General features: G+C 45.4%; 1 protein-coding gene across 1 annotated transcript; it reads left to right on the top strand.

Moving 5' to 3' along the window:
- Window positions 1-20,799: 20,799 nt before the first annotated feature.
- LOC308154423 (creatine kinase, testis isozyme-like) lies at window positions 20,800-68,272 on the top strand (the record flags this gene model as incomplete). The annotated part of the gene is made up of 9 exons (XM_080527585.1): window positions 20,800-20,835; window positions 21,266-21,363; window positions 62,836-63,023; window positions 63,277-63,431; window positions 63,556-63,688; window positions 67,038-67,209; window positions 67,467-67,590; window positions 67,778-67,967; window positions 68,094-68,272. 9 exons carry the CDS (start codon window positions 20,800-20,802, stop codon window positions 68,270-68,272), a joined length of 1,275 nt encoding a protein of 424 aa, XP_080383711.1.
- Window positions 68,273-72,089: the final 3,817 nt, after the last annotated feature.

Raw genomic sequence — 72,089 nt, 5'->3', positions numbered from 1 at the left:
GGCGTGAGCAAGGATGATGGGGAGCAGTGCTTGCGCTGAAGATCTCTCTCCTTGAGTCGATCCGCCCGCTGAGTGGTTGCTTTTTTACTATTCTTTTCCCACTGCGCGTAACCAGGGCGCAACTTCCACAGATAGCGAACACACACTGACACACAAATGAATCCTCAGACGCTGGAGCAAAGTTTAGTTCTTTACTCAACCCTCAGAAACATGAGTGGTCGTTTGGTTATTTTGTAAAACTGTAAATAAACATAAGAGTACAATTACTGTAATGCTCAAAACTATACTGTTACACTTTCAACATCAACAGTATGTAGCCAACATATAGTATCAATATAGCAATACAAATAGTTATACTTAAATAATATAAGCTATGTATTTATAAACATATACATTATACATTGTAGTTAAACAAGAAAAGAAAAGGCAACTTACAAGCAAAGCCTTTTCCAGGGCAAGAATGTAAACAAAGAGATTCTCCGGAGCTTTTTCTCTCAACTAGCTGTTGCACGAGCTATCACGTCTGAACAGTGTGCTCACGTCATGTGACTAATGTTCGTCATGTGACTAATCAAAACCGAAACTGAATAAAGGCAGTAACAAATGTAATGTCATAAAATGTCCACTAGATGTCTCTAAAATGAAAACCTAAGAAACCATGACAGTTTCGTTTTTTGTATTTTTAATAAAGTTCCACTCAAACGCGAAATGCAAATTATTTCAGACCCAAGCGGCTGTCAGGCTACTTGTGGAAAACACTGTTTACGAATGGAATGCTTTTGTTGTGATAACTTGCCAGTGAGTGTTCCCCATTAAAAGCTATTTTGATATTCATGGTTGAAACCTTACCGAGTGTGGTAATGCTGGTATAAATTGTTCTCAGAATCTGACTTCGAGCAGTCAGTTTAACCGATCTCCTAAGCACACATTGGCCTGGGCTACATGGCGCTGGATTTGTCTGAAACGGTGAAGAGTTGATATTTGCACGGAGGGTTTTAGACAGATCGTATTTGCTTTTTTTATAACCACTAACTATTGTACATTCCCTCTCGAAGACTAAGTTGGACTTCAGTTGATGTACCCGACGCTCTTTCATGGGAATGTTGGTGTCAAGCTAACGGTGTTATTGTCTTCTCTTCTGGTGTAAGTATTACAATGACCTTCTACTGCTACACTGCAATATAGTTGCTATTTGTTTATTTGTTGCACTTCTGGTTAGACGCACAATAATTTCGTTCCATTGTGTACTATGTAGCCTAAATTTCGTGACGTTAGAATTACAAGGTTCTATCTCCATTTCTGTCAAAATTGAGTTTTTTTTATACATAATCTGATCCATTAGGTGTTTATTAATGCCTGTGTGGTGTTATTTAAAAAATGTTTACATTTTTGAGTTAGTAATTAATAAAATACAAAGGTTACATCTCATAAAACATAATGGAATGTAAAAACGTTGACGCTCAATATCTCTGAACTACCCTAAACGGAGATAGAACCTTATCATTCTAAACGGAGATAGAACCTTATCATTCTAAACGGAGATAGAACCTTATCATTCTAAACGGAGATAGAACCTTATCATTCTAAACGGAGATAGAACCTTATCATTCTAAGCTCACCTAATGACAATAGTGTTGTTGTTGTTTTTTGCAGATTGGTAAGGAAACCGAGGACACCATCCAACCAGGCCTATATTGGGCCAGTCCAGATATACATCTTCTTGCCAGATCAACGACATGGATTGTCAGGGAAAATACATTGTGAGCGCAGTAGAGGAGGAGGCATTTCTTGCATCGTGGAAAGCCAGGGTTCACAACACCCTCGTGCGTCTCACCGATAAGGGTTTAGACTTAAAGTGGTCTAATGAATCCATATACGCCTGGTACTCAGAAACAGGAGTTCACTTAGAAAGCCGTCTGATGTACAAAAAGAAGTTCTTCTCGGCGATCGCTTGTCTTTTGTGGCAAAATAAGAATCGAACACTAACCGATAATTCAGCTAGTTTGAAACGACGTCACGCTATAGACGGAGAGAGAGCGCTGGAGATGACAAACCTCCGCGCACAGATAGACGCGCATATTCTGGAGAAACAGGACTGGTCCAGACAAAGCCAAAGCCATACCGATAGAATTCGAGAACTCGAACGTGAATTGGAGGTGAACACTCGCCACACTTCATCATTAGAAGATGGCTGTGACCAGGCATGCTCCCCTATAGCTCCACGTGGACGTAATGACAGTGATAGTAATGAGAATGTGATGTTTAACACTCCAGCTGCTATTTCTGATGGTGGTGCTGCACAGCAACCGGCTACGGCCCAACCTATGGCCCCAGAACCAGTGCTGCCCCAACCTATGGCCCCAGAACCAGTGCTGCCCCAACCTATGGCCCCAGAACCAGTGCTGCCCCAACCTATGGCCCCAGAACCAGCGCTGCCCCAACCTATAGTTCCAGTTCCCACGGTGCCCCCCCAACCTATAGTTCCAGTTCCCACGGTGCCCCAAGTGCTTAAACCTAGACTGTCGACTAGATCAAGGAAAAGAAAAGGAAACCTTAAGTCAGGCAGCAGCGCTAAAGTCGCTAAAGAACAGCTGACTGACGCGACAGGGGCTGGAGATGGAGATGCTGATCTTAAACATGTAGTTGGCGAATTTCCCAAGAACGGTTCATTCGAGCCATATTGGCAACGTTTGATGATTCAGGTCAAAGCTTCCAACTGTGAACGAGGGCGTGTGTGGCAAACGCTTGTGGCCACCATCCCTGCAGAGTTGATGGTCAAAGCCAGTGATTGTTTCGCTGACGGGTCCATTATGGATTTAGTGGGCGCGGAGACGGATGTCGATGTCTATGCTCGTCTTAAAGCAAACGTTGTCTCACTGAGAGGGCCTGTGTACTTAGATGGGAGAAAAAATTCAGACAAATGAAAGACTACTTAAAGTGTACTCAAAGATATAATCACACACACACTCGCTTCTTTGAATGTAGTCTCATGGCCCCCTGGTTTAGAACCAGGACCAAACTGCACTACACAGATTTGTTGTAAAACAGGTCACCCGTGCTCCCACCCTCACACCCAGTGGTGTGTTATCAGTGAAACGACTTCCTTTTCCTATGGGGGGTCTGACCTCTGACCTGTCCTGCCAACTACACCTTCTGTCTTGAAGTGAAAGTGAGGACTTTACGATGGGACAAATTTAACATTCTGGGGCGAATGCCCCTGGATACTGAGGCCTCCGGATACCTTCTACGAGGCGAGCCTGAGGGGTCTGTTGGACACTATGGCAGCGGTGGAGAAACACGACCAGGCGACAAACTACCACCTGCACAAAGCTGAAGTGGAGGTAAACCTGGACAAGAGAACTGCAAAGACTATGTCTAGTGCCTCCACCCTTTCCACCCAGTACGCCTACACCTGGTGGGATTGGATCTATCGGAGGTCGGTCATCACTCAACTCCGCAGTGATACTAAAACATCTCTTGTTCTTGGTTCCCTTGGTGTTTGAAGTTACGATGACAGTCGCAGGTTACATTCATGACCACATATTGTCCATGAATCACTCTACGTGTTTGTGAGCCAAAGGAATTGCTTGAATCCACTTTTACATTTTGATGTAATTTTCATTATTGTTGTGTGATGTTTCTTTCCAGTGTTTTGTTGTGTATTTTTTAATAACGTTCCACAGGAACTCAGCCAATGGTCAGTCAGCTCATGATGTTCCTGTGGAAAACACTGTTTATAAATTGAATGTTTTTGTTGTGATAACTTACCAGTGAGTGTTCCCCATTTGATAAAAGGTCGGACTGGTATACACTGTTCTCAGAATCTGACTTTGAATCTCCTATGTGAGTAGTCGTTTTAGACTTTTTAGACAGATTGTATTTCCAATCTTTACTTTTCTAGAACCTTTGACTATGATCGTATGTATTATAAGTTATGTTTACACAGTTGATTGTATGTTTTGATCTTAAAGCTTACATTTTCTAAATAAATCTTGTCAATTGATAGACTACTGCCCCAGTTATGCCTAGTCAATTCCTTTTGCAGTTAGCCTGTGTTTGTACGACTCTTTGCTACGTGCACATTAAGGTCAGAGAACCAAATGTAGTTGAGGAGAATAGCCTAACTGTTAAAGTTTAACTACATAAAGTTAGGTCATTGTGCGCATCATTTTGGAAAATCCCTCTTGGTTCTATGGCCCATTAGGTCCAATAGTTTTATTATAATTCATTGCATTGAATAGCCTACAGTACGCAGCCTCACTGAAGCAGTTTGGGTAGCTTCCTGTGCCAGAGCAACTCTGAAAGAATTCAACACTTGCTAGATGAGAGCCTCTGCTCTTTAAAAGTGAAATGTGTAATATTGATGCAGTCGCAGGTTGTGGTTGTTTTTTTCACCAGGCCAACTGCTACTTAGAAATGTTCCTGAAAATGATGTAGAATTGCATGAAATGTGTTTAGAGAACAACACTTTTTTCCGGGGAGAGGACTAGCCGTAGGGAGAAGGCTGTCTGTCAGAACACAGATGAGCATTTGTGTGTAATTATCCACACGTGTGGCACGCCTTTACAAGATGAAATCAACATTAGTTTTAATATACAATCTGTACAATATTCATAGTGTTGTCCCTGCCCATGTCTCTGTCCTTACATCTTCCCACTCCTCCTTCTTTATAATCACAACATCCACTAGAGGGCGCCTCCTAGTTATAATCACTATCAAAATGAGCAGATTACCGCCGAATGGGCTACTTTTTATCACGTTGGTTTTTGGTGGATTTAGCGTTTTTTTAGACTGGTTGGGCTGGAAATTGTCAATCCCATCTGGCAACCCTGATCACACTTTATCTCATCATTAATTAAGTAATTAAGTTTATATGATTAGAAAGCTTTGCCGTATGCAACATTTACAAAAAGTGCATAAAATGACAGGATCTGATACTGAATTAAATGCACACTACAGGACGTGTATTCAAGTTTCAATAACACCATTCAAGCCCATGTTAAGTTGAAATGCTTGTTCAATTGGATTTCAGTAATGGCATCTCATATAGTGTTACTCACACAGAAGTGGGTATCTGAATGGCGCTACGTCATAGAGTACAACCATGAGCCAAACATGCTGCCATAGCAACTAGGGAGTTTTTCAGGGCCAAACGTGGAAAGGTCTTGACTGGCCAAGTCAATCTTCAGATTGAAATCCAATTAAACATGCATTTCATTTCCTGATGATAAGATTTTAGGCAAAGGCAAAGGATAAGACCTCAAAGCAAACAACACCTGAAGACGGCTGCAGTATAACAGGCCTTGCAGAGCATCACCATGGTTACAGTACAGGCCTTGCAGAGCATCACCATGGTTACAGTACAGGCCTGGCAGAGCATCACCATGGTTACAGTACAGGCCTTGCAGAGCATCACCATGGTTACAGTACAGGCCTTGCAGAGCATCACCATGGTTACAGTACAGGCCTTGCAGAGCATCACCAGAGAAGATACCCAGCATCAGGTATCCAGAGTCCACTTCTATATTTGATTCATTTCAAGGATTTGACAGTATTACTTAAAAACAGTCTATTGCCCAAAAGGTGCGGTCTGAGGCGCGCTCTCCTCTTTGCACCCTATTATTCCGTTTTTAATTATAACAAACTATCACTAACTGCACCATCACAAGTTAAATAAAGGACAATCGCGTCACCTCGAAGCTCCTAACAATCTCTATAACAAGACACCTACGTTTTGTCCAAATTGGTACCATACCAATCAGAGTAGGCTAATTGTCATTTGTAGCGCATTCCGCATTTGTATGGCAAGACACATCAATCAGCTAAGTTTCATTAACATGTTATTTGTCCCAGTGGTATCAGAGATAAATGTATGTGACATACGAACGGACAAGTTCAACTCAGTAAATGCACTCCCACTAAGCCCAGGTTTGAGTCGTTGTTATTCCAGGTTGACGCTGTGCGGTGTAGCTTGGGGGTTACGAGGTTCATGTAGAGAAGTTGTTCAATTCATCGTAGAATGTACACCTGTTGTTGTTCCCTACGGTTACACCCACGTTGCAGGCCACTTCCAAATGAACATCTTTATTTACTGATATGCATTGGACTCTCCCTTAAATGGCTGAATACACTGTGTAGTGCCCTGCGAGGGGTAGAACCACAATATAGGCCTATTCTAATAGCAGGATTGGAACACAGCCATAACCTTTCACTCGTCTCGTTCACAAAGCCCAAAGTGAAGTGTGACCCAGTCCCATCGGTCTGTGTTCTCTGAGCTCCAACAGTGGATCTCCGCCCACCTTCTTCCGGTCGATGCAAATGTTTGTCAGTGAAGATTTCGTCAACATAAAAGCGCATACGTTAAACTTGTTTAAGCATTTAGAAATACCAAATAAATGGATAAAGCAACGACACATTATAATTGGTTGGGTTTGTTTTGGACAAATCATGCCCCTCAGCTCAAGAGACCGGTCACGTGTCTTTGTGATGTCATACTGTATTATAATATTATTTTTTAAATTATCTTTATTACATTCTATTAATGTTTTATTCATATTTGATCAGTTCTCTTTTACCCTTCTAATTCCTACTTAGTTCCATAACTGCTTATGTTACCAGTGAAGACAAGAGCAGGTGATCTCCAATTGATGCAGGTTTTATTGTGTGGCTCTGTGCGTACAGACAGACACGCAAAATGAGAGAAAATCATTCCCCTTAGGGAGGGGGGAGGGAGGGTGAGGAAGGCCCCCTCCGTCCACTCTCCCCTCCATAAGGGATGAAGGATTTAAAGTAACACCGGCTCCTCCGGCCTCCCCTACCGGCTCGGTTTTACCGCCTCCTCCGGCCTCCCCTCCTCCTCCTCCGGCTAACCCTGGGGCGCCGGCGGCGACGGACGGGGCGGGAGGTTCTGCGAGCTGGTCTGCGGGGCATGATGGTGGTAAGGGGAGTGTCTGAACAACGGAGAACCTCCGCTATTTATGGCGTTTTCGTCCCGTGACGTCACGCTCATCACTGTGACGCAATCGGCCCGTTTTATCAAAACCACTTTGATGTCTGTCACAACAGAGTTGACGGGTTGTTGCTGGGGTTTCACATTTGGGTATTTTCTCCCGACAAATAAAATAAAATAAATAAATAAAAATATGTTTTAGTTGAAATAGGGTGATATTCTGGGCCAGATACTAACTAGTTGTGATATTACGTGGTCTGGCCGTTATCGGGCTGGTCCGAATTCGTCCAGGTCCGTCGGTGCTTCCTGGGGTATACCTATATATAATACAAACATAATAATAATCTCAATTTATAATATGTGTTTTTAAGGGTTCGTAATATCAAAATTAACCTTGCTGTACTGTATAGCGGACACATAATGGACTGTACTCAATATATAACAGATTCGATTCGATTAGATTCACTTTATTGTCATTACATAGTAGGCTACAAGAAAATGCAACAACATTATTGTTCGTCTAACCAGAAGTGCAAAAATAGCAATTATATTGCAGTGATAAGTAGCAGTATTTACAGCAGTATTTACAGCAATCTATACAGTTAAGTGCAAATGGTAGCGTGATGTGCATTGACATACAATGGTGACTGGATGTATATGTGCAGTGGTATATATACAGTATATCTCAAAAGTGAGTACACCCTTTAGATTTTTGCTAATATTCTGTCATATCCTTTCAGGGGATAACACTATCTTAATGAAACTTTGATATAACTTAAAGTAGTCAGTGTGCTGCTTGAATAACAGTATAGATTTATTGTCCATTGAAAATTACTCAGTACACAGCTGTTAATGTCTAAACAGCTGGCAACAAAAGTGAGTACACCCCATAGTGAACATGTCTAAATTGTCATCCAATCAACGGGGGGAAATGCGACATGAAATAATGTCAAAATGCAGCACTATCATGCACAGATCAACCTTATAACCTTGATGAAAGCACAGGTGGGTATACCTGCTGGGCATTGCTGCCTGTCGCACCTCCGACGGTGCCAGTGGGCTGACTGCAGGGTCGTCAGCCGGGAGCCACCCTTCACTGATGTTTCGCTCCTTTAATCCCGGAACATCTCAAGGTGGTGGAGCAGTGACAGGGACGTCTCCCTGCCACTCCCTGCAGCCAGCCCTAGGATCCTCCTTTCCCCCACGCCTTGTCCTTTCTTCTGAGCCAGAGCCAGAAGCTCCCTTGTTCAGCCTCCTCCGCCAGGTCTTTGAGCGCCTTTCTCAGCTTGGATCCTGTGATCCCCAGCGACCTCAGGAGCCGCTGTGTAGATGTTCCTGTATAGCCTCTGCACCCAACTTCCACAGGATAGGTGACTGCCCTCCACCCTGCTTGCGAGCACGCAGCTGCCAAGTCTGTGTACTTTTCCTTCTTTCTCTCGAAGGCAGCCTCCATCCCCTCTTCCCATGGAACGGTCAGCTCCACCATGATGACTGTCCTCATCGGGGTAGACCAGAGTACGACATCTGGCCGAAGGGAGGTTGATGTGATCTCGTGTGGGAACTTCAGCTGTCGATCGAGGTCAGCTCTCATGTTCCACTCTCCTCCAGGAGACAGGAGGGACCACTGCTTCGTGCTGCTGCCCTGACTTTCTCCCCCTTGCCGGACAAACTGGATCCGCTGCTGTGATGTGACTGGGCTGCTCTTGTTTGATTCCAGTCTGCGTGCTTCCAGAATTTCTGCTAGTTTGCGCAGCACCCGGTCGTGCCGCCATCTGTACCGACCCTGCGTCAGTCCCGCCTTGCATCCAGAGAGGATGTGTCGCAAGTTTGGGTTGTTGGCGTTGCAGAGTTGGCAGGTCTCCTCTGTGCCGTACCAGAGGTGCAGGTTCCGGGAACTGGGAAGGGTGTCGTAGGTGGCCCTGATCGAGAAGCTCAGCCTTGCTTGGGGCAGCCTCCACATATCCTTCCATGTGATGGCTCTGTTGATCACAGCCTCCCACGTTGTCCACCTTCCTTGCTGTTGTTGGCCCACGGCTCTGATTTTGTAGCACTCCTCTTCGATCTTTACGACTTCAGAGATCACTAGATCTTTCCTTTCCTTCCTCGTTGCCTTGGACCACATCTTGGGTGCTGATCCCCATCCAAAACCAGTCCTGCCTGGCTGCAGCACCCCGACGATCTCCTGGTGTTTCAAGCGATTGATGGCCTGGTCAACTGCCTGCGTGGCATCCCACTTGCGTCCTGTGCGAACCTGGGCCTTGCTGTGTTGGACAAACGGGTCGGGTGAGTCTCTCAGCTCGAACACGAGTCTCACTTTCTCCTGTTTATAGCCCAGGCTGATGGATTTCAGTGGGAGCTTCAGTGTGGTTCTTCCAAACAGCGCTGTATTAGTGAGGCAGCGGGGAAGGCCCAGCCACTTGCGGATGTAGTTGTTGGCTTTTGCGTCCAACTTCAGCACTGTTGTTAAAGTGATGTCACACAACTTCAGGGGCCACATGAGACGTTGGTATAAGGTGAACTGGTAACACCACACCTTGAATTTCCCTGGCAGGAGGCTTTGGTCGATCTTCTTCAGGCCGTCCAAGAGCTGGGAAGTGACAGAAGAAGCCATGTGCTTGTCAGAAAGGTCAGCCGTGTAAAGCCTTCCGAGGCTTCGCACAGGATGGTCCACTAGCAGCGGGATCTTCTCGCCATCCACTGAGAAAGAGATGTTGTCATTCCGGACTCCTTTCCTGATTGAGAGACTGCGGGACTTAGTTGGTTTTATCCTCATCCGGGCCCATGTTAGGAGCTCCTCAAACCTCTTCAGAAGTCTCGCTGTGCACGCTGCTGTCTGAAGGAGTGTGGTGACATCATCCATATAGCTCCGTAGGGCTGGGAGTCGCAGACCTGACTGGGATCTGATTCCTCGGACCATCTGTCTTCCGCCGATTAGGATGATCTCAAACGCTGCTGTGAAAAGGATGGGGGAGATCGAACAACCCATCGCTATCCCTTTCTCCAGCCGGTGCCAACACGTTGAGAACTCCTGGGTTGTGTAGCATACATGGAAGTTGTTAAAGTAGGTTGCTAGTAGGCTCTGGATGCACGGTGGTATGTGGAAGAATTTGAGGGCAAAATGGATGAGCTGGTGGGGAACAGACCCATATGCATTTGCAAGGTCCAGCCAAACGACGTGCAGGTCTGATTTGCTCCGCTTCGCTGTCTGGATCTGTTCCCAGATCATAGCCGAGTGCTCCACGCAGCCAGGAAATCCTGGGACGCCTGCCTTCTGACAGCTGGTGTCGATGTAATTGTTTGCCAGGAGGTAGCTGGTCATGCGCTTTGCCATCACTGAGAAGAAGATCTTCCCCTCCACATTCAATAAGGCTATGCCTCTGAATTGGCTGATGTTATGGGAGTCTTTCTCTTTCGGGATGAAGGTAGTGACTGCTCTGCTCCATGCTGAAGGGATGGATTCTGTTTTCCAGGCAATGCCCATTAGTCTCCACAAAAGCTTCAGGGTCATTGGGCAGTTCTGGTATACCCTATAGGAGACGCCATTTGGTCCGGGTGCAGATGCAGCTCTCGCATGCTCCACCGCCTGCTTAACTTCAGACCATCTGGGGGGAGTGGTGTCAAACTGAGAAGAGGGCTCGGGTGGGAGCGGTACATGCCCTGGGGAACCAAGGGGACTCTCCTTTTGGCTGTCACTGAGCTGGTCCTTGATGTGTTCCTCCAGCTCCTGCTCGGTGGTCTGCAGCTTCCCCGATTTCGTCTCCTCAAGCAAACCCCGGGCGTACTTGAACGGGTCCCGGAAGAAGTTCGTCCTGGCCTTTTCCTTGTTGCTTCTACGTTTCCTGATCCTTTCAGCTCGCCTCAGGTGGGTGAGTCTGGTTCTGATCTGACTCCAGAGGTTCTGCAAGCCCTCCTTCTCCTCTTCCTCAGCTCTCCTCCATGCCTTCCGCAAACGTCGCCGCTCCTTTACCAGCTGGAGGATTTCTCTCTCCCGTCTCCCGCTCTGCCTAGGAACGGTCCTCCTCTGAGGCATCTCTCCAAATCTTCCCTTGCCTTCCTCATAGATGATATGGCCGAAGATGTTCAGCTTGGACGTTGTGCTGCCTCTTAGACTGTTCTGGAGGGTGGTATGTAAGCTTTCGTCGAAGCTTCTCGAATCCTTGTCGCTGAATCCTTGTCGCTGGCCTTTGGCCACTTGATCTTGGGTTTCCGGTCTGGCTTCTCTGGGGTTTCCTTGGTGGATTCTCTACCTGGCGTTCTGCTCTGATGCTCCTGTTGTGGGTCGTGCAGATGTGGTTGCAAATCCTGCTGGGGAGGCTGTTCTTGCTCTCTCTCACCGGATGCAATGGTGGGATCAGTAGCACTGTGGTGCTCAACCTGGCTCTGATTCCTCCTTGTCTGACCTGCTGGCGCAGTGCAAGTTTGCATCTGATAGCTGCCGCCGCATTTTGTCCTCCCCTGGTGGATCCGCAGGCCCAAGTAGGTTGTTACTTTGGACCACCCACAGCTGCATTCTCTCAGGATCCTTTGATCGTTATGTTATGTTATGTAATGTTAGATATATAACGTTAGATAGGGAGCGCAGATTTATTTTTATGGCGTTCCAAAATGAACGATATGAGGCTGGGAGGGAAAAATCACAATATACCCACTAGAAAAAACTAGACTACACCACTGCCTTAAACTTCACCATGACCTAAACCCCGGGAAAAAACAAGGTTATTGGTGCCACTGAACAACTGAACAACTTCAGGCTGGGATATGCTGTCCTCATGACAAACTGCTGGAGATATACTGCCGGACTAATAATCAATGTATCTGTTATCTATGTACAGTAGATGCTCATAAAGGCCATGGTACAGTCTCAGCTGCAGCAGAGAAACAGGTAGAGACCCAGGTTACCTATCTTCTATGCTACAGTATATGGCTGGTTGCCTAGAAACAGATGAAGTCTACTTCTTCACTAGAAAGTATGATCACTGGAAATTCTTCCCGGAAATTCAGATTTAGTCAGCAACTTTGTTTAATTTTTCTTTTTAGTGTATTAACTTTCTTTACAGTTTGTTCTAACTCCGGGCAGGGCTATGTCTGTTTGCAGAATGTTGTATCAAGTAGACGTCAAATATTCCAACATACAAAACAGCTCAACAAGTCTATAATATCGATATTGGCTCCTGTGGTTGCTGCTGGACTATATTCCAGTGCAGGTCTCGAGGTCTAGACAGATGACTGCTGGACTATATTCCAGTTTAGCTCCGACCAGTGCCACCTGAAGAAGTTTTCTGATGACTCCTCTATCGTCGGTTACATCACAGACGACAGGGATGAGGAGTACAGGGCCCTGGTGGAGAGCTTTGTGCAGTGGTGCGACACCAACTACCTTTTGCTTAACACCAGCAAAACAAAGGAGTTGGTGGTGGATTTTAGGAGGAAGAGAAGGACCCCAGCCCCCATCACCATCAAGGGGGTGGAAGTCGAGAGGGTGGACTCCTACAGGTACCTGGGAGTACAAATTAATAACAAACTGGACTGGACTGACAACACCGAGGCTCTTCTCAGGAAAGGGCAGAGCAGACTGTTTTTCCTGAGAAGGCTGAGGTCTTTCGGCGTCTGCAACAAGCTGCTGCGAATGTTTTATCAGTCGGTGGTCGCCAGCGTTCTGTTCTTCGCCGTGGCCTGCTGGGTTGGAAACATCTGTGCCAGGGATGCTGCGAAGCTAAACAAACTGGTGAAGAAGGCCAGCTCTGTGGTGGGGACCGGGCTGGACAGCCTAGAGGTGGTGGCAGAACAGAGGATGGGGAAAAAACTGGCGGCCATGCTGGCCAATCCCTCCCACCCGATGTACTGCGAGCTGGCGGGGATGAGGAGCAAGTTCAGCCACAGATTTGTTCTCCCCCGTCAAAGTACAAAAAGATTTGGACAGTCCTTTGTTCCAGCTGCACTCCGACTCTACAACCAGGCCCTGCAGGGTGGGGGAGACCTGGAGCTGAGAGGCCGTTAAGACTGCTACTTGGACTACATGCACTTGAGCACTTTATCTTGCACTTTTTGCTTGTTGAGCCTGCACTGTTTTATTTATTTATTTGTTGAATGTTTTCTGTCTGCCCTAACTGAGCTGTTTGACAACGGAATTTCCCCATTGGGGACAATAAAGGTTTTCATTCATTCATTCATTCATGAAGCGTCAGAAGACAATATAAGCAAGCACTCAAGTTGAGGGGAGGGCATCCCCCCTGAAATAAAAACAGTAAAAATCATCCCCCTTCGAAAACTGCCATCCCCCCTTTCCATCCCTTATGTCATTTTATCAATGAACGTGGTATTACTGCTATTTCAACATTTAGTTTTGCGCATATTGCGTAAAATACTGTGGGCGAGGGGGGGCACGCACACATGCAATGACATTTTTACCAAGTCACTGACACTGAAGTCACTGACGCTGTGGGGATGCTAAAATTGTCCCCATATGATAAAATCCACCATCCCCCCTGATTTTCTTTTACAACTTGAGTACTGAATATAAGTAATTCAAAAGATGTATTACTTGCAGTATTCTATTCAACAGGTAGAGGGTAAAATAGTGCCTACTCTTTTAACCCCGGAGAAGCGGCTGAGGGACTGCTGCATTGTGCCATGCTAGGGGCACTGTGTGTTAGGTCCCAAGTCTGTGACTGTTCCACACTATATTGACGAAGAACACTGCACTGCAGCCAGTGACTGTTGTACCAGTTCAACCAGAACGACCACACATTCAATGTTGAGGCACATTTGCGTCGATCTCAGCTCTACATTTAATCTTGTTCAAAACTCAAAATTGATATAATTCCTACTTTGTGTATAGACTGTTGGCAAAATGGGAGCAGCTAAAATGTTTGTAGAGGAGGACCAATTCAAATGCCCGATTTGTCTGGATCGATTGAAGGATCCGGTGACCCTTACCTGTGGACACAGCTAGTGTATGGACACAGCTACTGTCTGGACACAGCTCCTGTATGGTCACAGCTACTGTACGGACACAGCTACTGTATGTACACAGCTAGTGTATGGACACAGCTACTGTGTGGACACAGCTACTGTGTGGACTGGATCAATAGAGGTGTCCCAAGATGGCCGCGCGCTTAGTCGCTGCAGCTGGGGGGGCTACCACACTGGTGTTTCATTGTGTTTTTAAGAACATTTGTATGTTCACTTTTTTTTTAGTACTTATAGGGAACAGTTGTGTATATAGTACCTACAGCAGGCTCGACTTATTAGAAGTCGGCACGCAAAACGACAAGATAGTTACGGCGGATTTCCTGGAGCAATACAGAATTGACAAGGACATCGCCAGGCTACCGGGAGAGCCCTGGTTCACAGTCCCCTCCCTGAGGCGGAAACGCCGGCGGCGAGACCGTAGGAAACGGCGAGGCCGCCGGGGAGGCCTGCTAGCAAGGCTGAGGAGAAGCCCAAACAAACCAGCTTTGCCAAGCATTTTCCTCTCTAACGTCAGATCCCTGACGAACAAGATGGATGAACTGAGACTACAGGTGGCCAAAAACAACATCGTAGGGGATAGCTGTGTGATTATTCTGACCGAAACCTGGCTAAATGACAACATTGTGGACGCTACTGTTAGCTTGGTGGGGCGTACGTTGCACCGCGCTGACCGAACGCTGCTTAGTGAGAAGACCCGCGGAGGCGGCCTCATTATATCTACGAAGGACAGCTGGTGCTTAAACACGAAAACTGTAAGTAGCCACTGCTCCCCAGACCTGGAATACTTGACTGTTAAATGCCGACCCACATACCTCCCTAGGGAGTTTAACGCAGTGCTAATTACATGTGTGTATATAGCGCCTAGCGCAGACAGCAGAGTAGCATTGGCGCGACTATATGAAGTCATCAGTAGCCAACAAAGCACTGATCCACAGGCTATTCACATCATAGCGGGGGACTTTAATCATGTCGACCTGAAGGCAGTACTACCCAAGTTCTATCAGCATGTGAAATGTGCAACGAGAGGAGAAAAAACACTGGATAAGGTATACACCAACATCAAACGTGCTTACAAGGCTAGTCCGCTAGCTCATCTAGGCATGTCTGACCATGTGTCAATCCTCCTGATTCCTGCATACACTACAATGGGGAAAAGTGCTCCCATCACCACTAAGACTGTCAGAACCTGGCCAGAAGGGTCCGCTCCACTGCAGATCTGCCTAAATGACACCCTATGGCAGGAATATGAGCATGAGGACCTGGAACAGTACACGTCGTCGGTTCTGAACCACATAGTGAACTGCACCAACTCAGTCACCGTGGACAAACGGGTCCGGGTCTACCCCAACACGAAGCCATGGATGACTGGGAAGGTCCAAAAACTGATCAACGAGAGGGACAACGCCTTCGCAGGGAAGAGCACACCGCTGTACAGCTCCACCAGGGCCAACCTAAAGCGCGGCATCAAAGCGGCCAAGGCAGAGCACAGAGAGAAGATTGAGGAATGCCTCCTGAGCAACGACTCCAGGCGGATGTGGCAGGGGGTTCAGCAGATGACAAACTTCAGAGCCAACAGGCTCACAGCCGCAGAGGACGACCCCCTGCTGGCGGGAAAGCTGAACACCTTCTACGCCCGGTTCGACGAGGGGCGAACGGAGGTAACCGCAACACAAACACCACTCTCTCCAGCTCTCAGCAGCCTCACCCTCACAGAGCATGAGGTGAGACGCGTACTGAAGGCGGTGGACCCCAGGAAAGCCTCGGGGCCGGATGGCGTCCTGGGACGGGTGCTGAGAGACTGCGCCGACCAGCTGGCCGGGGTTTTCACCAACATCTTTAACCAGTCCCTGTCCCAGGCCACCGTCCCACCCTGCCTGAAAACCTCAACTATCATCCCAGTCCCGAAGAAAAGCACGGTGAGCTGCCTAAACGACTACCGCCCGGTGGCACTCACACCAATCATCATGAAGTGCTTCGAGAAACTAGTCCGGGCCCACATACTCACACGCCTCCCGCCCAACCTGGATCCATACCAGTTCGCCTACAGAGCCCACAGGTCCACAGAGGACGCCATAGCGACGACTGTCCACGCCACTCTATCCCACCTGGAGAGGGGAAACAGCTACGCGAGACTGCTCTTCGTGGACTTCAGCTCCGCCTTCAACACCATCCTTCCAGACAGGCTAGTGACCAAACTACTAGACCTGGGTCTATCACACTCTATATGTGCGTGGATCAAGGACTTCCTGACCGACCGCCCCCAGAGGGTGCGGGTGGGCCCCCACACCTCCACAGCCCTCAGCCTCAGCACTGGGTTCCCCCAGGGCTGCGTGCTAAGCCCCATCCTCTACAACCTCTACACCCACGACTTCACCCCGTCCACCCCAGCAACTACATCGTAAAGTTTGCAGACGACACCACCGTGGTGGGATGTATCTCGGGGGGGGGACGAGGCGGCGTACAGGGATGAGGTAGAGCAACTGAGCAAGCTGTGCAAGGTTAACAACCTGCTGCTAAACAAGTCAAAGACCCAGGAATTCATCGTAGACTTCAGGAGGAAAAAGTCCGAGATCCAGCCCCTGCTCATCGACGGAGAGAGCGTGGAGAGAGTCTCAACCCTCCGATTCCTGGGACATCACATGCGGGATGACCTGGCCTGGAAGGACAACACAAAAGGCACCATCAAGAGGGCACAACAGCGGCTATACACCCTGAGATGCCTCAGGAAAGAACACAACAAGCAGGAGATACTGGTGGCCTTCTACCGCGGCGCAGTGGAGAGCATCCTCACCTACGGCATCTGCAACTGGTTCTACAGCTGCACAACAGCGGAGAGAAACGCGCTACAGAGAGTCGTGAGAACAGCACAGAAGATCACCGGCGCCCCCCTCCCCTCTCTGGAAGAGCTGTACAACACACGCTGTCTCAGGAAGGCCTCCAAGATCTCCAGGGACCCGACCCACCCTGGGCACGTACACTTTATCAGGCTGCCCTCGAAAAGGAGGTACAGGACCCCGGCCGCTAAGACAAACAGACTGAAGAACTGCTTCTACCACAGGGCCGTCAAGGCCCTGAACACAGCAAAGGCCTAAGTTCTGGGCCCAGGACAGTCCGGACGGATTGTATGGCAGCTAGTGCTGAGGCACAAACATGTACATTTCAAGCCTGCAAACTGTGACACTTTAAAATAACGTGAAAAAATACTTTTGTGCAATATGACAACCCTAGTTGACTATCTGTGCAGTATAGTACAGTGGATTGTGTACATAGCCTTTATTTATGTAAACCAGCTCCTTACCTTCTTGTGATTTTATTATTTTTCTAAATGTGTTTTTTTCCCCTTTCCTAACACCAGGGGAGCCACCCCTCCTAAAAAAGTTGTTTGGTACCTGTACTGTAGCAATGACAAATAAAGTCCATTTCCATTTCCAATAGCTGCTGGGGTCAGGATGACCAGACGGGTGTCCACAGCCGCCCCAGCGTAGGGAGACTCTCCTCCTGTTCTGAACAGAAACACCATGCTGGCTGAGTTAGTGGAGAGACTTTTGAAGACAGTATTTAAGAGATACTTGTTCTCTCCGGCGTTATGATGGAATGGGAAAAGTTATTGATTGTGACATTTTCACTGAGAGAAAACTCTGAGCCATCAAGTCCTATCTGGTGTGTCTGCCGTTTTCTTATGAGATTACGGTTAATGTCTCCCTGTTTAGCCTGAGGGAGGCACATTACTATAAGTAAACAGCGCCCTCTGTTGGAATTATCTGACTTTCTATTATGGCTGTGTTTTGCAACAAAAGTATGCACGCTTTTTTACATTTATCAGACGCTTTCATCCAAAGCGACTTATAACAAGTACATTTGTCTAAAGTAAGTCACACATCAGTCACCATAAGCACAAATCTATGGTCGTCTCGCGAGACTTATCAAAATATGGCTGTTGATGGAACACCCCCCAGGTGCCATTGGCAGTCACAATGCTTTTAAAAATTATTATTATTCAAAAGCAGTCTTGCTAAGAGTTAGTGAAAATACCATTTGAACGTTACTCCTGTAACCACAGGGAGGCAGCTGAGGGTATAAAGGACTGTACACACATATGGTTGAGACTCAGTTGATCCATATTCTTGAAATGTTGAGTGAAATGGTAGTAAATAACCTAACCTAAGTTTAGCCTTGGAAACATATTTGTGTAGGCCTACAGGGCATCAACATGTATGACACAGCTCATGGTTGAAACTCACTTGCTCCATATTCCAGAAGTGTTGCTGAGTAGATTGGTACTAAAGTTTAGCCATGATGAAGGCACAATATTTGTATACAGTCCATTATTTGTGTCCTATATAAAATGACAAGTAATAGACGAATATGTCAATTTAAACATTTACTTTTTAAAAATTACTTTTTAGCATTTAGCATTTATTTGAAGAGTTGAGTAGGCTGAAAAGTTACCGGAGCTTGTAGTGCTTATTTGATTCATTTCAAGGATTTGACAGTATTACTTCAAAACAGTCTATTGCCCAAAAGGTGCGGTCTGAGGCGCTCTCCTCTTTGCACCCTATTATTCCGTTTTTAATTATAACAAACTATCACTAACGGCACCATCACAAGTTAAATAAAGGACAATCACGTCACCTCGAAGCTCCTAACAATCTCTATAACAAGACACCTACGTTTTGTCCAAATTGGTACCATACCAATCAGAGTAGGCTAATTGTAATTTGTAGCGCATTCTTCATTTGTATGGCAAGACGCGTCAATCAGCTAAGTTTCATTAACATGTTATTTGTCCCAGTGGTATCAGCAGTGGCGGCTGGTGCTAAACATTTTGGGTGGGGCACAGGTTATGGGGGCATGCTCCACGGGGAAGAATATCAACTTTAAAATCTGGATTTACAGTCGATTTTAGCATGAGAATATACTGTATATAGTACTGTCCAGACAGTTGTCTTGTTTAGCCATTCAACTAGGCATTATTTATTCAAATGGAGAAAGACATGGAACACAATGCAATTGTGATAATAAATGTGTTCTTTGTTACTTCTTTAATTAAATTAAAGTGTACCTTTCTATTATCATACAATATTTCCTTGAACAAGTAAACTCTATAATCATACAGTTGTCTTTCTATTAGTTGTCTCTGTCATACTGAACTGTTTGTTATCACCTCAGTTCTGTCTCTATTGCTCTCCTCTCCTGTTGTCGTTTCCGGGTCCAAAGTTGGCTGAGGCGCTGTCTTCGAAATGCCGCAATATTAATAATAATAATAATTAATTATATTTATATAGCGCTTTTCCGAGGCTCAAATACCCTGACAATATGGGGACAACGGGAAAGTGCTGCCGTGTCCCTTGTTGTATGAATAGATCAGAGTCTAAAAAACGATTAAACTGTCATTCTACCGCTGTAGTACACTGGTACTCTGGTGCGGAGAATTTCTGGTTTGGAGCCGGAAATTGCAAAACGTCACGTTTGACGTCAGACTTAACAACCGGATATTCAGGGATATTCAGGGCATTTTTAAATTTTTACTACCCCTAGTGGTAGTGGCCCTAGGCTGCAGCCTAGGTAAGCCTATAATCTGTGCATGCTCGAGGCGCAATTTTTGCGCCCCGGCCGAGAAATAGGAGACAGCCAATTGGAGCGCTGCTACAGCTCACGTGTAAGCCAAAAGTATTTGCAGTGCCATAGACTTGCATTCGGCCGGCGCCCCGACTCCTCCCCTATGTATTTTAACAGTGAATTTTACACACACACAGATAAAATGTTTATTGTATTGGAGGATTTTTAATGAATGCTGATAGGCGCCGACAGAATATCAGCCGCATTTTGTGAATAAACAATGTTTATTTTAAAAAAACCTTTACAAGTCGCAACTAGGAAGTGAAGGTGGGGGCGGCGCCCTAGCGCCCTCTATTGGCCAGCCGCCACTGGTAGAAGATGATGGACAAGGTAAGACAATTCACTGAATGCTGTACTCTTTAATGTGCAATATTATCATACAGTAACGTTGGGTCAACGTTATAAACTTTATCCCTCTGGAGTCGGCAAGACCGGAGGCGGTTTTGGAAAAAAAAAAGTGAGTCTTTTAGAGACTCTCTCTTCATGTGCAAATGGCTATCTCTCACTCCAGTTCTGACGTTAGTAACAATATTACTAAAACGATCTTTTTTGCTATTTAGATGTTGGATGTATTTTGTCAACAGTACATAGCCAAGAGTTTGCTGCACAACTTAGTTTTATAACATAGTTTTAGCTAGTGTTATACTAATTCTAATTATTTACACATCAAACAGTGCACAGTGCTACTGCTAAGCATCGAAGACTGAATGAAGCGGCAACATCAGGACCAGCGAGGGCTGCAAGCCCCCCCTCGTCGGATGCAAGTGACTCGTCACATTCCCTTGCTAGAGGTAAGACACGGATCTCTACCAGCTGGTGCGGGCGGGAATATAGTTTTAGTTAGTGTTATACTAATTCAAATTATTTACACATCAAACAATGCACAGTGCTAAGCCTTCAAGCCCCCCCCTGCCGGATTCAGATTCAGACCCGGGTTCAGACCGAGATTGGACCCGAAGTGCAAGGTCACGTTCCCCTGTCCAAGGTAACACACATCAGATCATTTTATTGTATTTATATTTCTACCAGCTACATTGTCTTATTAACTGTTTTATCTATTTACTTGTTATATTTGCTTTTATTCATTGTAATTTTTATTTTCTTACTATGCTCCTATTGCTGTATTTTTAAATAATACATGTAAAGCACTTTGAATTGCCCCTGTTGTATGAAATGTGCTATACAAATAAACTTGCCTGGCCTTGCCTACTAATTTTAATTATTTACAGATCCAACACTGCGCAGAGCTGTGCACGGGCATGGGCGCAGACGAGGACGTGGACATGAGAGCGGACGTGGGCGCAAGGTCACGTCGCGTGCAAGGTCACGTTCCCCTGCCCCACGTGTAAAAAATACACAGATAATTGTATTGTATTTATATTTCTACCAGCTGACAGACAATAATAGGGTAGTGGTGGTCTAGTGGATAGTGAGTTGGACTTGGGATCGGAAGGTTGTGAGTTCAAATCCCGCCTGAAGCCACACCACAACTAGTGTGCCCTTGGGTAAGGCACTTAGCCCTCAGTTACTCCAGGGGGAATGTCCCTGTAATTCGTAATTGTAAGTCGCTTTGGATAAAAGCGTCTGCTAAATGGCAAAATTTAAATTAAAAATTAACAATAAAATACTAAATAAATAAATAAAATAAAATAAATAAAATAATAAATAAAATAAAATAAAATAAATAAAATAATAAATAAATATACTAATTCTAATTATTTACAGATCAAACACTGCACAGAGCTGGGCGCAGACGTGGCCGTGGACGAGGTCGTGGGCGCGGCGCAGCTGGTGACCAAGCAAGGGCCCCTGTTGGTGAGAAGGTGTGGCATGACAAAGACTGGCAGGCAAAAGACATTCCTTTCACTGCGAAACCTGGACCTATCAATGCTGCTGCTGAGCTGGCATCAGAACAACCAGTTGACTATGTTGAGTTGTTCCTTACTGATGAACTGATCCAGGACATAGTTGTTCAGACCGACTTGTATGCAGCTCAATGTATTGAAGCTGTGAGTGGCTCTCCACAATCACCACACGCTCGATCACATGCATGGAAACCTGTCACACTTAGAGAGATGAAATCATTCCTGGGGCTCTTTTTTCTCACTGGTATCATTCGTAAGCCTGAGCTTGAAATGTACTGGTCCACTGATGAAATGTTAGCTACCCCCTACTTCAACTCTGTCATGTCTCGCAACAGGTTTGAAAACATATCGAGATACCTTCATTTTAGTAATAATGCAGCGATGCCAGCCGATTGTACTGACAGAATGTACAAGGTCCGCCCCATCTTAGATTACCTTGGGTCCAAATTTCAAGAGATGTATCAACCCAACACCAATATCTCCATAGATGAGGGTATGCTTCTGTGGCGTGGTCGCCTAACCTTCAGGGTGTACAATCCCCTAAAGCCCATCAAATATGGCATCAAGTCATACATATTATGTGATTCAGAGACAGGGTACTGTTACACACTGAAGCCCTACTGTGGAGAGAGCGCTCCCCTGGGAGACACAGCTGTCTCTCTACTTGGCCAACTAGCAGGTCAGGGCTACAGATTGTACATGAATAACTTATATAATTCTGTAGCTTTGTCTGAGCGCCTCCTTCGTCTGAACACACACGTCTGTGGTAACCTGAGGATGCACAGAGGTGAACCACCAGTGATCACAAATGTGTCCAATGCTGACCTGAAGGTGGGCGAAACACTGATGCGTCACAGTGACAATGTCATGGTCCATGGTCATCTACAAAGCTAGAAACCCACAGGGCAGATGCAACACATTTCACTCCTTCATTGAAAGGGTTGTGAGGTCATGGACCAGCAAGGCAGTGTCTTCCTCAGCACCAGTTTCCTCACCACCTGTCTGTCTGTCTACCTCAGCACCTGCCTCGCCTGTGTCAGGCGCAGGTGTCAGGCGAGGCAGGTGCTGAGGTAGACAGACAGACAGGTGGTGAGGAAACTGGTGCTGAGGAAGCAAGAGGCTACCCCAGACCTCATTACTTTAGAGCACCAAACCAGGACCCTCAGGGAAGGCTGGATGGGAATATGGGAGCCCATACACTTGTAAAAATCTCCCCAACTCCCAAAAAGCAGAACCCAACCAGGGGTTGCAGGGTTTGTATAAAAAAGGGAAAACGTAAAGAGACATGGTTCCATTGTAAAGCCTGTAATGTCCCTTTACACACTAGCTGTACCACACTGTACCACACCAAGGACAAATATTGGCAATGATTCATAAAGCTATGTTTATACTGTGTATTTCTATGTATTTTGAATTTTGTAACTGTTTTTAAATTTGTTGTTGTACGGCGACCTTGAGTGCCATGAAAGGCGCCTTATAAAATAAATGTATTGTTATTATTATTATTATTATAATGAATATTAGAAAATAAATAAATACATAAAATGTAGTGTATTATATTATTATATATGTGTATTATAGTTTTATAATGTTAAATGGGTCAAACGGGTCTTGGGGGTGAAAATAAACAGTTTTTCACAAAAACGCGTTTTTCTCTGTTTTTTGTCCGAAAAGTAGTTTTTTGATGAAAATCACCAACATTGAAGTGTTCACTGAACATGCTAGGAAGAAGATAGAATCAAACTTTTTTTGTGTGCAAGAAGAAGGTCTCTTCTTTCTTCTGATGTATTCAGTGTTTACATATTCATAGAACAGAATATTCTGGGAATTTTTTAAGATGAGTGAAAATGATCAAAAAGGCTGGCGCTGGCTGGCAACTTTTTCAGAAAACTCTGGCGGTGAAAGAGTTAATGTTATATAAGTCAATTGTATAGAAACAACTCACCAAAATAGACTATTGCACAACTGATTTGAAACCCCCCCTCAACCCCCCCTATTCTGTACCTTGCCATACCTTGGCTTTTGCTGAAATGACACCACTTGTCTCATAGCCTATTGGAAATGTATTGCGTGTGTGTGAGTGAGAGCTTTTGTGAGCCTGCATGTATGATGTGGCTCTTTCTGGTACCACAACAATTCTTTGGGGCTCTTAGTCTCCAACTGGTTGGCCACCCCTTATTTATAAAAAGGTACTTGAACGTCATCTTTGACTTTCACGTAAGCACATTTTTCTAAACGGACGTAAGCATTATTTATAAAACGAGCTGCGCTTGTTTAACATTGCGTACGTGCTTCCTTCTATAAATACCAAATATACTTTAAATTGAACGCAGGTGAATAGCGGCTCAAAGAAAAGCGGTGGAATTAAGCCAAGTGCTAAAATATAGGGTAGGCGTTGGTCTGGAAGCGGAAGAGGGCAGAGAAGGGTGATTTAACGTTTGATTACTAACCAGGCAAATGCTTATACTCAAGTTGTAAAAGAAAATCATTTCTTAACTCATTTTCTCGGCTGATAACATCGTTAATTTTTATTACGAGCCACATTCACTTCGCATGAATTACAGTATAGGCAGTGCGGCTCACATGCCTGAAATAACTCTGCATAACCAGTAGGTAATACCCGACGTAGAGCTACGATCGTTTCCAGAGCAGTGGTATGGTTACTCTCCTGTGTGTGTTCTCTGATGCATCTTCAGGCTTCCTCCTTCACTAAAACTCTTCCCACACTGGGAGCAGTGGTATGGTTACTCTCCTGTGTGTGTTCTGATGAATCTTAAGATGTTCTGCTTTACTGAAACTCTTTATCAAATTGGGAGCAGTGGTATGGTTTCTCTCCTGTGTGTGTTCTGATGAATCTTAAGATGTTGTGCTTTACTGAAACTCTTATCACATTGGGAGCAGTGGTATGGTTTCCCTCCTGTGTGTATTCTCTGATGAATCTTTAGATATCCTCCTTCACTAAAACTCTTCCCACATTGGGAGCAGTGGTATGGTTTCTCTCCGGTGTGGCATCTTTTCTGATGCCTCTTCAGACTTCCTGATTGACTGAAACTCTTCCTGCATTGGGAGCAGTGGTATGGTTTATCTCCCGTATGTGTTCTCTGATGCATCTCTAGATTTCCTGCTGTATTGAACCTCTTCCCACACTGAGAGCAGTGGTATGGGTTCTCTCCGGTGTGTATTCTCTGATGAATCTTTAGATTTCCTGCTGTATTGAACCTCTTCCCACACTGAGAGCAGTGGTATGGTTTCTCTCCGGTGTGTATTCTCTGATGAATCTTTAGATTTCCTGCTGTATTGAACCTCTTCCCACACTGGGAGCAGTGGTATGGTTTTTCTCCTGTGTGTGTTCTCTGATGAATCTTTAGATTTCCTGCTTTACTGAAACTCTTATCACACTGGGAGCAGTGGTATGGTTTCTCTCCGGTGTGTATTCTCTGATGCTTCTTCAGGACTCCTGCTTCACTAAAACTCTTCCCACACAGTGGGCAGCGGTAGGTCTTCTCTCCGGTGTAAGTCTGTGGGTGTGTTTTAAGGTGATTCTTCCGCCTCGAGCTCCTGTGTTGTTGATGGTTTCCTGGTGTGGTGGAGCTGGGCTCGCTGTCTGAACCTGGGTTGGAGCTCTGCTGGTCTGTAAGAATAGGAACATATACAGGGTTACATAGGCAAGTTTATTTGTATAGCACATTTTATACAACAAGGGCAATTCAAAGTGCTAAAATAATAGTGCTTTAAATAATAAATATGCTAATATTTGAAAATTGACAGCGCTGTAAATAGTGTCATTCTTGCATCAAAGTGCTTTACATACAGCATTAGGATATAAAGAAAGAAAAAAATATATAGAAATTAAATATCAACATTTAACAAGATAATAGGCTGCAACGATTAGTCGACTAGGCACGACTAATCGATTACGAAAATTCGTCGACGTAAAATGCTGTTGTCGACTAATCGCATTAAAAAAAAAAAATTTAAAAACGTTTTTTTTTTTTTTTTTTTTGCGGGAGCCATGCAAGAATCAGCTGGGTAAGTTTTAGCTAACGTTGTTAGCCAACTGGCTAACGTTATATTGTTAGGGTCGTAATGTTTATGTTAGCTTTACTGTTACATGTTGGAAAACAACGTCTCATGGACAGGGCTGTACATGCTATGAGCGTTTGTGCTATTAATTTATTTGCCCTGTGGCACGCATGTGACAGACAGAGGCGCTTGTATGTAACGTTACGTAGCAGGGGTTTTCCATGTTGAAGCCAGGAGAACACGAGATGAAATGAAGTGAGGGGTGGTCGCTATTAAAATACCAGGTAGTCATGGTGGATGATCATGAATGATGCTTGATAAGTGAATGCTATTTCAATTATGTTGAGTCCACCAGCTAGCTGTCTGTAAGATAAACAGCGCCAAGCGTAGCCTACTAACGTGAGCTGTCTGTAGTCTAGCCAGCAATGCTAGCTAGCCAGTCAACTAGCTCTGTGAGCAGCTGTAGCTTGGCGTAACGTTAGGTTAGATAGCTAGTTAAGCCGGATTTATGCTTCTGCGTCGCCATTTACGCGCAGCGAAAAGCCACACGACTAATCGCGACTAATCGAAAAAATAATCGACAGATTAGTCGACTACCAAAATAATCGTTAGTTGCAGCCCTACAATGAATACAAATATATGAATTCAAGTGTTCTCTATCTAAGTATGTCTCTCAGAGCACCTCCTACAAGCATCGTACCACCATACAGGATTACGGTCAGATTATCACGGGGAGTGGCTGCACATGCAGAAGAGGTTAATTATCATTATAAAAAAATAATAGTCATAAATACGCTAATATTTGAAAATTGATATACATTATATACTGTATCATAAATACACTTTATACACATTATATACTGTATCATGAATACAATTGTATTTGTTCCATGTTGTTCCATGAAAATCAGTTGAGGATTACAGACATAATCAAATGTAGGCTACTGCAAGTACTTTGCTGCGATAGCTATAGCGAGACCTACTGTACAGTTTATCATTCATAACTGTCTGTACATAGACATATAATATCCTATCACTACTGCGTATGTAACTGGGGTAAAACCTGTTAAAGAAATAGCTTTATACGAGGTAGATTTAGAACATGTCAGGATACTGGGAGGTAGAACTTATCTGGGAAAAGTCATGAAAGGAGGGTCCTGAAATTTGATCAACTTCAAAGGTAGAATTTATTTTTACTCACTGGGTCAAATGACCCCACCCATGGCTGTTCTAGTGTTAATGACCCCACCCATGGCTGTTCTAGTGTTAATGACCCCACCCATGGCTGTTCTAGTGTTAATGACCCCACCCATGGCTGTTCTAGTGTTAATGACCCCACCCATAGCTGTTCTAGTGTTAATGACCCAACCCATGGCTGTTCTAGTGTTAATGACCCCACCTGTGGCTGTTCTAGTGTTAATGACCCCACCTGTGGCTGTTCTAGTGTTAATGACCCCACCAGTGGCTGTTCTAGTGTTAATGACCCCACCCATGGCTGTTCTAGTGTTAATAAACTCGTTCAAAGCTCTGAATAATTGTGTGACAGTAGAGTGAAAGCCAAAGGACGTCAGCTGGAGCGGCTTTCAAGAAAAACCGGTCTTACTGTTCACAAACAGATGCACCATGCCCACATCCTCCTTTACAAAGACGCCCTCTCCTCAGCCAAATCCCAATATCTTACAGACAAAATCACTGCTGGTGCTGGGAACACCAGGGCCCTGTTCTCAGTGGTCAACTACTCACTCCGCCCCCCCGACTCCCTTCCCCCACACTTCTACTCCACTGAGCACTGTAACTCCCTGATGTCATTTTTCAACTCAAAAATAGCCAACATCCACCAGCAACTGACCCCTCTTATGTCCAGTTGTCCATCTCCCCTATCTCCCCATCCCCCCCTCTCTGTACCTCTCTCCTGCTTCCATCTCCCCTCTGCTGCCGATTTATCTAAACTCATCCGGAAATCCAAGCCATCCACCTGCCAACTTGACCCCCTGCCCTCCTCCCTGGTCATGGCCTCCCTCCCCTCTCTCCTGCCCCTGATAACTGCAATCATCCATTCCTCCCTCACCTCTGGTTCTGTCCCATCATCTCTCAAATCCGCAGCCATAACACCTATTCTGAAGAAACCTGGTTCAGACCCCAACATCTTCAATAATGAATGAATGAATGAATGGACTTTATGGACTTTATTGTCATTGCTACAGTACAGGTACCAAACAACGAAATTTAGGAGGGGTGGCTCCCCTGGTGTTAGGAAAGGAAAAAAATAAAAAAATAAATTAAAAAAAACTTTTAGAAAAAGAAAAAAAAAAAATCACAAGAAGGGAAGGAGCTGGTTTACATAAATAAAGGCTATGTACACAATCCACTGTACTATACTGTACAGATAGTCGACTAGGGTTGTCATTGCACAATAGTATTTTTTTCACGTTATTTAAAGTGTCACAGTTTGCAGGCTAGAAATGTACATGTTTGTGCCTCAGCACTACACCTGATTTTTTCAGTCCAGCAGCTGCCATACAATCCGTCCAGACTGTCCAGGGCCCAGAACTTAGGTCTTTGCTGTGTTCAGGGCCTGGACGGCCCTGTGGTAGAAGCAGTTCTTCAGTCTGTTTGTCTTAGCGGCCAGGGTCCTGAACCTCCTTTTCGAGGGCAGCCTGGTAAAGTGTACGTGCCCAGGGTGGGTCGGGTCCCTGGAGATCTTTGAGGCCTTCCTGAGACAGCGTGTGTTGTACAGCTCTTCCAGAGAGGGGAGGTGGGCGCCGGTGATCTTCTGTGCTGTTCTCACTACTCTCTGTAGCGCATTTCTCTCCGCTGTTGTGCAGCTGGAGAACCAGTTGCAGATGCCGTAGGTGAGGATGCTCTCCACTGCGCCGCGGTAGAAGGCCACCAGTATCTCCTGCTTGTTGTGTTCCTTCCTGAGGCATCTCAGGGTGTATAGCCGCTGTTGTGCCCTCTTGATGGTGCCTTTTGTGTTGTCCTTCCAGGTCAGGTCATCCCGCATGTGATGTCCCAGGAATCGGAGGGTTGAGACTCTCTCCACGCTCTCTCCGTCGATGAGTAGTTGCTGGATCTCGGACTTTTTCCTCCTGAAGTCTACGATGAATTCCTGGGTCTTTGACTTGTTCAGCAGCAGGTTGTTAACCTTGCACAGCTTGCTCAGTTGCTCTACCTCATCCCTGTACGCCGCCTCGTCCCCCCCCGAGATACATCCCACCACGGTGGTGTCGTCTGCAAACTTTACGATGTAGATGCTGGGGTGAAGTCGTAGGTGTAGAGGTTGTAGAGGATGGGGCTTAGCACGCAGCCCTGGGGGGACCCAGTGCTGAGGCTGAGGGCTGTGGAGGTGTGGGGGCCCACCCGCACCCTCTGGGGGCGGTCGGTCAGGAAGTCCTTGATCCACGCACATATAGAGTGTGATAGACCCAGGTCTAGTAGTTTGGTCACTAGCCTGTCTGGAAGGATGGTGTTGAAGGCGGAGCTGAAGTCCACGAAGAGCAGTCTCGCGTAGCTGTTTCCCCTCTCCAGGTGGGATAGAGTGGCGTGGAGAGTCGTCGCGATGGCGTCCTCTGTGGACCTGTGGGCTCTGTAGGCGAACTGGTATGGATCCAGGTTGGGCGGGAGGCGTGTGAGTATGTGGGCCCGGACTAGTTTCTCGAAGCACTTCATGATGATTGGTGTGAGTGCCACCGGGCGGTAGTCGTTTAGGCAGCTCACCGTGCTTTTCTTCGGGACTGGGATGATAATAATAATAATAATAATTAATTCAATTTATATAGCGCTTTTCCAAGGCTCAAAGACGCTGACAATATAGGACACACATGGGGAGACACAAAAAACAACAAGCAACAACAACAAGTAACATGGAACACAGGGTCAGCGAACGGGGAGGGGGGGGTGGTGTAGAGTCCGGTGTTGATGTTGCTGGGGGCCTCGATGGATGTGGCGGCGGCAGCGGAGAATGCCTGCCTTGGTGGCAGCAGCAGCCGTTGCCGTTGTCATCTGTATTGCCTGCCTGGGACCGAACCCGCGCGGCCGGCCAGCCTAGCCGTGCCATGCCAGCGACCAAATCGCGCAGCAGTGAGTGAAGGCTGGGAACGACCGACACTCACCTGCGGAGATGGCAACCCCCGAACCGGGGAGGGAGCGGTGGCTACCTCCCGGGACGAGGGTAATAGCACAGCACGGCCAGGCCAGCGATGTCTGAGAGCGGCGCGCAGCGGGTCGGTCGGCAACACAGAGCCCGGGGACAGGAACGGTGGGGCGGTGAGTACTGCAGTCCGGTAGTGAAGGCGGTGAGTACTGCAGTCCGGTAGTGAAGGCGGTGAGTAATGCAGTCCGGTAGTGAAGGCGGTGAGTACTGCAGTCCGGTAGTGAAGGCGGTGAGAGGCGGGAGATGGCAGGGGTGAAGGCAGCGGAGTTCGGCAGGACAGGATACAAAAAGGATAAGACAGGATACAAAAAGACAGGATACAAAAGGAGACAGGACAGGATACAAAAAGACAGGATACAAAAGGACAGGAGACAGGACCGGGAACAGAAGCGGCAGTCACATCGCGGACGCCAGCGTGCTCTGAACCCGGAAGAACAACTACGGGAAACGCAACAGGACAAACAGGTTTTCAGGCAATAACCTCCGTCCCATCTCCAACCTGCCATTTCTTTCAAAAATCATGGAAAAAGTGGTGGCTTTACAGATTCATTCTCTCAAACAATAACCTCGATGAACATTTCCAGTCTGGCTTCCGCCCCCTTCACAGCACAGAAACAGCCCTCCTCAAAATCACAAATGACCTCCTGATGGCAGCTGACTCCGGACTCATATCCATCCTCATCCTACTCGATCTGAGCGCCGCTTTTGATACTATATCGCACTCCTCCCTCCTTAACCGTTTAGCCTCCATTGGTATATCTGACACCCATCTACACTGGTTCCATTCCTATCTCTCTGGCTGCACTCAATTTATACAGTTAAAATCATTCACATCCCATCCGTCCCCCCTCTCCTCTGGTGTTCCCCAGGGCTCTGTCCTTGGCCCTATCCTCTTCATCATCTACCTCCTCCCACTTGGTCTGATTTTCCATAAATACAACATTCATTTCCACTGTTATGCGGACGACACCCAGCTCTACGTTTCCTCCAAACCCACTTCCACCCTCCCTCCCTCCTCCCTCCCTCTGTGCCTGTCTACATGAACTTAAATCCTGGTTCACTTCAAATTTCCTCAAACTAAACAGTAATAAAACAGAGGTAATTCTCATTGGCTCCAAATCCACACTCACCAAGCACCCCAGTTTCACCCTCAACATTGACAACTCCTTGGTTTCCCCCTCCCCCCAGGTTAAGAGTCTGGGTGTCGTCCTCGACAGCACCCTTTCATTCCACTCCCACGTCAACAACACCATCAGGTCTGCTTACTTCCATCTTCGTAATATCAACCGCCTCCGCCCTTCACTCACTCCCAACAGCGCCGCAATCCTGGTCCACTCCCTCGTCACTTCCCGCCTAGATTACTGTAACTCCCTTCTCTTTGGTCTCCCCCACAAACTGCTCCACAAGATCCAACTGGTCCAGAACGCTGCTGCCCGTATTGTCACCAGAACCCCCTGTCATCAGTCACATCACCCCCATTCTACACCAACTCCACTGGCTCCCCATCAAACACCGCATCGATTACAAAATCCTTCTCCATACTTTCAAGGCCATCCATAACCCCGCCCCTCCATACCTCTCCATAGAGAGCAGTAGAGGGCAGTAGAGTGCAGTAGAGAACAGCAGGGGGCAGTAGAGAGCAGTAGAGAGCAGTAGGGGGCAGTAGAGAGCAGTAGAGAGCAGTAGAGAGCAGTAGAGAGCAGTAGAGGGCAGTAGAGAGCAGTAGAGAGCAGTAGAGAGCAGTAGAGGGCAGTAGAGGGCAGTAGAGAGCAGTAGAGGGCAGTAGAGAGCAGCAGAGAGCAGTAGAGTGCAGTAGAGAGCAGTAGAGAGCAGTAGAGAGCAGTAGGGGGCAGTAGAGAGCAGTAGAGGGCAGTAGAGTGCAGTTGCTATTCCTAAAATTGATTTTCTATCATATTTCTCTCTTGTCTGTTTTTATTATGTTTTATTCCCCAATTTTGTAAACTGATTCACTTACTTTAGACAAATGTAGTAAGTCACTTTGGATAAAAGTGTTTACATGTGGCTGACCTGTAGTCCAGGACTGGGTTAGATTGGGGATAACGGTGTTTACATGTGGCTGTCCTGTAGTCCAGGGCCCTATTCCACGAAGCTCGATAAAGTTCTAAGCCTCGATAAAGTTTTAAGCCTCGAAAATGTTAGCTTGCGTTCGGTGCCATCAATGTGGCTCAAATAATTCGCTGTTTGGTTGCTATGCAACATAGCCTCCCGAGTTATTCTGATCGCGAGCAGGCTAAGAGGCTGGCTAAAGTAATGCGTGCGTCAAAAATGTCTCACAGGCGGAAACTATATCCCGAACGACAGTTCCATCAAGTGTCTTTTAGGAAATATTAGTTCCCACTTTTTACGAGATAGATAGATAGTTTGACTGTGTGATAGATAGATAATTTGAAAGTTTGATAGATAGATAGATCGATAGATAAATAAATTAAAAAGTGTAAAAAAATAAATAAAATAAATAGGTATGTCTATTAACTTGCATTGCTTTTGACACAGCGGTCTGGCTGGCGCAGTGGTTAAGGCAACCAGCTAGAGTTCCGAAGGTTGCGAGTTCGAGACTTGAATACGTTTTTTTTTTTTTTTTTTTACATTTAACCGAAGATTTCATGCAAAGGCTTCAAACACCATTGTAATCATGTCAGTTCTTGTAAATTAGCCTGCACCACAATTTTATAGCCTACATACTTTTTTAGATGAGATTTTAGATTAGATTCAGACAACGAAATGCAGTAAAAAGTGTGTCTGAAGAAGGATTTGAACCACCGATTTAAAAAGACGAATAAATACTATAGCAGCGGTCGATACCACTAGGCCATTGTGACGATAAGACGGCTTGTAGCCTGCTGCGGATATCACCACAGTAGTAAATATTCATTTATTAAAATATGAACATAACAATAACTGGGGCTAGTATGACCTACGCATTTAATCGGTCAGCAATTTCTTGCCAAACCATTTCCCTCGCCTTGTTAATTGCGGCAGTATTGCACTATTTTACATCTTATTTTTCCGTCTTCATAAAGATCAATAATTCAGAATGCTGCGCAAATGTAGGACCCCTGCAGAGTGGAGTATCTTTATTTCGACAGATCGACTCTTCGGGGCTCTTTATGTCTGCGTGCACGCGCCCATATCGAGGATTTCTAAGCCGGTGTTCTGTGAACACTCATGACACAAGCCTGATCCTCGTTCGAGGAATCACCTGAGGCTTGAATTCCAATCCCGAGTTGCCTGATCGCCTGATTTATTTATTTCAATCGCCGATATACTAATCCACTTTAGTGGAACGGCCTCCAGGACTGGGTTAGATTGGGGATAACGGTGTTAACATGTGGCTGTCCTGTAGTCCAGGACTGGGTTAGATTGGGGAACTAGCCCTGATATATCAACCCCACACAGTGGGAGAGAGCAGGACTGTCAGATGATGCAGGCACTGACTGACTTACACTGCACTGGCAGCATTGGTTTTACAACAGTGCAATGACACTCACCAATAACAAAGACTTACCATCCATCTCACTGTCTTTCATCTCCACTCTTCCTCTGTCCTCTTGATTCACCGTCACTCCCTCCTCCCTCCTTTGGTCTCCTCCATCCTCTTCTTTCACCATCACACCATTCTCCTCTACATCCTCTTCCTCCAGCTTCACTGCCACCATCTCTGGACCCCACTGTGGGCTTTTCACCATCACACCATTCTCCTCTACATCCTCTTCCTCCAGCTTCACTGCCACCATCTCTGGACCCCACTGTGGGCTTTTCAGGGCTGGAGAACCACGGCCAGATCCAGGGGACTCGGTGCATTCTGGTTCATACATGGTTACCATGGTTACAGCTGAAGAGGACCTGCGGCTAGAAACACTGGAGGCAGAAACAGCGCAGGTCGATTAGACATGACAGACAAACAGTTCACTGAACTCCCATCTAGACTGACAGGACACGTCCTGCAAATGCAATAATAATATTACTGATGGCATTTGCTGTAATTAAAGGGTCTGGAAAGTAATCATTAAATGGTTCCAATTGTATTTTGTGTCCAGGAAAAATGTTAACACATAATAAACTATGAAAATAATCTTCTAGTTAGGCTCTACTTCCTGGTCAGACAGTTCTGAGGCTGTGTGGGCGTGGCCTTTGCACGCTTGACTGGCAGCTCCCTTCCAAGCCAGCTTGCTGCCTTATCATACATGACATTCATCTGTTAGACATGCTTAGAGTTCTGCCTAGGGATGCACGATATTATCGGCACCGATATTTATCGGCCCGATAATGGGAAATTAATGTTATTAAATATTTATCGGTTTTATACAATTTCAGCCGATATAGAGCCGACAATATGAAGCCGGAAATATTTCTGCTTCCGGTTTCCGCGCTCATGATGCTGTGCCTGCGTACAACCACGCAGTGTAGAGACGAGAGCGAAACATGTCTTCCCCGGTGTGGACATTCTTCAGAGTTTCTGAGGCAGATAATGCGTTTGCAATTTGCAACACATGTTCGACAAAAGTTCGGAGAGGAGGGCAAAGGTCTACGAGTTACAACACAACGAATCTCATAAGTCACCTTAAGATTCACCATTGCAAGCACGCTGTATGGAAGGAATATCAAGCACTAGTAGCAGAAGGTAGCCTAGCTGCGAAAAAAAAAAGCTGCTGTGCCTATTGAACACGCATTTGAAAACTGCAGGAAGTTTACTCGAGACAGCTCAAAGGCTCAAGCAATCAATGAAAAAAGTATGGAGTTTATGGCCCTCGACGACCAGCCTTTCTCTGTAGTAGAAGATAAAGGATTTCGCCAGCTAATTTCACATTTAGAGCCCCGGTATACACTCCCAAGCCGCCGCTATTTTGCAGACGTGTGCCTGCCTGCTCTGTATGATACAGTCGCCACACACATCCATAGTCTGATCGATACTAGCATAAGCCAGATAAGTTTTATCACAACCTACCTCATCCTCATGCACTAAAAGTAGCATAGCCCAGCCCTTTTCAGTTGCTTTATTAAGCATACTAGTGTAGCCTACTATGTGCCTTGTGTCATTCTGTTTATCTGCAGACTAAGCAGCCATTTGGCACTAGTTTCTGTAAAAGTTCTATAAAACTTTTGGTTCTATAAAAGTCTTTATTTTTGTATTGACTGATGCACTTTATTTATTTATTTCTTGATATTTTATTTATGCATTTTCAATTTACAGGGATAGACAAGATGCACTTTATTTTTTACACTTTTTTGATCTAATTACTCTTAGGTGAGTCTTTTTTGTTTTCATAAAAGGAGGCCAGATCTTGGCTAAAAAAAGCATTGTGCACAGTGTCTATAACAGATTCTGTTTGTTAGAGGAAATAATAAATGAACATTTGAAGAGTCAGAAGTGTTCTCTTTGTTGTGTTAACAATAGTGATGTAAGTTAGATTTGGTGAGATCACTATGGAATATTAAATCATCAATCTTTGCTCACTACATAGCCTTTCTTACCTTCAGGTGTGCATGAACTACAGGTTATCAACTGTGAAATTATATCTGTTCTCATATCGGTTATCATATCGGTTATCGGCCACGAGAAGCGGGTAAACATCGGTATCGGTATCGGTTGGAAAAAAATACATATCGTGCATCCCTAGTTCTGCCCTTTAACTACCAACTGTTTAATTACCAACTGTTTAACTACCAACTGTTTAATTACCAACTGTTTAATTACCTACTGTTTAATTACCAACTGTTTAATTACCTACTGTTTAATTACCAAATGTTTAATTACCTACTGCCCTTTAACTACCAACTGTTTAATAACTGTTAAGCTGCTGTTGAAATTTGTAAATACTGAGCTAATACAAATACAAATGGACTTATGCACCTGCAGTATGATTATAGTCATGCACTGCAGTATGACTCATCATATCAATTCAATGACCACCATTAGCATACTGTACACCTGGCACCCTATGGTGAATTATTGAACAGGATACTTGTGGACAGGATCCACAGCATGTGTTAGCGTTAGCAGCATGTGTTACGGTTAGTAGCATGTGTTAGCGTTAGCAGCATGTGTTAGCGTTGGCAGCATGTGTTAGGGTTAGCAGCATGTGTTAGGGTTAGCAGCATGTGTTAGGGTTAGCAGCATGTGTTAGGGTTAGCAGCATGTGTTAGGGTTAGCAGCATGTGTTAGCGTTAGCAGCATGTGTTAGCGTTAGCAGCATGTGTTAGCGTTAGCAGCATGTGTTAGGGTTAGCAGCATGTGTTAGGGTTAGCAGCATGTGTTAGCGTTAGCAGCATGTGTTAGCGTTAGCAGCATGTGTTAGGGTTAGCAGCATGTGTTAGGGTTAGCAGCATGTGTTAGGGTTAGCAGCATGTGTTAGGGTTAGCAGCATGTGTTAAGGGTTAGCAGCATGTGTTAGCGTTAGCAGCATGTGTGACTTACTGATCAGTTGTAGCACAACGGTGTTGGTCTGGTCTTCTAATTCGCTGCTGTATTTTCACAATATCCGCCGTGTTTAGTTTCTTCCCACACTGGACGTAGCACTGGCGCATGTCCTCATGACCACAACTATGCTGGAGCCTAATAAGATTGTCCTTCCGGTGGTTCTGTCCTTCTGCCTCTGCATCAGGGGACCCAAGGTGTGTCCTCTGGCTCTCTGACACTGAGTAAGCAGAAGCCTCCATCTCTCTGCCCAGATGGACAGTTCACAGTGCAGGGAATCCTACCAACACAGATGATCAAAATATTAAAACAGAGTGACGGAATTTAATCAAAACATTGAACATTTCTTTTTCCAGAATTGGAAAACAGTAGCCAAGCTACAGTTAGGTCCATTTGGACTCTTTGACAGAACTGTTGTTATTTTAGTTGTTTACCAAAACATATTCAAGTTATAGTCATAGAATGAATATGGCCTTAAAGTGCAGACTGTCAAACACCCTCTTTAATTTGAGGGTATCCAGATCCAAGTTGGAGGAAGGGTTTAGATCATCGTTTCTCAAATATTTTTTAAAGGGGGGCGTTGAGGTGTTCTTGGGGGGCGTTTACGCATAAAGTATTTTTCTCATGAAAAACAGCTGTGTTATTACGGGCACATTCGTAAATGCACGAACGGTCAGTTCGCTCGGACAAACCGTGTTTTCAGTCAGAGCGCCCATCTCTGAGCGCTCTGAACTTGGCCGGGCTCTGTGACGCAGACACACGTAGCGCAGCGCCCAAAAAAATAAAAGTGAGTGTCATCAAGAAGATGGAGAAGCTAAAAACTCAGCTAGCAAAGGCAGAGCTTTTGATAGTTTCCAATGTGTCTGGGTAAGCTGCATTGTAGAAGAATCTTGACAGTTCATGTACAGTGCAGAAATTGCAATACTATGCTACGATAGAAAAAACCCCGGTTCATCCCATCTGTAACGTCATGTTGACCAATGCCCAACTTCTATGAGTGTTTTCCTTGTAGGCTATGCTTGAGTGACATATGTTTCAGTTTGTGGGCTCATTGTAATTGTTGCGTTCGCTTCGTTCGCTTCCTTTCAATTTAATTTAGCTTATTTAATTTAGTTAAAATTAGTGCTAATACCATACCACCATACCAGAACATCGCAGCAGGAACAACCTATCTCAAAAAAGTGATCGTAATAAACCAGTCCTGAAAGTTCTCTGTCGCTTACCAATAATCGAACCTAGAGAAATCAGCTACGAATGTCCCCTCCCCTCGCAGGTTCATCACAGTATATTACATAAATGTATTACTGTTAAGTGTTGTTGTGGATGTTATCCCTAGTGCCATTCTGAGGTTAGCATTGCGATGTGTTTGCAAACTAAAATATACGATAGCTTTTTTGTGATATGTTGCTCCTCTTGTGATGTCCTGGAAACGAACGCATCAGCTGCAGCGTCTTTTGTATTGATCAGCTGTCATCAGTGTTATAAATGCACGAACGGTCAGTTCGCTCGGACAAAACCGTGTTTTCTGTCAGAGCACCCATCTCTGAGCGCTCCCAGAGCGCAGAGCTCTGAACTTTGGAACTTTGTTATGTTTTGATATGTTTTGATATGAGAAATTCGAAGTGGTCAGTTTATGAAAATAATACCATAGAATACTAAATAAAATATTTAAATAATAGCCCCCTAGCGTTTGCCGCCATATTGTGACCCCCCCCCCCCCCAAAGTCCAATCAAAAATGAATAAATATTAGCATCATAAAACAGCAATTTGGAGAAATGCAACACCAGCACACTTTAAAAAACTAACAATGTTAGTTGTAATGAACAGTTCTGCAGCCTACTGTTTGTTCTGCATCGGACATGTGTGAAATTGCTGCTGTTCCGTAGCAGTCTGTTTGTATTCTCTGATGTTGTCTGATGTTTAACACTCAGAAACAGCATTTTTAGTCACATTCACATGGCTTTTCTGCTCTCTGATAAACTAATGATAATGTTATTCCAACTGCCCAGTTAAATCCAATCTATTATTTGGCATTCAGTGACATGCTTTTTAAATGATATAACACAGAATATTAGTCAACATTAATATTTAGGGAAGAAAATAAGCCTACTTTTTTTTATGGGGGGGGCAGTAAGAGACCTGGATAATGGACAGGGGGGCGCTGGCCCAAAAAAGGTTGAGAACCACTGGTTTAGAGAGAGAGACATACAGAGAGAGACATACAGAGAGAGACAGACAGAGAGAGACAGAGTTAGAGAGAGAGACATACAGAGAGAGACAGACAGAGAGACAGAGTTAGAGAGACAGAGAGAGACAGAGTTAGAGAGAGAGAGACATACAGAGAGAGACATACAGAGAGAGACAGACAGAGAGACAGAGTTAGAGAGACAGAGAGAGACAGACAGAGAGACAGAGTTAGAGAGACAGAGAGAGACAGAGACACACGCCGCTGTTTAGAAGCCCAGCCGCTGCAGTGCATCATGGGAGGAGGAGGAGCTTCACCACAGGGCCTAACCCTGACCCATAACCCCTAACCCTGACCCCTAACCCTGACCCTGACCCCTAACCCTGACCCCTAACCCTGACCCCTAACGCTGACCCCTAACCCTAACCCTGACCCCTAACCCTGACCCTGACCCCTAACCCTGACCATGACCCCTAACCCTGACCCCTAACCCTGACCCTGACCCCTAACCCTGACCCCTGACCCTTCATCATACAGCAAGACAATGACCCCAAACATAGCAGAGCATAGCCATAGCAACTTATTTCAGAGTCAAAAAGCGGTGATGATACGATTTTAGGCAAAAAGCATCCGGAAGAGTCAGTGACTTCAGCCAGTTATTGCAGCAAAGTATTGTTGAACAAATGCTAAACATGAGTAGCCTACTTCATGTGGACATTATATGTTTTTTCCAATACCTTTACTCTAGCCCTGAAATAGGGGGAGTATGTCAAAAAACATTGCACTTTCTAAATGGTGAACCCAAGAAAAAGAAACCATTGAATTAAAGCTGAGAATCTCTACTTTAACCTCACAGTAATTGTTTGATTTCAAATCCAAACTGTTGGAGAATAGAGCTAAAATAATAATAATAACAATAATACTACAGCCCCCACCACACACACAACAATAAACTAAAGTGATGATTCTGCCAACGTGGTTGAGCTGGCTATGACAGCAAGACAGGAACGCTTTGGTGGGAATAGAAGTGTCTCCACCTCTTCACACAGTCAATGTTCAGCTCATAGTCTGCATAAGGACAGAATGACCCAGCAACAATGGATGAAAATATGATGAAGACATTCCCATGGAAACGGGACAAACCTCTATATGATATTGTTATATACCTGTAGTCTGTAGCTTGCTAGATACATTAAACAATCCATGCCAAGAATGTCACTCAAGTGTCAAATACGTGTCAACTCAATTGATATGAATCTCTGAATCACCTTCAGCTAGCCAACTGACTCGACAGGCAGCATAGGTGATGATGATGGATAGATGGACTGTCACCGAATCATCGATATTATTCAAATACTTATGGAATCAATTACTTATATCAATGACTTATTGTTCAATGACTTAAGGAATATAATATACATGATATAATACAAGCCTGGTAACAAAAGGCCGCGTTCGTAAATGAGCTCTGAGAGCGCCGGGGCGTCGACGTGTCTGCTGAGCTAGCTAGCTAGCAGCTCGTATGGTACATACCCACCCAGCCATCACCTTGTCACCTTGAGATGTCTTAAGATGTCTTAATTAACCAAAATATCATCAAATGTGTCTTAAGATGTCTTAATTAACCCAAATAAGACATTTTGTCTGTCAAGATGTCAAATGTGTCTTAAGACGTCTCGAGACACGGTGATGGCTGGGTATGTAATTGCACTGTTCGAAAAATAAAGGACGTTATGATCAAACAAATAGCTAATTCAGTGACAGATAAGGTGTTTGTTTACATATCCTTAGTTTGTATAGGTATGTCGTGTGTGAGTATATATATATATATATATATATATATATATATATATAGATATAGATATAAAATACCGTATTATTCCAGAACACAGAAGAAGTTCGTCCAACGTCTGTTTAACAGGAGCCGCGACCTGGAAGTTCAATCAACAGGGTTGCCAGATGGGATCAACAATTCCAGCCTAACTACAGTCTAAGAATAGCTAAATCCACCAAAAACCAGCCCAAAACCTAGATTGTCAGAAAACCGCTATTTACTATTGGGTAGGTGCCCATTGGGTAGGAGGCCTGTATGTCTGTTGCCAATGATATTTGTAAAATAAAATGTGATCAAAAGTAACCCATTCGTCGGGAATACGCCCCATCTGGCAACCCTGGGTCAAATAATTGACTGCCACAGTTGCAGTCCAGTACCCAGGACGGGTAGAACATTGTCCATTAGAAACATAAGGGATATGAAGTTGGAATACAATTCTCATCAGCATAAAATGTGTTATTTTAATATAGGAATAATACGCTTTTAAAAATGGATCACGTAGAAGTATTATGCTTTCTCACATTCCGACTCTCTCGTAAATGCGGAAGCCATGACAGAAATGTCATTTACTTTTTCTGTAATTACTTATTAATAAAGATTTGAAAAAGTATGATAACCATCTTATGATCTTAGTTTAATGGTATGGTAGTCACACACATACAGTATAACAAGAAGATTTGTGATCTCATATGTTCAGATCATGATACATTGTGCAGTGTACAGGTGTTCACATGACAAACTGGGTACCATCACTTTTCTGAACCATTACATTTATTCTTTAAAAAATCAAATATATGACTCTTACAAAAAAAATGACAGGATCAGGAATATCTCAATACAAAAGAGGAGGCATCACTTCAGTGCCCAATATCCATAATGCAATATACTCTTCAATACAACATATATCTTTTAAACATTTTGGGTAAAACAATCCAATAGCCTACACTATAGAGGAACTGCTAATAAATATAGTAAAGCAAACTTCAGTCTTGAGTTACACCTGTCACATCACACAACACTGAGAAGGCAACATGACACGATAAAGAAAACAGCGGTCGGGGGGGAAGTCATGTCTTATGTGTCCCGTTTCTATTTGTCAGGAAGGCATGTGGAGTCGTGACACCAGTTCAAGCACTTTGGACCTCTTGCTGCAGGGCGAGTCTTGGGCAGCGTGTGGGGTCATATCCAAACCATACAAGTGCTCCAGGAAGCCATAAAAGGAGCCAAGCTGCTCTGGGTAACCCAGATCAAACACCCGCAAGAGCTTGAACAGCTTGTCAAGAGCATTAATTAATTAAGTTGATAGGTATTGCCATCCTATCAACAGGGGCAACGATGTGGCCTGGGGTGGTCCAGTGGTCTAGCACCACGGTCTACAGTGCACACATGCCCATGTCGACATGGGTTCGAATCCGGCCCATGCCCTGCTGACATGCCCTCTCTCTCCCTTCTTCTCCTTACTTTCCTGTCTGTCTTCGATGTATCTGTCTAATAAAATGTACAAATATGAGTGGGACTGCCCCACTCGGAAAAAATAACAACAACAAAAAGAAAAAACAGGGGCAACGGTGCAAAACTGCCGGCCAGGTGCCTCCAGAGGCCCCATGCTCACAATGTAGGAGGGTTCAACCTGGGAGCCAGACTCTGGGCCCTCCAAAGAACCAACCATGAGATTGGAAGTGTGAGAGAGGAAAGGAAGAAGGTTAAACATTGAATGGAGATGGCACACAGAGTCTGGCTGAGTATGAATCATTGCTAGTGAAAACAATTATATTTTCAGCAAGCGCATGAGTTATAAATCTATAGTGCCCTGCACAGCGGCTCTACATCCTGAGAGTCCTCAGGAAGGAACACAGCAAGCAGGAGATACTGGTGACCTTCTACCGCGGCGCAGTGGAGAGCATCCTCACCTACGGCATCTGCAACTGGTTCTCCAGCTGCACAACCGCGGAGAGAAATGCGCTACAGAGAGTCGTGAGAACAGCCCAGAAGATCACCGGCGCCCCCCTCCCCTCTCTGGAAGAGCTGTACAACACACGCTGTCTCAGGAAGGCCTCCAAGATCTCCAGAGACCCAACCCACCCTGGGTACGAACACTTTACCCGGCTGCCCTCGAAAAGGCGGTACAGGACCATGGCCGCAAGGACAAACAGACTGAAGAACAGCTTCTACCCCAGGGCCATCCAGGCCCTGAACACAGCAGACCTAGGTTCTGGGCCCTGGACAGTCTGGACGGATTGATGGCAGCTGCTGGACTGAAAAAATCAGGTGTAGTGCTGAGGCACAAATATGTACATTTCAAGCCTGCAAACTACGACACTTTAAATGAATGTGCAATAACACTTGTGCAATATGACAACCCTAGTCGTCTATCTGTACAGTATAGTATAGTGGATAGTGTACATAGCCTTTATTTATGTAAACCAGCTCCTTCCCTTCTTGTGTTTTTTTTTCTTTTTTTTTCTTTCCTAACACCAGGGGAGCCACCCCTCCTAAATTTCGTTGTTTGGTACCTGTACTATAGCAATGACAATAAAGACCATTTATTCATTCACTTAAGTAATGGGACAGTGAAGCATATTTTCCTCTTTTGGCTCTACACTCCAAAAGCTTCAGGGTGTTTTTGGGTGTGTGTAAAAAATGACCACATTCCTATGATTGAATGATCGATTGCATGGCTAATAAAACATTGTTTGTTTGGTTTATTTGAAATCAAACAATTACTGTGAGGTTAACATAGAGGAAGCCTTTTCAACCGAGTTCTTGAAATACCAACTGGAGCAGGCCATATCACAACTGGGTTACAGATGTAAACTTTTAGTTGTCATATTTGGCAGCCTGGGCCATGTTCACAAGCTTGTTGTCAGAGGCCTTCAAATGGCTGGCCTATCTAAGAGAAGGGCCAAACAGTTAGCAAAGTATTGCTCAGTATCTGCTATTATTGGTAGCCGCTCAATATGGAGAAGGCAGTGCTTCTTGTACTCATGAGCTTTATACTGTCTGTTTTACAGTATTCATACTGTATGTCAATCCACTGTTATCATTTGGTGTGAATAACATCCTATGTGTAGGCATAACTGGTTGTCAATTCAGCACTATTGTAACTGACTGTTTTCATAATGTCAAAATGCACTGATAGTATTGATGTCCTTTAGATATTGTACATTTATGTGGACATAAATAAAGCATTTCAAATGAGTGTGTGTGTGTGTGTGTGTGTGTGTGTGTGTGTGTGTGTGATTCTGGTAAGGAGCAAACTATAATAATAATATTTAGAGGTCAGAAATACAGAGGAACTTACAACGTTTTGTATTTCCTCCTTTTTAGGCTCGGGCCTGTCGCCTCCTGCTGCACCAAGTAAATAAGAGTGTGCGTGTGTGTGTGTGTGTGTGTGTGTGTGTGTGTCAGGGTTTCCGTTAGAAAAAATTGCCGCCGGACATCGTGTCCGGGAAGATTTCGATTTACCGGACAAACGTGATATATTCCGGTCATCATATGAAAATATAAAAATAAAAAATAAATAAAAATTTATAAATAAATAATATAGCTGTTTGTCGCGGTGATTACTGTTGTGTAGCGGCCTATATATGCCATTTAATGTCTATTTCTCATCCGATACGATTAGATGCGAGCTATATAATATATAATAATATAACATGATTCGCATGCGCGCTATGCCATTATGTCCAGCGCTGAACGGGCGCCTCACTGGGAACTGAACAGACAGCATCGATCAATGAACAGACTCCACATTACGTTAACTGAAGTTTGTTAAATTGTTTGGGATTAATGTGAGTTTTCTATTTTCTCTTTCCAGTTTTACCCTTTTTTTAATCAATAAAACAACGTCATTTCTATAACCAGGTCTCGCTGGTTGGGAAGGCATTTCGTTTAGCTGCCTGTCAAATCATACTTAATCGGACTCGGGAGTATGTCAATGAGGAGAACATAACTGTTTATTGAGAAACAATAGGCAGGCTGGGATACGTATATAAAGAAATACCACAATGTCTAGATGTATAACATTTTATTGAACAGTGCAAGCATGTAGGCTTCTGGCGTGACATCGTACCCCTAACGTTCTTAGGGCTTGTTTGAAAAGCTTAGACTGAAAGTTAGTGCCCTGGTCAGATTGTATAACAAGAGGAAGACCGAATGTGGAAAAAAACGTTGTTAAAGCTTTCACCACTGAGCTGGCTGATATGTTACGCAACGGAACAGCTTCGGGAAAACGAGTAGCAGCGCACATAATAGTAAGCAAATACTGACTTCCACTTTTAGTCCTAGGCAAAGGTCCAACACAATCAATTATTACACGTTCAAATGGCTCCCCTATAGCAGGAATGGGATGCAATGGTGCGGGTGGAATGGATTGATTAGGCTTACCCGCCATCTGACAAGTATGGCAACAGCGGCAGTGCTTGGCAACATCCGCCTTCAGTCCGGGCCAAAAGAAATGTTTCAATATCAGCTGATAAGTTTTAGTTATACCTAAATGTCCTGACCACTGGCTCTCATGTGCTACAGATAACACCTGTTGTCTATAACCCACAGGCACAACCACTTGTTTTACAGTATTCCACTCACAACCATTTGCATTAGGAGGAGACCATTTACGCATTAATATCCCATCGTTAAGGAAATAAACTACGTTGCCCCCTATTTCAGATTCCTCACTAGCTGCATGTAAAAAACATTTGTTTAATGACTGATCAGCTACTTGAGCGACACGCAATCGCTCGCCGGTTACAGGCAGAGATAGGCTGTCAGCGGATGGTATGGTAGGACTCGGGGAGGATGGTAACTAGGGATGCTCCGATTTATCGGCCACCGATTTAAATCGGCCGATTTCACTCCAAATGACTCGATCGGTGATCGGCAAAAATGGCCGATCGCAAAAACCGTTTTTTTTTTTTTTTTTTTTTTTTCTTTTCCCTGGGGAAGACAGATAACTGAACAGAAAACATAGGAGGACGTAACAGTATGTAAACCATGAAGGCCACGTTTATGATGTCTTGTATACAGCCATATCGACTGACTTGGGCTTCAGGCCCTAACTGGGTGATAGGCCAGACCTTTACTATGCCATAAAAATGGGTCTGCGTTTGCTTGGTGCCTAATGGATCAAAACTTTTGTCTAAAAAGCAAAAAATATGTAGGCTATCCAGTCAGTAGGCCTACAGTTATGTATTTAAAAAAAAATCGGTATCGGTATCGGTATCGGTTGATCTTGAGGAAAAAAATCGGTGATCGGTATCGGCCCCAAAAATCCAGATCGGAGCATCCCTAATGGTAACTACCACTTTCTCCCTGGGAGAAGCAGAAACAATCGGGTTCTCATCCCTTTCAGAAAAGGCTTGCATAATCACACTATCACAGAGAAAAACATCGCTATCCTCCTCTCTGCCTCGACTCGATTGTGCACGAGTTATAGCGCACACCGGAAACAACCGCTGTTTCGCATAGGCAGCCTACACATTAGGAGTCATCATCATGCCGGTGTCAAATCATATCATAATAAAATAAATACATAGCCTATATATTCGTCTTTTTTAAAATAGAAGGAATCAGAATGTGAACTTTAGCGAATTGTATTCAAATTGTGCTTAGAGGGAATTATTTTCACCGGACATTTATGTCCGACGAGTTTTCAATTTGTCGGACTTCAACAACTTTTACCGGACAAAGTCCGGGAATTACCGGTTAACGGAAACCCTGGTGTGTGTGTGTGTGTTTTCTACCTCCTTTGTTCTTAATGTGCATTATTTTAGATTAGCTTCAACACATTCTTCTTTCTCCCCTGCAGCTGGTCCATTCATTGAGACAATAAATATTGAGACAATAGCTAGTTTCACAGCTTTAACAGATCTAGGGAATATCAAAAGCGCTAAATTGCACTGGCTTTTTGAACAAAGAGTCAATGCAGAGTAACCAGGTATACAAGTTTCACTGAAGAATGGGCATACAACTTCATACTTGAGAATACAGATCTGTCAGACAAGTCAAAAGTTAGCGGCCCTACAGAGGTCGAAACATGACACCATCTTATAATTTCACATATAACATGAAGCTAGTTTAGTTTTTTTTTCTCACACACACACACACACACACGCACACGCACACACGCACAGTTATTTGGCACAGAACAACTCTTCCATGAATAACTGCAATCTATACAATCTGATCAGCTATTGTATCTGTTGAATATGCAGGGAGATTACTGTATTCCTAAATGAACACAATACATTGTGGAATATAAAAGCATTTACTTCTCAATGTCTTAATTAGTTTGAACATTACTTGAAGGTTGTGCCCAAGAATATCCCTGTTCAGCCCTCCCGTTTAGACAGAGAAAATGAATTCCCAGAATTTTAGATTTTTGAAATTCATAAATAAAATTTCCCTACCAAACTCAGTTTCAGAATCTCACACATAACTTCACTGCAAAGTAATACTGGTGACCCCAAAATATATATGCGTTATAATCATAAGGTAAGGATAGGATATAGCTACAATCAGGCATGTTTCATTGCACCTGAGAGTCGAGACATTGTATACAAGTTGCCTGCAACAAATGCTCTGGAAGCGTTATCAAAACAGTTTGAGATACCACTCAACTCAAAATTATATTATCGTGCTCTGCGCAAGCATCTTCGACTCGACTGATTCCTCTCCAATCAGTTTCATTGTCCTCCTTATTTGGCTAGACACCTACCCCTGCCTTAGGCACAAACACAAGCCTTTCTAACCACACCCGTGGCCCCCACCCAGACGTTGCCTTATCTCCCCTTCATGCTGTGAGCAGGACATGTACTGTGAGCAGGTAACATGTAATACTACGTATGAAAAAATGTGTGATGCACAAAACACCATAAAGACACTAGAGTGGGGGCGCTTAGGTGGCGTAGCGGGTTAAGCGTTGACCATGTAACCGATTCGATTCCGGCCGGGGACACATCCTGCATGTCATCCCTCCTCTCTCTCTCTCACCCATCCTTCCTGTCTAGATTCTCTACTGCAGGGGTCGGCAACCTATGGCACGCGTGCCAGCAGTGGCACGCGACAGCTTAAACAGTGGCACGCGACAGCTAATCAATAAGTGCGAGAATGGGAGAATGTTTTTTTAGTTTTTTTATGTTGGCCGCGTTCGTAAATTCGCGCACACTGGGTTCAATGTCACAATGGGACCAAGTAATTTGATTGGACTAGAGGCAGTCTCAGGGACGCTCCAGCGCTCTCAGGGCGAATTTACGAATGCAGCCCTAGTCTCTCATCCACTCCACGAGAGCCGTATTCTGGCGCCAATTTTCAAAGTAAAATTCTGAATTCGATTCGATACTTGTATCAATATAACTCAAGTCGTTCAAGGATGAAGCAGACAAGGCCGAATCAATAAGACGTGCTGTGTCAAGGTATGGGAAGCAGGCCAGCACCTTTAAAGCATTTGCCACTGCTAAAAATCACGCAACTGAAGCAAGCTTTCGCATTGCTCATTGCATTGCGAAACGTGGAAAGCCATTCACTGATGGAGAATATATTAAGGAGGCTTTCCTCTGTAGCTCAGATGTTTTGTTTGAAGGCTTATCAAACAAAGACACAATAAAATCAAGAATAAAAGACATCCCAGTGTCAGCCAGAAGTGTGGAACGAAGAATAGGAGAAATGGCAGAAAACGTGAAAGCGCAGCAGACCGCTGGTTTGAAAGATGCGACGGTGTTTAGCCTCGCACTTGATGAGAGCGTAGATGTGAATGACATGCCACGTCTGGCTGTCATAGCAAGATACTGTGATTCTGCTGTAAGGGAGGAGCTCTGCTGCCTAAAACCAATGCCAGAAACAACAAAAGGTGAGGACATCGCTAAAGTTCTTATCGAGCATTTTGTGGAGCGAGGGATTGATATTAGCAGGATTTTTGCAGTGACTGCCATGGTCGGGAAACAGAGGGGAGCGGTTGCATTAATTGTGTGCAACTTAAAGTGACCAAGTACCACCCCCAGATAATGGAGTTGAGCAAAGGAAAACAGGGCCAGGGATCACATTGATTGTTAGGACTGTTTACATGGCTTTGCATACATAGCTCTTTGCAACCCCAAAAAATATATGTTTGTTGTGGTTGGAATAAAATAATAAAATGTAAGTAACAACCAAATAATTATATAAATATAAATTATAATTCATACAAGTAAGACCCTTGTATAATCACCCTCCAGTTAGGCCTACTTATTAAAATGATAACCATAGGGAGCGCAGTTAGCAACTTTGGTAGAAATTGAGCGCTCCAATTTGCTTAAAGTTGTGCTACGCATCACAAAGTTTAGTTGTCTTAGATGTTATGTTGGTAATTTTGTTCAAGTTTAGGTTAGTTACATTTTTAGGTTTATTTAGCATACATGGCTTTGCATACATAGCTCTTTGCTGAAAATTGTTGTTCATGTTGTGGAATAAAATTGCAGATCTGTTGGTCTGTTTGGTTTGGTTTGATGTCGAGTCATAATTAATGTTGATATTGTGGTTGGCACACTGACTAACAAGAAAATTAAAAAATGGCACTTCATATCAAAAAGGTTGCCTACCCCTGCTCTACTGTATCTGTCAATAAAATGACAAATGTGAGTGGGACTGCCCCACTCGGAAAAAAATACTTAAAAAAACCCCAAAAAGACACTAGAGTGGTGACAATAACATTTCTCTCTGTCAGATAGCGCTCCATCACCATCAAACTGGTGACCATATGATTATGTTCAAATAAGACGCAAGAAATAACCTGGTATTTCACAATTACTCTACGCTGGGCCAAGGGTGAGTTAGGGGTAACACGACTGGACAGAAGGAAGAGAGCATCGCATCATGTGTCTGCTGAGGGAGCTCTATGGAGCTGACACCAGACCATTCGATTCAATGTAGGCTACATTGTTTTGATCTCAATCATTTCAAGGATTTTTAATTTAAAAAATGTTAATAACGTTAATTTTCATATCATTTTCATATCGTCTTATATATATATAATATATATATATATAATACGTATATTCAATACATACACGTCCCTTAGCAACGTCTCGTAAGAATCAGTCGAATGATGCGCCAGGCTGTTGTTGTTGTTGTTGTTGTTGTTGTTGTTGTTGTTAGGCTAAGTGTTTTTGTATGAAAAACAGATTCTCATTCCTGCCTCAGATTTCGGATCAACAGGTGAATTATTAGGCTACTCTGTTCTTCCTCCATTTCTCTTTTCATTTCTCTTGTCATCTCAAATTGACTAACGGATCTATACCGGACAAGTTTGGACACAATTAAATAGCAAAATGTAACCCAAACTATTAACCCTAACTATTTACTATCAATATAAGTTACTGTGACTGACGGTGGAAATGCGTGTTTAAGACATTTACTGTATAAGAGGCTTTTATCAGAGCATCTTCCTGCTGATTTATTTATTTAATATCCAGAAATTGTTTTTGGCAGATGATTTTCCCATGTGATGTAGTACATATTTGGAGTTTTGCTAATTCTATCATCTATGTACCGTTTCCTCCATAAATATTTATTATTCATTGCCTTTAAATGACTAAATAATTAAATTATGATTATATAATGATTGGAGCACTTTGAGCTGCAACGTTTGCATGAAAACGTTTTTCACTTTTCAAAAAATGCCGGTCGAGATTTAGTAATCTAAAAATTACAATATATGATAATATGTATAGATATGATAGATATGATATGAGCTGATGTATAGATATGATAGATATGATTGATATGATATGATAGATATGATGTATAGATATGATTGATATGATATGATCACTTTTTTTTTTTAAATGCGGGTCAAGAGAGCATGCTGGCGTTGCTTGTTCGCCTCTTCTCCGCCCGAAATCTATATACAGAGTAGATTGTCCTACAAAGACATTTAGATTTAGTTTTCTAATGTATTAGACCCCTATACTTTCTTTTATACATTTTTTTTGTTTCTTTTTATGATACACAACTTATTGTGAGAGTCACCTTAAACCAGTGGTGTAGTCTACGTGATATGCAGGACTACACCGTATACCCACTAGGAAAGGCCAAGGATTTCCGTATACCCACTTAAAAATGTGCGAGGATACGTAACGGCGTTTTGTGACAGAACTTTCACACTGTCATTCATAAAATTCACCCTGTCTGTGTTACGAAGCACTTGACTTTTGGACCATTGGGACTGACTATAGCGTCATACACCATCAACGGGGGGAAATGCGACATGAAATATGTCAAAATGCAGCACTATCATGCACAGATCAACCTTATAACCTTGTAATGTTATGTGTTAGATATATAACGTTAGACAGGGAGCGCAGATTTATTTTTATGGCGTTCCAAAATGAACGATATGAGGCTGGGAGGGAAAAATCACAATATACCCAGTAGAAAAAACTAGACTACACCACTGCCTTAAACTTCACCATGACCTAAACCCCGGGAAAAAACAAGGTTATTGGTGCCACTGAACAACTGAACAACTGAACAACTTCAGGCTGGGATATGCTGTCCTCATGACAAACTGCTGGAGATATACTGCCGGACTAATAATCAATGTATCTGTTATCTATGTACAGTAGATGCTCATAAAGGCCATGGTACAGTCTCAGCTGCAGCAGAGAAACAGGTAGAGACCCAGGTTACCTATTGTAATGATGCGTTTTTGTGTGACTAATCTGACTATATGCAAATGTTGTGTGCCTATCAAATATTGCAATACTCATTGTTTAACCTTAAACATACTTTAAGTGTGCCCACTCTCAGTAGTAAACAACATTCTTAGGAGCAGGCACATACCATATCAAGTAACAGTGAGACCAGTTTAACTCTAAGGACATAGGAGCCTACCCAGTGGTCAGCAGAGCAGAACAGCATGAACATAGGATAGCCATGTATGGGAACTAATGTCAGTATTGTAAGTTACGAGGTAAAAGCTATTTCCTCTCTGAGAACTGTATATAAGCTGTAACAAACATCAGTACTTTGCTTGGCATCTCTTTATGCCACAGCCAGGCTCGGCACCAGCCGTAGCCAAGCTCGACATCTCCTATGTTGTAGCCATGCTTGAAGCTTGGACTTAACAGAGCATGCTGCCTTGGAAAAGTCTGTACAAAAGAATGCAACCCAGATCTGCCTAATACAATGATTACAATTCAACCTTCTCTCTGAGTCATCAATATATCATTTCCGGCCACCTGACCAAGAAAGATCTCCATATATCACCTATCTTCTATGCTACAGTATATGGCTGGTTGCCTAGAAACAGATGAAGTCTACTTCTTCACTAGAAAGTATGATCACTGGAAATTCTTCCCGGAAATTCAGATTTAGTCAGCAACTTTGTTTAATTTTTCTTTTTAGTGTATTAACTTTCTTTACAGTTTGTTCTAACTCAGGGCAGGGCTATGTCTGTTTGCAGAATGTTGTATCAAGTAGACGTCAAATATTCCAACATAAAAAACAGCTCAACAAGTCTATAATATCGATATTGGCTCCTGTGGTTGCTGCTGGACTATATTCCAGTGCAGGTCTCGAGGTCTAGACAGATGACTGTTGACGAAGCGTCAGAAGCGCCTGCGCTTTAGTGAAATGACATCATCACAGGTGTGTTCTCTTTAACTTACATATGCGCTGGTGTAGTGCAGTTTTAATAATAATATTGAATCAATATAATCACAAACACACTCACTCACACACACACACACACACACACGACAATATAAGCAAGCACTCAAGTTGAGGGGATGGCATCCCCCCTGAAATAAAAACAGTAAAAATCATCCCCCTTCGAAAACTGCCATCCCCCCTTTCCATCCCTTATGTCATTTTATCAATGAACGTGGTATTACTGCTATTTCAACATTTAGTTTTGCGCATATTGAGTCAAATACTGTGGGCGAGGGGGGGGGGGGGCACGCACACATGCAATGACATTTTTACCAAGTCACTGACACTGAAGTCACTGACGCTGTGGGGATGCTAAAATTGTCCCCATATGATAAAATCCACCATCCCCCCTGATTTTCTTTTACAACTTGAGTACTGAATATAAGTAATTGTATTACTTGCAGTATTCTATTCAACAGGTAGAGGGTAAAATAGTGCCTACTCTTTTAACCCCGGAGAAGCGGCTGAGGGACTGCTGCATTGTGCCATGCTAGGGGCACTGTGTGTTAGGTCCCAAGTCTGTGACTGTTCCACACTATATTGACGAAGAACACTGCACTGCAGCCAGTGACTGTTGTACCAGTTCAACCAGAACGACCACACATTCAATGTTGAGGCACATTTGCGTCGATCTCAGCTCTACATTTAATCTTGTTCAAAACTCAAAATTGATATAATTCCTACTTTGTGTATAGACTGTTGGCAAAATGGGAGCAGCTAAAATGTTTGTAGAGGAGGACCAATTCAGATGCCCGATTTGTCTGGATCGATTGAAGGATCCGGTGACCCTTACCTGTGGACACAGCTAGTGTATGGACACAGCTACTGTATGGACACAGCTACTGTATGGACACAGCTAGTGTATGGACACAGCTAGTGTATGGACCAGCTACTGTATGGACACAGCTAGTGTATGGACCAGCTACTGTATGGACACAGCTACTGTATGGACACAGCTAGTGTATGGACACAGCTAGTGTATGGACACAGCTACTGTATGGACACAGCTACTGTATGGACACAGATACTGTATGGACACAGCTACTGTATGTACACAGCTAGGGTCTGGACACAGCTACTGTATGGACACAGCTACTGTATGGACACAGCTAGGGTCTGGACAGCTACTGTATGGACACAGCTCCTGTATGGACACAGCTACTGTATGGACACAGCTTATTTGAATGTAGATAGATGGCGCAAAATGGCGCCGGTTGGGTTGGCTGCCAGTGAAACAGCTCAGTCTTACTTCTACTTTTTAGCCCTTTTTTAGCCCTTTTCAACCTTTTATTTCAAACTTTTATCTTTTATCTTTTAACCGGAGTGCTCAATATGTGCCTGATAAACGGAGGAATGCGGGTGTATTCCAGAGAGGAGCTCATTGCCTTTAGGAGTCGAGCCGCCGGCGCTCCCCCTACAGGAGTGCCCAGCGAAATAAGGACACGCAGACGGGGAACTAGGGCTGGCGCGTACGTGAGGGCGAGGAGAGACAGACAAGCAAATAGGACCTGCCTGCCGTCTGTTCTTATGGGGAACGTCAGGTCGCTGGTCAACAAGGCTGATGAGCTCTCTGCTCTGATGAAGGGACAGGGGGAATATGGGAAATGCAGCCTGCTATTCCTAACTGAATCCTGGCTGAATCCTGGTATCCCAGACGGGGCAATGGAACAAGATGGTTTCACAATGGTCCGCGCGGACAGAACGAGAAACAGCGGTAAGATAAAAGGAGGCGGGATCGCTGTGTTTGTTAATTCCAAATGGTGCAAGCCAGGTCATATCACTATCAAAGAGCAAGTCTGCACTCCAGACATAGAACTGTTGGCGCTAGGTTTGAGGCCAGATCTCTGTCCGAGAGAGTTTTCACATGTTGTGGCTGTGACTAGTTACATTCCACCAAGCGCGAACCCGGCGCGCGCAAATGACGTCATCCATTCCTGTATCGCGGGGATACAGACCGCTCACCCAAACGCATTTATCATTGTGAATGGGGACTTCAACCATGTAAATATGGAAAAGACATTGACGGATTTTACCCAGTATGTCACATGTAAAACAAGGGAGAACAAAATACTAGACAAACTATATGCCAATGTGAAGGGAGCCTACACATCCACTGCCCTCCCGCCACTAGGGGCATCCGATCACAATATGGTCTGGATGGAACCAACATACACCCCTATCATAAAAAGGCTGCCTATCACCACCAGGACTGTCCAGCAATGGTCAGAAGACGTGGAGGAGGAGCTGAGGGCGTGTTTTGAAACAACCGACTGGGGGATGTTCCAGAGAGTCCACGGGGAGGACATAGATGGTCTGCTAGACTGTGTCACAGACTATATCAAGTTCTGCGAGGAGAGCATCGTCCCCATTAAAAAGGTACGGTGCTTTCCTAACAACAAGCCGTGGATAAATGGGAACATCAAGAACCTTCTGAAAAGGAAGAGGAGGCTGTTTAAGGCAGGGGACACTGAGGGAGCCAGGGCCACTCAGAAGGAGGTGAAGAAGGAGCTGAGAGCAGCCAAAGAGGAATACAGGAGGAAATTGGAGGGCGGGCTAGAGGCCCACAGCTCCAAGGAGGTGTGGAAGGGCTTCAAGAAGATCACGGGCCACAAGCAGCCACATCCTGTGGTGGAGGGGACCCGAGAGCAGGCAGATGACCTGAACTGCTTCTTTAACAGGTTTGACCAACCATCCCCCTGCCACCCCCCACAGCCCCCGACCCTGTCACAGCCCCCGACCCTGTCACAGCCCCCGACCCAGCCCCCGACCCTGTCACAGCCCCCGACCCAGCCCCCGACCCTGTCACAGCCCCCGACCCAGCCCCCGACCCTGTCCCAGCCCCCGACCCAGCCCCCGACCCTGTCACCCCCCCCATCCCCCTGTCACCCCCCACAGCCCCCGACCCTCTCCTCCCCTCTCCAATGTACCGCACCCCTGGCAACAGTAGCCCCCACTCCCCCTGACACCCCAGCAGTACCCCAGCAGCAACTGCCTCCCCTTACCAACACCAGGAGCCAGGGAGCATGCTTCACACCTGGAGACACCGGTACTCACAGCTTTATAACATCTGAGCAGGTGAGAAGGCAGCTTTCCAGGGTGAATGTGAACAAGTCCAGAGGTCCAGACAACATCAACCCCAGGGTTCTGAAGGTGTGTGCTGGAGAGCTGGCGGACACATTCCAACATCTCTTCAGTCTATCTCTAAGACTGAGGAGGGTGCCACAGCTCTGGAAGACCTCTTGCATCGTCCCAGTGCCAAAGAAGGGACGGCCCAGCACCCCAAACGACTACAGACCTGTCGCCCTGACACCACAGGTCATGAAGATCCTGGAGAGGCTAGTGCTGCAACACCTTAAGCCCCAGGTGAAGGACTTCCTGGACCCCCGGCAGTTTGCATACCAGGAGAGCATGGGGGTGGAGGACGCCATCATTTACATGCTGCACAGGGCCTACACACACCTGGAGAGGCCACAGAGCATGGTGAGGACCATGTTCTTCGACTTCTCCAGTGCATTTAACACTATCAAGCCATCACTGCTGGCTGACAAACTAGCAGTGATGTGTGTGGAGGACTCCCTGACGGCTTGGATCCACAACTACCTCACAGACAGGCGTCAGTATGTGAGACTGCAGGGCTGTCAGTCTGAGGTGGTGGTGTGCAACACCGGTGCCCCCCAGGGAACTGTTCTGTCACCCTTTCTCTTCACCCTCTATACCTCTGACTTCCAGTTTAGCTCCGACCAGTGCCACCTGCAGAAGTTTTCGGATGACTCCTCTATCGTCGGTTACATCACAGACGACAGGGATGAGGAGTACAGGGCCCTGGTGGAGAGCTTCGTGCAGTGGTGCGACACCAACTACCTTTTGCTTAACACCAGCAAAACAAAGGAGTTGGTGGTGGATTTTAGGAGGAAGAGAAGGACCCCAGCCCCCATCACCATCAAGGGGGTGGAAGTCGAGAGGGTGGACTCCTACAGGTACCTGGGAGTACAAATTAATAACAAACTGGACTGGACTGACAACACCGAGGCTCTTCTCAGGAAAGGGCAGAGCAGACTGTTTTTCCTGAGAAGGCTGAGGTCTTTCGGTGTCTGCAACAAGCTGCTGCAAATGTTTTACCAGTCGGTGGTTGCCAGCGTTCTGTTCTTCGCCGTGGCCTGCTGGGGTGGAAACACCTGTGCCAGGGATGCTGCGAAGCTAAACAAACTGGTGAAGAAGGCCAGCTCTGTGGTGGGGACCGGGCTGGACAGCCTAGAGGTGGGGGCAGAACAGAGGATGGGGAAAAAACTGGCGGCCATGCTGGCCAATCCCTCCCACCCGATGTACTGCGAGCTGGCAGGGATGAGGAGCAAGTTCAGCCACAGATTTGTTCTCCCCCGTCAAAGTACAAAAAGATTTGGACAGTCCTTTATTCCAGCTGCACTCCGACTCTACAACCAGGCCCTGCAGGGTGGGGGAGACCTGGAGATGGAACTTTTGGAACTTTTTACTTATTGAGCCTGCACTGTTTTATGTTTTTTATTGAATGTTTTTCTGTTTTCTGTACTGAATGTTTTCTGCCCTAACTGAGCTGTTTGACAACAAAATTTCCCCATTGGGGACAATAAAGGTTTTCAATCAATCGATAGATAGATAGATAGATAGATAGATAGATAGATAGATAGATAGATAGATAGATAGATAGATAGATAGATAGATAGATAGAAAACAACAACAACCTAGAAATTATGACACTCAATTCTAACCCTTGACCTGCAGGCAGAAATATCCTCTCTCAAAAATAAACATTCTACAAAATGTTGTTAATCATCAAATGCATGCGGACACGCGCCACACACGCCACGCGCCTTGTTTAGATTCAAACATTGTATCATTTAAAGTGACAGTTTATCATCATAACTCTGATTAACTGACGGTTTATCTTCACCTGACGGCTTCACCTGAAACAGCCACAACCATGGCAGAACATATGGAGAAACTGTAAGTATATATAATATAGATATAGAATATATCCCAGTGGAGTAAACTAACCCGAACTAAACTAAACTAAACTAAACTAAAGGAGCAGTTAGCTACATGAGCAGCTGTGGCTAGCTAGCCAAGGGTGCAAGCATAGCCTAACAATAAACAACCTGTATGAGAAACTGTACACATCTTTAATCTACACAGACAAGCAAACTAGCCAGCTAGTGTTCTCCGGCAAGGTCCCTGTGCACAACTGAACTGGTCTCAACGATGCTAGCTATAGTAGCTACGCTTTCACCTCTCACACCGTTCATCAGCTTCTTGACCCACCTTCTGAAAAACAGCTGGATTAAAACATCAAATAAAAGGTTGCTGTTGATATCACGGTGTTTTCCAAATGAGGATGGCGATCCAGGAGCTCTCACATCAGTCTCCGCGTGTCCTGGTTGGTGAGTCGGCGCAAACGCTGCGCTTCGTAGATGCGATCAAACGACTGAAATGTGTTATTTTCGGCTCCAGTTGATGACGTCGGAATCTTTTAAAAAGACAGGAGGAGAAACTGTATAATAATAATAATAATAATAATAATAATAATAATAATAATAATAATAATAATAATAATAATAACAATAATTGTTATAATAATAACCATTATTTGTATAGCACTTTTCCTGCAAACGTTGCAGCTCAAATGCTTTAATCATTATGTAATCATCATTTAACCATTTAGTAATTTAAAGGCAATATTAAAAAGATGGGTTTTAATGATTGAAATGGGTTTTAATGGTTTCAATGGGTTTTATTGGGTTTTAGTGGTCAGTTAACAACTGGGAATCGTGATTGCATTGATGCATACATAATACTGCTCTTCTTCTACATGGAGACATTGACAATCCCAAACAATTATTATGAAGCTCTTCTGATTCCCAAGTAAATGTAAACCAATGCACTAGTCTTGTATGTAAAACCAATGCACTAGTCTTGTATGTAAACCAATGCACTAGTCTTGTATGTAAACCAATGCACTAGTATTGTATGTAAAGTTTACATACAATACTAGTGCATTGGTTTACATACAAGACTAGTGTAGTATTGGTTTACATACAAGACTAGTGCATTGGTTTTACATACAAGACTAGTGTATTGGTTTACATACAAGACAGACCGGGGTAGATAACCCAGGTAAAGAGTCAAGCGGCTTTCAACCACCCAGACACCTGTCCCAGGGTGACCAGATGTCCCGCTTTGTGCGGGACTGCACAGCATTTTCACGACTTTTAGTGCGTCCCGCAAATTGGGACGTTGTCTCTCGCATATTTAATTATTATTGGCACAAAAAAAAAAACGGATTTATCCAATGGCTGTAGAGAAAGCAGGGAAGGCTATCATAACGGGGCTGTGTTTGCTGTCATTCAAACTGGAGCACACGTCAGGTGCTGGGGTCAGGTGCAGCCAGGTTAACCATTGATTGATTGATTGAAAACTTTATTAGAAGATTTGCAGAAGTAGGTACATGAAAGTACATATTACATACAAGGTCAACTAACAGGATAAAAACCCAAGAAAGCCACTGGCTTATTTCAATTGGGGTCCTTGATTCTCAATTCATCGTTACATGTAAGACAGACAAAAAAGCTAGTACTATCTACAAGATAATACAGACAAATAACTATTACTATCTACAAGATAAACACACATCCATCATGGGAAGAACAATACAACAAAACATAAGGTATGTACAGCGGGTAGGACAGGTGGGGACATACACCACAGGTGGGGGCGGGGGACAAAACACAAAGTATGTACAGTGGGTAGTTCGGGTCTTTTAATCTGATTTTTGATTTAGAGGGTCCAGTTACGGATTGCAGCCTCCTGTAAATGTTTTTTGAGAGTGGTTTTGAAGGTGGGCAGTGTTTTGCACTCCTTTAAGATTATAGGAAGGGCGTTCCACATTTTTACTGCATAGTTTGCAAACGAGTTTAACCCCTTGTTTGTGGTGCAACGCGGTTGAACGTGGTTCGTGGAGCTTCCTCTGGTGTTGTATGTGTGGACGTTGTTCACTTTTTGGAAGTATGTTGACAGGTACTTGGGTGTCTTTGTGGTGTAGCGTATCTTGAAGACCAGGCCCAGTGCAAGCTGCTGCACTCTGTCAACTACTCGTAGCCAATCAAGGCTCAAAAAATGAGCAGCGGTTAGATGTGTCCTAGGGTTGAGACCTAGCAGAAGCCTAACCAGTTTATTTTGGGCTGTCTGGAGTCTTGTTTTATGGGCCTTTGTGGTTCTATAGTACCATGATGTTACGGCATAGTCGAAGTGACATTGAATGAGAGCTCCTGATAGGGTCCTCAGTGTGTTTTTACTGACAAGTGAGGATATCCTGTACAAGAATCTAGTTCTATGGTTAACTTTTTTGATTACTTTTGCTGCCATTTTATCTCCGGAAAGATTTGCCTCTAAGATGGAGCCCAGGTATGTAATATCCTCTTTTCTTGTGATATTAATGTTACCCACTTTTATTTTAAAATTTTCAGCCTTTCTGAGTTTAGATGGGGATCCGTATAGGATGGTTTCAGTTTTACCTAGGTGTATTGATAGTTTATTGTCAGCTAGCCAGATGCAGATTCTACTCAGTTCAGTGCTTAGCGCTTTTTCCACCTGCAATATGTCCCTGTCAGAGACCAGCAGAGCCGAGTCATCCGCGAACAGGAATAAATTGCAATCACATGCTGATGACATGTCATTCACATATATTAGGAACAGTAAAGGTCCCAAAATGCTTCCTTGTGGAACGCCGCAGGTCACTGGGAGGGGGGGGGACAGTGTTCCGTTCACACTAACCACCTGTTCCCTCCCCTCTAAGTAGGATTGCATCCAGCTCACCGATGTTCTATCGAACCCTATTGCTTTCAGTTTATCTAACAATATGTGGTGATCTACTGTGTCGAAGGCCTTCTGGAGGTCCAGCATGACCATGCCGCAGTACTTGCCCGAGTCCACCTCATGGTTGATGTGGTCGTTCAAATAGAGAAGGCATGTGTCAGTGGAATGGGATGTTCTGAATCCTGATTGAAATTCATACATCAGCTTTTTTTCGGTAAGGTACCTATCGACCTGTTCATAAACTATTTTTTCCATAAGTTTCGAGATGGAATTAAGAATAGAAACAGGTCGGTAGTTGCCTGGGTCTAATTTGCTTCCTTTTTTATACAGTGGGGTTACCCTTGCTATTTTAAAGTCAAGGGGGACGTGTCCCTGTTTGATGGAGAGGTTTATTATGTGGGTGATGATTGGGGTAATGGAGGCAGCTGAGTCTTTTAGAAATCTGGCTGGAATATTGTCATGGCCCGTGGCCTTTTCTGAGTGTAGAGCGCCTAGCTTTTTAAACACCTCATCGTTTGACACCATGGAGAGTTTAAAATCATCATTGCGTACACCCAGTTTATTGTAGAACTCACGGATGTGCTCTACACCATAACGCCCTGAGTGGGGTGGTAGATTGTTAACTAATTTAGTGGCTATGGTTGTAAAGAAAGTGTTTAAGCACTTAGCCACATCCAGCTTGTCTGTAAGGAGAGAATCACCAGATTTGATGCTGATGTTTGTAGACCTGGTTTTGAGTTTTTGACTGCAACCTAGTTGGCTATTAAGTAGCTTCCAAAGGTCACGTGGTTTGTTTAAGTTTTCTTCGATTTTGTTATCGAGGTATTCTTTCTTAGCAGATTTGGTCATGGTAATTACCTGATTGCATAGTTTGTTGCATTGTTTTTTAATTTTCTCAAAGTGGGTTTTGTGATCTTCGTTTAAGTGTTTCACTAATTTTGATTTGCATTTTTGAACTTCAGAGCATTTTAGGTCTCTGACTTTCATAGCATTTAGAATGTCCGAATTCATCCATGGTTCCGATCGGGTTTTAACCCTGGTGGTTCTCATGGGGGCTATACTGTCAATAATATTTAGGAATTTGGTTTTGAAACCTAGCCATGCCTCTTCAACCTGTGTGCATTTTAGTTCATCAAACCAGTCTTGATTCTCCAGTTTATGGTTTAAGGCCTCACTAGAATAGGATTTAAGGGATCTAGTAGTTATAGTTTTATGACCGCCAGCCTTGGGTTTTTGTTTTTTACGAGTGCAAAAGATCATGTAATGATCACTTAGCCCACATACAATAACCCCACTCTTGGAGATTTTGGACTCATCCGATGTTAGAATGAGATCTATGGTGGTTTGAGTAGAAATACACACCCTAGTGGGTTTGGTAATTTGTTGACGGAGACCGTGTAATTCAGAAAACCTAGTGAAGGATTTGAAAACGGATGCTTCATTTCTGAGCATGTCCGTGTTCAAATCTCCAATAAGAATCTTTTCCACACAGTCAACGTCATCCAAGCACCCCTCAAGAATATCATAGAAATCACTCTGATCGGGAGGTCTGTAGATAGAACCAACCAGCACCGGTTTTGCTTTGTTAAAGATAATTTCAACCCAAACAGATTCTAATTTGTCATGATTCAGGTCATCACGGGTGTTAAAGATAATATCGTTGTGAATATACATGCAGACACCACCCCCATACCTGTTCCTGTCGTTTCTGATGACTGTGTAGTTGACTATTTCAATCTCTGGGTCTTTGATGGATTCATCAAACAATGAGAGTAAGTCCCCCCCAAACAACAACAACAACAACAACAACATCAACAACGAACGCGAGTCAGATGCAGCACTGCAGGTTATAGAAAATGGAGGAAACTCAAACCACAGTCAGCAAGAAAAGAAGATGCACCTACAACAAAGACTGGGAAAACACTTATACGTGGGTGAAGCCAGTGCAGGGCGACTCTCAGAGAGTTTTTTGCAATCTTTGCAAGAGTTCTTTTTCAATTTCACATGGCGGTGAATACGACATCAAAAGACACCGAGAATGCGATTCTCACAAGAAACGTGTCGCTCAAAAAGAGACATCCAACTCTATGGAGACATTCCTACTCAAACCGAAAAATGATGGCCACTCTGATAAGGTAACAGCAGCAGAAATAACAAATGTTTACCATACAGTGCAACACTCCCAATCATACCGGACTGTGTTAACAAGCTAGCTCCGACCATTTTTCCAGACTCTGAGATAGCAAAGGAAATGTCATGTGGTCGTACTAAAGCAGCGTCCATAGTAACAGATGTGCTTGCCCCTGCCTCTGTGGAGAGTTGTTTGACAGAATTAAAGACAACACCATTTTTTCCGGTGGCTTCAGATGCTTCAAATCATGGCACGACAAAACTCTTCCCACTGTCTCTGAGATATTGGACCCCAGAGTTGGGTTTGAAAAGTAAGATCCTTGACTTCTATGAGGATAGTGATGAGTCAGCTGCTGAAAAATATATATTTGTTATATAGCCTATTTGTTAAGTTTTTATCTGCATAGTCTATTGGATGCTACTGAATAAACCAAACAGAATAGGAAACAGAATGGAAATGCATTTTTTAATTCATTCATTCTGGCCGGGGGGGGGGGGGGGGGGGTGTACCGGGGGGGTGTACCAGGGGCACCTGAAGTTCGGTCGGGGCCTGTTGAGAGAGTGTCCCACATTGTCCCACACGAACATACTCCTTGTCCCACATTTGGGTTGTTGGGACCTGGTCACCCTAAGTCCTGTCCTGCCTGGTAACGGGGTTTAGCGAGGGGCGTTTAGGGCGTCTCTGGATCCGATGTGGCGGCTTCTGATCGTCACGTTTCAAGGACACACTTCTGTTCTGCACAATGACCTTGCCGATGGGTTAAAACATTACAGCAACATTTCGGCATCAAGTGTATAGTTGCAGTTTATTCAATTGGTCTGCCTCTCACTCAGTGTTAGTAGCTGGAACATAGGTCAATTATTTGGTTAGTCAGGCATGCCATAATAACATTTAACAGGCAACAAGAATGTCACTAGCTGACAGTTGCCCCCTTACATTTACATTTTTGGCATTTAGCAGACGCCGGCTTATTCCAAAGCGACTTACAATCAACACTTAACCTACCTTACTAGCCTACCAAGTAAGGAGAACACTTTTAAGGAGAATGTAGATTTCAAAAATGCCATATGCATTTTTTTTAAGCATAACAGGTAGCTTCCCCTTACCCTGTAGAATGTGTTTGTTGTTACTGTTCAGCAATGACCAAATGGCCAAAGTGACAATCAAGAGGCTGTCGCCTGACGAGGAGTTCCCAGACCTCAGCCAGCACAACAACCACATGGCCAAGTTCTTAACCCAGGACATATACAAGCAGCTCCGAGAGAGAGCCACCCCCAACGGCTTCACCATAGACGGGGTCATTCAGACAGGGGTTGATAATCCTGGTAACACACACCCATCCCCAGTCTCAGTCTCAGTATAGGCCTTGAGCTTGATGACATTCTGAGCTTTGGTCAGTGACCTGGGGGTTGTTCCATCAACGTCTATAAAGGAACATCCAGGCTTATTTTGGATAACTAGACTTATCAGAATAAGCCTGGAATTTCCCTTTAGCGTTGTTAATGGAACACCACCCTGGTCATTGGTCCTGAGTGTGTGTCTCCATCTAAGCCCCCTCCTGATTGGTCTCTCCTCCAGGCCATCCCTTCATCATGACGGTGGGGTGCGTGGCGGGAGACGAGGAGACCTACGAGGTGTTCAAGGAGCTGCTGGACCCCGTCATCGAGGAGAGACACGGAGGCTACAAACCCTCCGACAAGCACAAGACCGACCTGAACCCAGAGAACCTGAAGGTCCGGTGCTGTTCTGTTCCCTGACACACGGCTGTCAGTCTGTCTCTCTGGAGATGGGAGACCCATGGTTTATTGAAGCCCTCTACCCTCCTGCAGAGAGGCTAACCGCTGTGTGTTGTTGCAGGGCGGAGATGACCTGGACCCCAACTACGTCCTGAGCTCCCGCGTCCGGACAGGCCGGAGCGTCCGCGGGTTCTGCCTGCCCCCCCACTGCAGCCGCGGGGAGAGGAGGGGCATCGAGAAGCTCTCCATAGTGGGTACGGAGGAGAGGGGCCGTGTGGCGAGGGTTTAAATGTTACTTGGAGTGATGGGGGTAGGGTGGTACGTGGAGTGGTAGGATAGGGTGGTACATGGAGGGGTAGGATGGGTGGTACATGGAGGGGTAGGATGGTACGTAGAGGGGTAGGGTAGGGTGGTACGTCGAGGGGTAGGGTAGTACATAGTGGAGTGATAAGGTGGTACATGGAGTGGTAGGGTGGTACATAGAGGGGTAGGGTGGTATGTAGGGCGGTATAGAGGGGTAGGGTGGTACATAGAGGGGTAGGGTGGTACGTAGAGTTGAGCACAGATGTTTAGATGAGGGTGACAGGGGCGGGGTTAGATGAGGATGACAGGGGAGGGGGTTGCGGTGGACAGAAGCTGACGCACCACTAAGCAGGCTTAGGATAAAGGTGGATGTTTCTGTCCAGCCATGACCTATAACGGAGCAGAGGACAGACAGCATTCTGCACAGCAACGGGTCAGGAGCTCTGCACGCCACCCTGTCATGATGCATTTCCACATTACTGTGTAGAGGGCCCCCACTGGTGGCAAGCCGAATTAATGCAAGTTATTGACAGGAGAGTTGGCGAGTCGTATGGGGATGTCTTTGTTAAACAGTTTTAGGTCACTGGCTTTGTTTGGCTGTTTTGAACAGGTCATTTGTGGCTTGTAATGTAAATACTGGTGTTAATAATACTGGTGTTAATAATACTGTTGTTACATGGCAGGATTAGTGAAGGTAAGAAGAGGGACACCACACATTTAATCCTCCAGATGAACGGAGACTCAAACGGAGCTGATATAATAATATAATAACATACACCATTCAGCTGACATGTTTATCCAAAGACACTTACATTGCAGTGAGTGCATACATGAGTGCCTGGTTAGAGCGGGCTGGCTGTGACGAGGGCTATGTGGAGTGGGCGGGGGCTGAGGCCGGTAACGACTTGGATGCGTACACTGACACTGTGACGTCATTCGTCAGCTACTGCGAGGAGGTGTGTGTTCCAACTCGGACCAGGGTCAGTTATAATAATGACAAACCCTGGTTCACAGCCCAGCTCAGAAGGCTGAGGTTGGAGAAGGAGGATGCCTGGCAGAGGGGTGACAAGAACAGGTTTAGAGACGCCAGGTACAAGTTCGAGGCAGCTGTTAAGCAAGCAAAACATCGCTACTCTGAGAAACTGCAACAACAATTCTCAGATGGCAACGCTGCCTCTGTCTGGAAGGGTCTAAAACAAATTACAAACTATAAACCAAAACCCCCTCTGACCATAGAAAGCACTCTCCTTGCAAATGAACTGAACAAGTTTTACTGCAGATTCGAACTACAGTCTGCCCCCTCTACTACTGCCCCCCCTCCCCTCCCCCCCCTCTCCCCAACCTCCCCTCCTCCTCCCTTCTCTCCCCTGAGCCCCACCCCCTCTGCCCGCCCACAGTCTGCCCCCTCTACTACTGCCCCCCCTCCCCCCCCCCCTCTCCCCAACCTCCCCTCCTCCTCCCTTCTCTCCCCTGAGCCCCACCCCCTCTGCCCGCTCACACCTCTCTGTCTCAGAGAGAGAGGTGAACCGCCTGTTCAAGAGACAGAACCCCCGGAAGGCGGCCGGTCCGGATGCTGTCTCACCCTCCATGTTGAAGTTCTGCGCTGACCAGCTGTCCCCTGTGTTCAGCAACATCTTCAACTCCTCCCTGGAGTGCTGTCAGGTACCAGCCTGCTTCAAGACCTCCACCATTATCCCTGTCCCCAAAAAGTCGAGGATCACAGGCCTGAATGACTAAAGACCCGTTGCCCTGACCTCTGTAGTCATGAAGGTCTTTGAACGCCTCGTCCTTGCCCACCTAAAGTCCATCACAGACCCTCTCCTAGACCCCATGCAGTTCGCGTATAGAGCCAACAGGTCCGTGGAGGACGCAGTCAACATGGCCCTACACCATGTCCTAAAACATCTGGACACGGCCGGGACCTACGCCAGAATCCTGTTCGTTGACTTCAGTTCGGCATTCAACACCATCTTGCCACCCATACTGGAGTGTGGGCTCTCTGCACTGCAGGTGCCTGACCACACCTGCAGGTGGATCACGAACTTTCTGTCCAACAGGACCCAGCGGGTGAAGCTCGGGAAGTCCATCTCTGAGCTGAGGACCATCAGCACCGGTTCCCCGCAGGGCTGCGTCCTGTCTCCCCTCCTGTTTTCCCTCTACACCAACTGCTGTACCTCCAGCCACCAGTCGGTCAAGCTCCTCAAGTTCGCGGACGATACCACCCTGGTAGGGCTCATCTCCAAGGGGGATGAATCTGCTTACAGGAGCGAGATTGACTTGGTGGTCTCCTGGTGCACCCGGAACAACCTAGAGCTAAATGCTCTTAAGACAGTGGAGCTGATAGTGGACTTCAGGAGGAACCCACCCCCTCCCTCTCCAATCATACTGGGAGGCACTCCAGTCACCACAGTGGAGTCATGCCGCTTCCTTGGGGTGACAGTCTCTCGGGACTTGAAGTGGGGGCCCCACATCGACGCCCTCACAAAAAAGGCCCAGAAGAGACTGTTTTTCCTGAGGCAGCTCAGGAAATTCCACCTTCCTAAGACCACGCTGGTGAACTTCTACACGGCCATCATTGAGTCCATCGTCACCTCCGCCATCATCATCTGGTTCCCCGCTGCAGCGGCCAAGGACAAGGCCAAGCTGCAGCGGGTGATACGCTCGGCGGAGAGGGTGATTGGCTGCCCTTTGCCCCCCCTTGAGGCCCTGTTTAAAAGTAGGGCTTTGGGGAGGGCCAGGAAGATCATGGCTGACCCCGCACACCCAGGACACGGTCTCTTCGCCCCGCTCCCCTCAGGCAGGAGGGTGCGGTCCATAAATACTGTGAAGGTCCGACACACAAACAGCTTTTTCCCCACAGCCATCCGGCTCCTAAATGCCGCTGCCCCCCCCCCCCCCTGACCTGACCCCTATCTATCTACCCTCCCTCCATCCCCACCCAGAGAGCTTTGCACTGTCTGGATATGAACACTTGAACACTTGAACACTTGATCTCTGCACTTTATATTTATATTAATTATGACTCTTGCACTTTGATGTTGGTTTGCACTGTCTTGTCCTGTCTTGCACCTGTCCTTCTGTAAACCGTGCTCCATGGTACCAAACCAAATTCCTAACATGTTTACATGTCATGGCAATAAAAGTCTTCTGATTCTGATTCTGATTCTGATTCTGATTCTGATTCTGATACATTTTAGTATATACGGTCCCAGCGGGAATCGAACCCACAACCTAAGCGCTGTTAGCGCCATGCTCTACCGCCCGAGCCCCAGAGGAGCTAACATGTCCGTTCCTCTCCAGCCCTGGCCGCCCTGTCAGGTGACCTGAAGGGGAAGTACTACGCCCTGAAGAACATGACGGACGAGGAGCAGCAGCTGCTGATCGACGATCACTTCCTGTTCGACAAGCCCGTGTCTCCTCTGCTGCTGTCCGCCGGGATGGGCCGGGACTGGCCCGACGGCCGGGGCATCTGGTGAGGCGCCTCGGGGGTCAAACGACCATAGTCTTTACAATGGGAAGCTGCTACTTACACACAACGACCACTAGTGGTCCTGAAATTTGATCAAGTGCAAAGATATAAAAATAATTTTACTCTCACGGTCAAAAGACCCCACCCACGGCTGTTCTGGTGTTAATAAGGCTTATTTATACATACATTACATTTGGTGCTTCAGAAGCCTTACTTCCTGAGCTCAGAGGAAGGTTGTTTAAGGCTCTCCTCTGTCTCAGGCACAACGAGAACAAGACGTTCCTGGTGTGGGTGAACGAGGAGGACCACCTGAGGGTCATCTCCATGCAGAAGGGAGGCAACATGAGGGAGGTGTTCACACGCTTCTGCACCGGCCTCACCAAGGTGAGACCCAGGGGGCGTCTGGTTGGGCGAGCTAGACCTGCCAATAATCTCCACCGTAACTTACCATCGTCACACGTTCAGAACGTGGTGTTTTTATAAAAATGTTGCTAGTTATCGACTCTGTGGTAACGTCGATGTCGACCTTAACTAAATTCTGCCCCCACCCCCCGAATCTCCTTCTCCGCAGATCGAGTCTCTGTTCAAAGACAACGGCCACGCCTTCATGTGGAACGAGCACCTGGGCTACGTGCTGACCTGCCCCTCTAACCTCGGCACGGGGCTGCGCGCCGGCGTCCACGTCAAGATCCCCAACGTCAGCAAGCACGCCAAGTTTGAGGAGATCCTCAAGAAGCTGAGGCTTCAGAAATGCGGAACAGGTAAAGGAGATGATGAGGATGATGTCGTCATGTAATGCTGACAATACATTTGCCAGAAGGAATACTGTATCGGTTCTGAAACCCCTGTGTTGATGGCTGGTGACTAACGGTCTGGCCTCTCCTCAGGTGGCGTGGACACCGCGGCCGTGGGAGGAACCTTCGACATCTCCAACGCCGACCGGCTGGGCTTCTCTGAGGTGGCGCTGATGCAGATGGTGGTGGACGGCGTGAAGCTGCTGGTGGAGATGGAGAAGAAGCTGGAGAAGGGCGGGTCAATCGATGACCTGATGCCCGCCCAGAAGTAAACTCTCCCCTGGTTGGACACCCCTCCCCCCCCCCCTCCCTCCCTCCCCCTCCCCATGTCTGAATGAATGTGTGACACTATCCTGGAATGCACTCTGTATTAAAGAGCACTTGCTCTCTCACTCAAGGTCTTCTTTCAACGTGAGAGTGGATCTGAAAACACAACAATAAAATGTTTCGATCTGTGGTTGACTGCGTTTGTTCTTTGTCACTGCATGCGTGCTGAAGTTACCCATGATCCTTCTTGGTATTTAAATAAGCCACACGATCGACCCTTAGCATGAGAAGTCAAGACTGTGAACCATGTTTACAGACATTTTAATTGAGACACGGGTGACTCTTACCTTGTGAGCATACATTTTACATGAATTCCATGAGCTCTACTTTTAAACAATATAAAAGAAAAATAGAGTATAACAATGTGTGGCTGTCTGGAAGTAAGATACATTATGTACACTGAAAACAATGCTAAGGTTTCATGAGGAGAGAAAAGATGAAATAAATAATACCAAAGACTAGAAATGCTCTTTGTCCACGTTCACAGCATGACAAATCATATTCAACTCGTTATGTTGGCCAAATATGGCCAGATTATACTGTAGTTATTAGTAAGTTATTCAGTGATTATTGCCAAAGCATTACTCTATACATTATAATATTCAATACATACTCTGTGTATTCTTGTTAAAAAACATTTGGAAACTGCTACTTTAATGATTGTACAGCTTAAATACGTTCTAGATCATATTCGGCCCTTGTGTTCAGAGCTTTAACTCGTTGGAGACTTTGGAAGCAATGTTTTTAAAAGCGATGGATGAGCCGGATATCCTCTTGAACCTCACGCCGTTGAGGGAGAGGCGGGGCAGCTTACACACCTCCATCTCCCACTGGACAAGGTTCTCAGCGTGTCCGTCTCCGTGGACACACAGCAGTGTTCGTAGTCGCAGTTGTTGGCGTCGAGCACCTTGCGGATCTCCCTCATGATGTGGCTGGGCTCCAGGGAGCTGGTGGTCCGCATACTCCAAGTGAACCTGAGGGAGCGGGGTTTACCGGCCGCCCTTTCCCCTTTCTGATCCCCAGGTACATGGCGACTGCAGGGTGGGAGACAGGAAGACAGGAAATGACACACAGGAGACAGGAAATGGACAAAATGTATCCATCAAACCTGTACAGACACACAGAGGTCTCAATAAACCGACAACACGACCATGCAGGGTGTTGATTGCGGGGTCGTGAGCATGCGTCTGACTGGCGGTTATGCAGCACACAAGCAGAGCGACGTCATCCAGACCGGGGGGGGGGCACAATCACAACAGGCACGCACTTAAAGCACCAACAACACCAACACACCCCATTCAGATCCCCTCATAAGCTTCTAATGGGAGGAGGGGGGAGACATCCTGGATGGACCGGGGGGGCTAGGGACTGACTGACTGACTGGATGGATGGGGGGGGGGGGTTCATAGCATGGTGGCGGGAGGAGGAGGCTTGAAGCCTGTGGGGGTCAGGACCAGCGCAGATACCTCACCTTGAGCCCTCAAATCTCCCGGTTCTCTCAAACTCGGTTGAGACTCTGTCAGACGTTGAGGGAGCGGAGGAAGATGAAGAGGGGATCGGGGGGGAAGACAAAAAAACTGAAATGTTGACTTCCCAAAGAACGTTTTTTTATCATTGAAAGATCACGGAGAACAAGAGAGAGATATTGTTTACCGTACATACACAGAGAGAGAACAAGTAACAGTTACATAACTGGAAGTTATAAAAACAAGAAAGCCACCACCAAAATATCATCACCTCATCAGAACATTCTTAACATGAAACCCCGACACAGGACAAAATATTGACGATTCTCTCAAGAATATCTGGAATAAATCAAATGGAGCTCGAGCTGACCAGTCACAGGACCAGTCACAGGACCAGTCACATGACCAGTCAGACTGGGGGTTCACACTTTCTTGCTTCTTTAACCAAAAACATTGAAACCCAGATTTTAAAAAGTAACAAAGAAGAAGAGATGCTTCTACACCACACACACAGCACAGGGAACACAGTGATGGTGATGATGCTATGACCAGATGACAGCTTGTGTAAAGCTTGATAAACATGAGAACATGAGATTCACCCAAACACACAGAGACACACACACATACACACACACACACACACACACACACACACACACACTTCACCTACAGTCCACGCATAACCAGACACACTGTGCATCACTTCCACTGCATGCAGAAGACGCCACCATGTGGACTTGGTGCTGGTGTGGGAGGACTCATGCTGTCTACTCTGGTCTGGGGGGGTGGAGGGGAGGGGAGGGGAGGGAAGGGGAGGGGAGGTGGGGGTGAAAGTTGGACAGTGTCTCTTTAGGAGGCGAAGGAGGTGTGTCCTCTATTTCTTCTCTCTCTTGGACGTGTGTCAGGAGAGGACAAGCAGATTGCTAGTCACCGTGGGATAGGACAGGGGACAGGACAGGGGACAGGACATGCCGCTGCAGAGCGCAGAGACGGCTAGAGAGACTACGGGTAGGGACATGAGGCCCAGTCCCCTGCTGGGGACATCAGGACATCAGGACATGCAGACCAGCCTGGACGTCAGCCAGCAGGGAGGCAGAGAGAAGCTGCTCCTGAGGGTCTCTGGGCTGGCTGGGGACAGGACAGGGGATAGGACAGGACAGGGGACAGGACAGGACAGGGCAGGACAGGCGGAGGAGAAGCTGCTCCTGAGGGTCTCTGGGCTGGCTGGTGTTCCTGCAGCATTGCTGACGGCCCAGGGGGATAGGGGGCAAGAATAGAAGGGCCGAAAAAAAGGCTCTGAGGCTGTTATGTGGGACAGGGGGGGGGGGGGGGGGCTGTGAGGGTTTTACATACACATATGGGAGAGGGGGGGACGGGACAGGACAGGACTGGGGTGTGCATCATCAGAGTTTGTTCTCTCACATAAACTTGAAACACAGACAGGGTGAGAGCTCTCTTTGTGGGGGGGGGGGGTTAGGGTTGGGGGGGGGGGGGGTAGGGGGTTTTAATGATCCCTTACGCTGTCGCTATATCTCCATCTGCGACTTCCTACAACTCTCTATATCTTCCGCTCCTGAATCTGGAAGAAAATATGGATTCTGAAAAAAAGTAGTGTATATATTTTATTTTGTTTTTGTTTACGGATACATGAAAAGAAAGAAAGAAAGAAAGAATGTAAGACATGGATCACAGGCTGCAAACGCCGGGGTGATAAAAGGAGGGAGAGAAGGAGGGAGGGAGGGAGGGAGTGGGAGGAGGAGAGGAGAGGTCGGTTGGACAGAAGACTTACTAAGAGTCTTGTCTCCCTGTGCAGGAGGGGTGGAAGGTTTGGCTGTCTGCCGTTTGGACGGGTCAATACTGACCCTGAGGGGGAGGAAGAGCAGTGAGAGGTCGAAGGTTAAAGGTCACAGAAAGGTCAGGGAGGAGACATAGGCACACAGCAGTAGAACTGAGGTGAAGGGTGAAGGTGAAACAGACAAAGACTTAAAAAACCACTGAGACCAGAGATGAGACCGTCCGAGTTACATCCAACCAAGAGTTTTTCCGAAGATGTTGTGAAATAAGAAATACAATGAGTGACAAACAAAGACGCACCAAAGAAGGTAAAGGAAAGAGATGGGATCATGGGAGTGTTCGTCCCTAAGGTCAGCTGAGGCTAATCAGCTAATTGTTCCAAGAGTAAAAACAAAACACGGGCATGCTCCTGGAACAAACTCACTGAAGAAATCAAACAGGCCCCAAACCCTTAAAATATTTAAATCTATGCTAAAAACCTTAATGTTTTGCACCAGTTATG

The sequence above is a fragment of the Nansenia antarctica genome (genome assembly GCF_963989245.1).
Source record: "Nansenia antarctica genome assembly, chromosome: 3".
In the NCBI taxonomy this organism is placed as follows: domain Eukaryota; kingdom Metazoa; phylum Chordata; class Actinopteri; order Argentiniformes; family Microstomatidae; genus Nansenia; species Nansenia antarctica.
The sequence above is the reverse complement of the archived record's forward strand: the minus strand, read 5'-3'. Positions and strand labels throughout refer to the sequence as shown.